Source organism: Falco punctatus (genome assembly GCF_963210335.1).
Source record: "Falco punctatus genome assembly, contig: scaffold_118, whole genome shotgun sequence".
In the NCBI taxonomy this organism is placed as follows: Eukaryota; Metazoa; Chordata; class Aves; order Falconiformes; family Falconidae; genus Falco; species Falco punctatus.
In genome coordinates this window covers 160,005-230,702 of record NW_027660075.1, presented here as the reverse complement: position 1 = coordinate 230,702, position 70,698 = coordinate 160,005, and positions in this window count along the sequence as shown.

The following is a 70,698-nucleotide window of genomic DNA, read 5'->3' as shown; positions in this document are numbered from 1 at the left end:
GTGTCTTTCAGCTGGCTTCCGGGGCAGTGGAAGAACTACCAACAGAACTCCTTTCTGGCACCTTCCCCGGTGGAGTTGTGCATGGGGTGTGTTTGGAACATTTTGTCACCAGCCTACTCCAAAAGTCAGCGATGCCCATCTCAGCCCAGAAAGCAGGTAGAACCACATTCGTGGTGTCTTTCAGCTGGCTACCGGGGCAGTGGAAGAACAAGCAACGGAATTCCTTTCTGGCACCTTCCCCGCTGGAGTTGTGCATGGGGTGTGTTTGGAACATTTTGTCACCAGCCGACTCCAAAAGGCAGCGATTCCCCATCTCAGCCCAGCAAGCAGGTAGAACCACTTTTGTGGTGTCTTTCAGCTGGCTACCGGGGCAGTGGAAGAACTACCAACAGAACTCCTTTCTGGCACCTTCCCTGGTGGAGTTGTGCATGGGGTGTGTTTGGAACATTTTGTCACCAGCCGACTCCCAAAGTCAGCGATTCCCAATCTCAGCCCAGCAAGCAGGTAAAACCACTTTTGTGGTGTCTTTCATCTGGCTACCGGGGCAGTGGAAGAACTACCAACAGAACTCCTTTCTGGCACCTTCCCCGGTGGAGTTGTGCATGGGGTGTGTTTGCAACACTATCTCACCAGCCTACTCCAAAAGTCAGCGATTGCCCATCTCAGCCCAGCAAGCAGGTAGAACCACTTTTGTGGTGTCTTTCAGCTGGCTACCGGGGCAGTGGAAGAACAAGCAACGGAATTCCTTTCTGGCACCTTCCCCGCTGGAGTTGTGCATGGGGTGTGTTTGGAACATTTTGTCACCAGCCGATTCCAAAAGTCAGCGATTGCCCATCTCAGCCCAGCAAGCAGGTAGAACCACTTTTGTGGTGTCTTTCATCTGGCTACCGGGGCAGTGGAAGAACTGCCATCAGAACTCCTTTCTGGCACCTTCCCCGGTGGAGTTGTGCATGGGGTGTGTTTGGAACATTTTGTCACCAGCCGACTCCAAAAGTCAGCGATTCCCCATCTCAGCCCAGCAAGCAGGTAGAACCACTTTTGTGGTGTCTTTCAGCTGGCTACCGGGGCAGTGGAAGAACTACCAACAGAACTCCTTTCTGGCACCTTCCCTGGTGGAGTTGTGCATGGGGTGTGTTTGGAACATTTTGTCACCAGCTGACTCCCAAAGTCAGCGATTGCCCATCTCAGCCCAGCAAGCAGGTAAAACCACTTTTGTGGTGTCTTTCATCTGGCTACCGGGGCAGTGGAAGAACAAGCAACGGAACTCCTTGCTGGCACCTTCCCCGGTGGAGTTGTGCATGGGGTGTGTTTGGAACACTTTCTCACCAGTCTACTACAAAAGTCAGCGATTCCCCATCTCAGCCCAGCAAGCATGTAGAACCACTTTTGTGGTGTCTTTCAGCTGGCTTCCGGGGCAGTGGAAGAACTACCAACAGAACTCCTTTCTGGCACCTTCCCCGGTGGAGTTGTGCATGGGGTGTGTTTGGAACATTTTGTCACCAGCCTACTCCAAAAGTCAGCGATGCCCATCTCAGCCCAGAAAGCAGGTAGAACCACTTTCGTGGTGTCTTTCAGCTGGCTACCGGGGCAGTGGAAGAACAAGCAACGGAATTCCTTTCTGGCACCTTCCCCGCTGGAGTTGTGCATGGGGTGTGTTTGGAACATTTTGTCACCAGCCGACTCCAAAAGGCAGCGATTCCCCATCTCAGCCCAGCAAGCAGGTAGAACCACTTTTGTGGTGTCTTTCAGCTGGCTACCGGGGCAGTGGAAGAACTACCTACAGAACTCCTTTCTGGCACCTTCCCTGGTGGAGTTGTGCATGGGGTGTGTTTGGAACATTTTGTCACCAGCCGACTCCAAAAGTCAGCGATTGCCCATCTCAGCCCAGCAAGCAGGTAAAACCACTTTTGTGGTGTCTTTCATCTGGCTACCGGGGCAGTGGAAGAACTACCAACAGAACTCCTTTCTGGCACCTTCCCCGGTGGAGTTGTGCATGGGGTGTGTTTGGAACACTTTCTCACCAGTCTACTACAAAAGTCAGCGATTCCCCATCTCAGCCCAGCAAGCAGGTAGAACCACTTTTGTGGTGTCTTTCAGCTGGCTTCCGGGGCAGTGGAAGAACTACCAACAGAACTCCTTTCTGGCACCTTCCCCGGTGGAGTTGTGCATGGGGTGTGTTTGGAACATTTTGTCACCAGCCTACTCCAAAAGTCAGCGATGCCCATCTCAGCCCAGAAAGCAGGTAGAACCACTTTCGTGGTGTCTTTCAGCTGGCTACCGGGGCAGTGGAAGAACAAGCAACGGAATTCCTTTCTGGCACCTTCCCCGCTGGAGTTGTGCATGGGGTGTGTTTGGAACATTTTGTCACCAGCCGACTCCAAAAGGCAGCGATTCCCCATCTCAGCCCAGCAAGCAGGTAGAACCACTTTTGTGGTGTCTTTCAGCTGGCTACCGGGGCAGTGGAAGAACTACCTACAGAACTCCTTTCTGGCACCTTCCCTGGTGGAGTTGTGCATGGGGTGTGTTTGCAACATTTTGTCACCAGCCTACTCCAAAAGTCAGCGATGCCCATATCAGCCCAGAAAGCAGGTAGAACCACTTTCGTGGTGTCTTTCAGCTGGCTACCGGGGCAGTGGAAGAACAAGCAACGGAATTCCTTTCTGGCACCTTCCCCGCTGGAGTTGTGCATGGGGTGTGTTTGGAACATTTTGTCACCAGCCGACTCCAAAAGGCAGCGATTCCCCATCTCAGCCCAGCAAGCAGGTAGAACCACTTTTGTGGTGTCTTTCAGCTGGCTACCGGGGCAGTGGAAGAACTACCTACAGAACTCCTTTCTGGCACCTTCCCTGGTGGAGTTGTGCATGGGGTGTGTTTGGAACATTTTGTCACCAGCCGACTCCAAAAGGCAGCGATTGCCCATCTCAGCCCAGCAAGCAGGTAAAACCACTTTTGTGGTGTCTTTCATCTGGCTACCGGGGCAGTGGAAGAACTACCAACAGAACTCCTTTCTGGCACCTTCCCCGGTGGAGTTGTGCATGGGGTGTGTTTGGAACACTTTCTCACCAGTCTACTACAAAAGTCAGCGATTCCCCATCTCAGCCCAGCAAGCAGGTAGAACCACTTTTGTGGTGTCTTTCAGCTGGCTTCCGGGGCAGTGGAAGAACTACCAACAGAACTCCTTTCTGGCACCTTCCCCGGTGGAGTTGTGCATGGGGTGTGTTTGGAACATTTTGTCACCAGCCTACTCCAAAAGTCAGCGATGCCCATCTCAGCCCAGAAAGCAGGTAGAACCACTTTCGTGGTGTCTTTCAGCTGGCTACCGGGGCAGTGGAAGAACAAGCAACGGAATTCCTTTCTGGCACCTTCCCCGCTGGAGTTGTGCATGGGGTGTGTTTGGAACATTTTGTCACCAGCCGACTCCAAAAGGCAGCGATTCCCCATCTCAGCCCAGCAAGCAGGTAGAACCACTTTTGTGGTGTCTTTCAGCTGGCTACCGGGGCAGTGGAAGAACTACCAACAGAACTCCTTTCTGGCACCTTCCCTGGTGGAGTTGTGCATGGGGTGTGTTTGGAACATTTTGTCACCAGCTGACTCCCAAAGTCAGCGATTGCCCATCTCAGCCCAGCAAGCAGGTAAAACCACTTTTGTGGTGTCTTTCATCTGGCTACCGGGGCAGTGGAAGAACTACCAACAGAACTCCTTTCTGGCACCTTCCCCGGTGGAGTTGTGCATGGGGTGTGTTTGGAACACTTTCTCACCAGTCTACTACAAAAGTCAGCGATTCCCCATCTCAGCCCAGCAAGCATGTAGAACCACTTTTGTGGTGTCTTTCAGCTGGCTACCGGGGCAGTGGAAGAACTACCAACAGAACTCCTTTCTGGCACCTTCCCCGGTGGAGTTGTGCATGGGGTGTGTTTGGAACATTTTGTCACCAGCCGACTCCAAAAGTCAGCGATGCCCATATCAGCCCAGAAAGCAGGTAGAACCACTTTCGTGGTGTCTTTCAGCTGGCTACCGGGGCAGTGGAAGAACAAGCAACGGAATTCCTTTCTGGCACCTTCCCCGCTGGAGTTGTGCATGGGGTGTGTTTGGAACATTTTGTCACCAGCCGACTCCAAAAGGCAGCGATTCCCCATCTCAGCCCAGCAAGCAGGTAGAACCACTTTTGTGGTGTCTTTCAGCTGGCTACCGGGGCAGTGGAAGAACTACCAACAGAACTCCTTTCTGGCACCTTCCCTGGTGGAGTTGTGCATGGGGTGTGTTTGGAACATTTTGTCACCAGCTGACTCCCAAAGTCAGCGATTGCCCATCTCAGCCCAGAAAGCAGGTAAAACCACTTTTGTGGTGTCTTTCATCTGGCTACCGGGGCAGTGGAAGAACAAGCAACGGAATTCCTTTCTGGCACCTTCCCCGCTGGAGTTGTGCATGGGGTGACTTTGGAACATTTTGTCACCAGCCGACTCCAAAAGTCAGCGATTGCCCATCTCAGCCCAGCAAGCATGTAGAACCACTTTTGTGGTGTCTTTCAGCTGGCTACCGGGGCAGTGGAAGAACAAGCAACAGAATTCCTTTCTGGCACCTTCCCCGCTGGAGTTGTGCATGGGGTGACTTTGGAACATTTTGTCACCAGCCTACTCCAAAAGTCAGCGATGCCCATCTCAGCCCAGAAAGCAGGTAGAACCACTTTCGTGGTGTCTTTCAGCTGGCTACCGGGGCAGTGGAAGAACAAGCAACGGAATTCCTTTCTGGCACCTTCCCCGCTGGAGTTGTGCATGGGGTGTGTTTGGAACATTTTGTCACCAGCCGACTCCAAAAGGCAGCGATTCCCCATCTCAGCCCAGCAAGCAGGTAGAACCACTTTTGTGGTGTCTTTCAGCTGGCTACCGGGGCAGTGGAAGAACTACCAACAGAACTCCTTTCTGGCACCTTCCCTGGTGGAGTTGTGCATGGGGTGTGTTTGGAACATTTTGTCACCAGCTGACTCCCAAAGTCAGCGATTGCATATCTCAGCCCAGCAAGCAGGTAAAACCACTTTTGTGGTGTCTTTCATCTGGCTACCGGGGCAGTGGAAGAACAAGCAACGGAATTCCTTTCTGGCACCTTCCCCGCTGGAGTTGTGCATGGGGTGACTTTGGAACATTTTGTCACCAGCCGACTCCAAAAGGCAGCGATTCCCCATCTCAGCCCAGCAAGCATGTAGAACCACTTTTGTGGTGTCTTTCAGCTGGCTACCGGGGCAGTGGAAGAACTACCAACAGAACTCCTTTCTGGCACCTTCCCCGGTGGAGTTGTGCATGGGGTGTGTTTGGAACATTTTGTCACCAGCCGACTCCAAAAGTCAGCGATGCCCATATCAGCCCAGAAAGCAGGTAGAACCACTTTCGTGGTGTCTTTCAGCTGGCTACCGGGGCAGTGGAAGAACAAGCAACGGAATTCCTTTCTGGCACCTTCCCCGCTGGAGTTGTGCATGGGGTGTGTTTGGAACATTTTGTCACCAGCCGACTCCAAAAGGCAGCGATTCCCCATCTCAGCCCAGCAAGCAGGTAGAACCACTTTTGTGGTGTCTTTCAGCTGGCTACCGGGGCAGTGGAAGAACTACCAACAGAACTCCTTTCTGGCACCTTCCCTGGTGGAGTTGTGCATGGGGTGTGTTTGGAACATTTTGTCACCAGCTGACTCCCAAAGTCAGCGATTGCCCATCTCAGCCCAGCAAGCAGGTAAAACCACTTTTGTGGTGTCTTTCATCTGGCTACCGGGGCAGTGGAAGAACAAGCAACGGAATTCCTTTCTGGCACCTTCCCCGCTGGAGTTGTGCATGGGGTGACTTTGGAACATTTTGTCACCAGCCGACTCCAAAAGTCAGCGATTCCCCATCTCAGCCCAGCAAGCATGTAGAACCACTTTTGTGGTGTCTTTCAGCTGGCTACCGGGGCAGTGGAAGAACTACCAACAGAACTCCTTTCTGGCACCTTCCCCGGTGGAGTTGTGCATGGGGTGTGTTTGGAACATTTTGTCACCAGCCGAGTCAAAAGTCAGCGATTCCCCATCTCAGCCCAGCAAGCAGGTAGAACCACTTTTGTGGTGTCTTTCAGCTGGCTACCGGGGCAGTGGAAGAACAAGCAACGGAATTCCTTTCTGGCACCTTCCCCGGTGGAGTTGTGCATGGGGTGACTTTGGAACATTTTGTCACCAGCCGACTCCAAAAGTCAGCGATTGCCCATCTCAGCCCAGCAAGCAGGTAGAACCACTTTTGTGGTGTCTTTCAGCTGGCTACCGCGGCAGTGTAAGAACTACCAACAGAACTCCTTTCTGGCACCTTCCCCGGTGGAGTTGTGCATGGGGTGTGTTTGCAACACTTTCTCACCAGCCGACTCCAAAAGTCAGCGATTCCCCATCTCAGCCCAGCAAGCAGGTAGAACCACTTTTGTGGTGTCTTTCAGCTGGCTACCGGGGCAGTGGAAGAACTACCAACAGAACTCCTTTCTGGCACCTTCCCTGGTGGAGTTGTGCATGGGGTGTGTTTGGAACATTTTGTCACCAGCTGACTCCCAAAGTCAGCGATTGCCCATCTCAGCCCAGCAAGCAGGTAAAACCACTTTTGTGGTGTCTTTCATCTGGCTACCGGGGCAGTGGAAGAACAAGCAACGGAATTCCTTTCTGGCACCTTCCCCGCTGGAGTTGTGCATGGGGTGACTTTGGAACATTTTGTCACCAGCCGACTCCAAAAGTCAGCGATTGCCCATCTCAGCCCAGCAAGCATGTAGAACCACTTTTGTGGTGTCTTTCAGCTGGCTACCGGGGCAGTGGAAGAACTACCAACAGAACTCCTTTCTGGCACCTTCCCCGGTGGAGTTGTGCATGGGGTGTGTTTGGAACATTTTGTCACCAGCCGACTCCAAAAGTCAGCGATGCCCATCTCAGCCCAGAAAGCAGGTAGAACCACTTTTGTGGTGTCTTTCATCTGGCTACCGGGGCAGTGGAAGAACAAGCAACGGAATTCCTTTCTGGCACCTTCCCCGCTGGAGTTGTCCATGGGGTGTGTTTGGAACATTTTGTCACCAGCCAACTCCAAAAGTCAGCGATTGCCCATCTCAGCCCAGCAAGCAGGTAGAACCACTTTTGTGGTGTCTTTCAGCTGGCTACCGGGGCAGTGGAAGAACTACCAACAGAACTCCTTTCTGGCACCTTCCCCGGTGGAGTTGTGCATGGGGTGTGTTTGGAACATTTTGTCACCAGCCGATTCCAAAAGTCAGCGATTCCCCATCTCAGCCCAGCAAGCAGGTAGAACCACTTTTGTGGTGTCTTTCATCTGGCTACCGGGGCAGTGGAAGAACTGCCATCAGAACTCCTTTCTGGCACCTTCCCCGGTGGAGTTGTGCATGGGGTGTGTTTGGAACATTTTGTCACCAGCCGACTCCAAAAGTCAGCGATTCCCCATCTCAGCCCAGCAAGCAGGTAGAACCACTTTTGTGGTGTCTTTCAGCTGGCTACCGGGGCAGTGGAAGAACTACCAACAGAACTCCTTGCTGGCACCTTCCCCGGTGGAGTTGTGCATGGGGTGTGTTTGGAACATTTTGTCACCAGCCGAGTCAAAAGTCAGCGATTCCCCATCTCAGCCCAGCAAGCAGGTAAAACCACTTTTGTGGTGTCTTTAAGCTGGCTACCGAGGCAGTGGAAGAACTACCACCAGAACTCCTTGCTGGCACCTTCCCCGGTGGAGTTGTGCATGGGGTGTGTTTGGAACACTTTCTCACCAGTCTACTACAAAAGTCAGCGATTCCCCATCTCAGCCCAGCAAGCATGTAGAACCACTTTTGTGGTGTCTTTCAGCTGGCTTCCGGGGCAGTGGAAGAACTACCAACAGAACTCCTTTCTGGCACCTTCCCCGGTGGAGTTGTGCATGGGGTGTGTTTGGAACATTTTGTCACCAGCCTACTCCAAAAGTCAGCGATGCCCATCTCAGCCCAGAAAGCAGGTAGAACCACTTTCGTGGTGTCTTTCAGCTGGCTACCGGGGCAGTGGAAGAACTACCAACAGAACTCCTTTCTGGCACCTTCCCCGCTGGAGTTGTGCATGGGGTGTGTTTGGAACATTTTGTCACCAGCCGACTCCAAAAGGCAGCGATTCCCCATCTCAGCCCAGCAAGCAGGTAGAACCACTTTTGTGGTGTCTTTCAGCTGGCTACCGGGGCAGTGGAAGAACTACCTACAGAACTCCTTTCTGGCACCTTCCCTGGTGGAGTTGTGCATGGGGTGTGTTTGGAACATTTTGTCACCAGCCGACTCCAAAAGTCAGCGATTGCCCATCTCAGCCCAGCAAGCAGGTAAAACCACTTTTGTGGTGTCTTTCATCTGGCTACCGGGGCAGTGGAAGAACTACCAACAGAACTCCTTTCTGGCACCTTCCCCGGTGGAGTTGTGCATGGGGTGTGTTTGGAACACTTTCTCACCAGTCTACTACAAAAGTCAGCGATTCCCCATCTCAGCCCAGCAAGCAGGTAGAACCACTTTTGTGGTGTCTTTCAGCTGGCTTCCGGGGCAGTGGAAGAACTACCAACAGAACTCCTTTCTGGCACCTTCCCCGGTGGAGTTGTGCATGGGGTGTGTTTGGAACATTTTGTCACCAGCCTACTCCAAAAGTCAGCGATGCCCATCTCAGCCCAGAAAGCAGGTAGAACCACTTTCGTGGTGTCTTTCAGCTGGCTACCGGGGCAGTGGAAGAACTACCAACAGAACTCCTTTCTGGCACCTTCCCCGCTGGAGTTGTGCATGGGGTGTGTTTGGAACATTTTGTCACCAGCCGACTCCAAAAGGCAGCGATTCCCCATCTCAGCCCAGCAAGCAGGTAGAACCACTTTTGTGGTGTCTTTCAGCTGGCTACCGGGGCAGTGGAAGAACTACCTACAGAACTCCTTTCTGGCACCTTCCCTGATGGAGTTGTGCATGGGGTGTGTTTGGAACATTTTGTCACCAGCCGACTCCAAAAGTCAGCGATTGCCCATCTCAGCCCAGCAAGCAGGTAAAACCACTTTTGTGGTGTCTTTCATCTGGCTACCGGGGCAGTGGAAGAACTACCAACAGAACTCCTTTCTGGCACCTTCCCCGGTGGAGTTGTGCATGGGGTGTGTTTGGAACACTTTCTCACCAGTCTACTACAAAAGTCAGCGATTCCCCATCTCAGCCCAGCAAGCAGGTAGAACCACTTTTGTGGTGTCTTTCAGCTGGCTTCCGGGGCAGTGGAAGAACTACCAACAGAACTCCTTTCTGGCACCTTCCCCGGTGGAGTTGTGCATGGGGTGTGTTTGGAACATTTTGTCACCAGCCTACTCCAAAAGTCAGCGATGCCCATCTCAGCCCAGAAAGCAGGTAGAACCACATTCGTGGTGTCTTTCAGCTGGCTACCGGGGCAGTGGAAGAACAAGCAACGGAATTCCTTTCTGGCACCTTCCCCGCTGGAGTTGTGCATGGGGTGTGTTTGGAACATTTTGTCACCAGCCGACTCCAAAAGGCAGCGATTCCCCATCTCAGCCCAGCAAGCAGGTAGAACCACTTTTGTGGTGTCTTTCAGCTGGCTACCGGGGCAGTGGAAGAACTACCAACAGAACTCCTTTCTGGCACCTTCCCTGGTGGAGTTGTGCATGGGGTGTGTTTGGAACATTTTGTCACCAGCCGACTCCCAAAGTCAGCGATTCCCAATCTCAGCCCAGCAAGCAGGTAAAACCACTTTTGTGGTGTCTTTCATCTGGCTACCGGGGCAGTGGAAGAACTACCAACAGAACTCCTTTCTGGCACCTTCCCCGGTGGAGTTGTGCATGGGGTGTGTTTGGAACACTTTCTCACCAGTCTACTACAAAAGTCAGCGATTCCCCATCTCAGCCCAGCAAGCATGTAGAACCACTTTTGTGGTGTCTTTCAGCTGGCTACCGGGGCAGTGGAAGAACTACCAACAGAACTCCTTTCTGGCACCTTCCCCGGTGGAGTTGTGCATGGGGTGTGTTTGGAACATTTTGTCACCAGCCGACTCCAAAAGTCAGCGATGCCCATATCAGCCCAGAAAGCAGGTAGAACCACTTTCGTGGTGTCTTTCAGCTGGCTACCGGGGCAGTGGAAGAACAAGCAACGGAATTCCTTTCTGGCACCTTCCCCGCTGGAGTTGTGCATGGGGTGTGTTTGGAACATTTTGTCACCAGCCGACTCCAAAAGGCAGCGATTCCCCATCTCAGCCCAGCAAGCAGGTAGAACCACTTTTGTGGTGTCTTTCAGCTGGCTACCGGGGCAGTGGAAGAACTACCAACAGAACTCCTTTCTGGCACCTTCCCTGGTGGAGTTGTGCATGGGGTGACTTTGGAACATTTTGTCACCAGCCTACTCCAAAAGTCAGCGATGCCCATCTCAGCCCAGCAAGCAGGTAGAACCACTTTCGTGGTGTCTTTCAGCTGGCTACCGGGGCAGTGGAAGAACAAGCAACGGAATTCCTTTCTGGCACCTTCCCCGCTGGAGTTGTGCATGGGGTGTGTTTGGAACATTTTGTCACCAGCCGACTCCAAAAGGCAGCGATTCCCCATCTCAGCCCAGCAAGCAGGTAGAACCACTTTTGTGGTGTCTTTCAGCTGGCTACCGGGGCAGTGGAAGAACTACCAACAGAACTCCTTTCTGGCACCTTCCCTGGTGGAGTTGTGCATGGGGTGTGTTTGGAACATTTTGTCACCAGCTGACTCCCAAAGTCAGCGATTGCATATCTCAGCCCAGCAAGCAGGTAAAACCACTTTTGTGGTGTCTTTCATCTGGCTACCGGGGCAGTGGAAGAACAAGCAACGGAATTCCTTTCTGGCACCTTCCCCGCTGGAGTTGTGCATGGGGTGACTTTGGAACATTTTGTCACCAGCCGACTCCAAAAGTCAGCGATTCCCCATCTCAGCCCAGCAAGCATGTAGAACCACTTTTGTGGTGTCTTTCAGCTGGCTACCGGGGCAGTGGAAGAACTACCAACAGAACTCCTTTCTGGCACCTTCCCCGGTGGAGTTGTGCATGGGGTGTGTTTGGAACATTTTGTCACCAGCCGACTCCAAAAGTCAGCGATGCCCATATCAGCCCAGAAAGCAGGTAGAACCACTTTCGTGGTGTCTTTCAGCTGGCTACCGGGGCAGTGGAAGAACAAGCAACGGAATTCCTTTCTGGCACCTTCCCCGCTGGAGTTGTGCATGGGGTGTGTTTGGAACATTTTGTCACCAGCCGACTCCAAAAGGCAGCGATTCCCCATCTCAGCCCAGCAAGCAGGTAGAACCACTTTTGTGGTGTCTTTCAGCTGGCTACCGGGGCAGTGGAAGAACTACCAACAGAACTCCTTTCTGGCACCTTCCCTGGTGGAGTTGTGCATGGGGTGTGTTTGGAACATTTTGTCACCAGCTGACTCCCAAAGTCAGCGATTGCCCATCTCAGCCCAGCAAGCAGGTAAAACCACTTTTGTGGTGTCTTTCATCTGGCTACCGGGGCAGTGGAAGAACAAGCAACGGAATTCCTTTCTGGCACCTTCCCCGCTGGAGTTGTGCATGGGGTGACTTTGGAACATTTTGTCACCAGCCGACTCCAAAAGTCAGCGATTCCCCATCTCAGCCCAGCAAGCAGGTAGAACCACTTTTGTGGTGTCTTTCAGCTGGCTACCGGGGCAGTGGAAGAACAAGCAACAGAATTCCTTTCTGGCACCTTCCCCGCTGGAGTTGTGCATGGGGTGACTTTGGAACATTTTGTCACCAGCCTACTCCAAAAGTCAGCGATGCCCATCTCAGCCCAGAAAGCAGGTAGAACCACTTTCGTGGTGTCTTTCAGCTGGCTACCGGGGCAGTGGAAGAACAAGCAACGGAATTCCTTTCTGGCACCTTCCCCGCTGGAGTTGTGCATGGGGTGTGTTTGGAACATTTTGTCACCAGCCGACTCCAAAAGGCAGCGATTCCCCATCTCAGCCCAGCAAGCAGGTAGAACCACTTTTGTGGTGTCTTTCAGCTGGCTACCGGGGCAGTGGAAGAACTACCAACAGAACTCCTTTCTGGCACCTTCCCTGGTGGAGTTGTGCATGGGGTGTGTTTGGAACATTTTGTCACCAGCTGACTCCCAAAGTCAGCGATTGCATATCTCAGCCCAGCAAGCAGGTAAAACCACTTTTGTGGTGTCTTTCATCTGGCTACCGGGGCAGTGGAAGAACAAGCAACGGAATTCCTTTCTGGCACCTTCCCCGCTGGAGTTGTGCATGGGGTGACTTTGGAACATTTTGTCACCAGCCGACTCCAAAAGGCAGCGATTCCCCATCTCAGCCCAGCAAGCATGTAGAACCACTTTTGTGGTGTCTTTCAGCTGGCTACCGGGGCAGTGGAAGAACTACCAACAGAACTCCTTTCTGGCACCTTCCCCGGTGGAGTTGTGCATGGGGTGTGTTTGGAACATTTTGTCACCAGCCGACTCCAAAAGTCAGCGATGCCCATATCAGCCCAGAAAGCAGGTAGAACCACTTTCGTGGTGTCTTTCAGCTGGCTACCGGGGCAGTGGAAGAACAAGCAACGGAATTCCTTTCTGGCACCTTCCCCGCTGGAGTTGTGCATGGGGTGTGTTTGGAACATTTTGTCACCAGCCGACTCCAAAAGGCAGCGATTCCCCATCTCAGCCCAGCAAGCAGGTAGAACCACTTTTGTGGTGTCTTTCAGCTGGCTACCGGGGCAGTGGAAGAACTACCAACAGAACTCCTTTCTGGCACCTTCCCTGGTGGAGTTGTGCATGGGGTGTGTTTGGAACATTTTGTCACCAGCTGACTTCCAAAGTCAGCGATTGCCCATCTCAGCCCAGCAAGCAGGTAAAACCACTTTTGTGGTGTCTTTCATCTGGCTACCGGGGCAGTGGAAGAACAAGCAACGGAATTCCTTTCTGGCACCTTCCCCGCTGGAGTTGTGCATGGGGTGACTTTGGAACATTTTGTCACCAGCCGACTCCAAAAGTCAGCGATTGCCCATCTCAGCCCAGCAAGCATGTAGAACCACTTTTGTGGTGTCTTTCAGCTGGCTACCGGGGCAGTGGAAGAACTCCCAAGAGAACTCCTTTCTGGCACCTTCCCCGGTGGAGTTGTGCATGGGGTGTGTTTGGAACATTTTGTCACCAGCCGAGTCAAAAGTCAGCGATTCCCCATCTCAGCCCAGCAAGCAGGTAGAACCACTTTTGTGGTGCCTTTCAGCTGGCTACCGGGGCAGTGGAAGAACAAGCAACGGAATTCCTTTCTGGCACCTTCCCCGCTGGAGTTGTCCATGGGGTGTGTTTGGAACATTTTGTCACCAGCCAACTCCAAAAGTCAGCGATTGCCCATCTCAGCCCAGCAAGCAGGTAGAACCACTTTTGTGGTGTCTTTCATCTGGCTACCGGGGCAGTGGAAGAACTACCAACAGAACTCCTTTCTGGCACCTTCCCCGGTGGAGTTGTGCATGGGGTGTGTTTGCAACACTATCTCACCAGCCTACTCCAAAAGTCAGCGATTGCCCATCTCAGCCCAGCAAGCAGGTAGAACCACTTTTGTGGTGTCTTTCAGCTGGCTACCGGGGCAGTGGAAGAACAAGCAACGGAATTCCTTTCTGGCACCTTCCCCGCTGGAGTTGTGCATGGGGTGTGTTTGGAACATTTTGTCACCAGCCGATTCCAAAAGTCAGCGATTGCCCATCTCAGCCCAGCAAGCAGGTAGAACCACTTTTGTGGTGTCTTTCATCTGGCTACCGGGGCAGTGGAAGAACTGCCATCAGAACTCCTTTCTGGCACCTTCCCCGGTGGAGTTGTGCATGGGGTGTGTTTGGAACATTTTGTCACCAGCCGACTCCAAAAGTCAGCGATTCCCCATCTCAGCCCAGCAAGCAGGTAGAACCACTTTTGTGGTGTCTTTCAGCTGGCTACCGGGGCAGTGGAAGAACTACCAACAGAACTCCTTGCTGGCACCTTCCCCGGTGGAGTTGTGCATGGGGTGTGTTTGGAACATTTTGTCACCAGCCGAGTCAAAAGTCAGCGATTCCCCATCTCAGCCCAGCAAGCAGGTAAAACCACTTTTGTGGTGTCTTTAAGCTGGCTACCGAGGCAGTGGAAGAACTACCACCAGAACTCCTTGCTGGCACCTTCCCCGGTGGAGTTGTGCATGGGGTGTGTTTGGAACACTTTCTCACCAGTCTACTACAAAAGTCAGCGATTCCCCATCTCAGCCCAGCAAGCATGTAGAACCACTTTTGTGGTGTCTTTCAGCTGGCTTCCGGGGCAGTGGAAGAACTACCAACAGAACTCCTTTCTGGCACCTTCCCCGGTGGAGTTGTGCATGGGGTGTGTTTGGAACATTTTGTCACCAGCCTACTCCAAAAGTCAGCGATGCCCATCTCAGCCCAGAAAGCAGGTAGAACCACTTTCGTGGTGTCTTTCAGCTGGCTACCGGGGCAGTGGAAGAACAAGCAACGGAATTCCTTTCTGGCACCTTCCCCGCTGGAGTTGTGCATGGGGTGTGTTTGGAACATTTTGTCACCAGCCGACTCCAAAAGGCAGCGATTCCCCATCTCAGCCCAGCAAGCAGGTAGAACCACTTTTGTGGTGTCTTTCAGCTGGCTACCGGGGCAGTGGAAGAACTACCTACAGAACTCCTTTCTGGCACCTTCCCTGGTGGAGTTGTGCATGGGGTGTGTTTGGAACATTTTGTCACCAGCCGACTCCAAAAGTCAGCGATTGCCCATCTCAGCCCAGCAAGCAGGTAAAACCACTTTTGTGGTGTCTTTCATCTGGCTACCGGGGCAGTGGAAGAACTACCAACAGAACTCCTTTCTGGCACCTTCCCCGGTGGAGTTGTGCATGGGGTGTGTTTGGAACACTTTCTCACCAGTCTACTACAAAAGTCAGCGATTCCCCATCTCAGCCCAGCAAGCAGGTAGAACCACTTTTGTGGTGTCTTTCAGCTGGCTTCCGGGGCAGTGGAAGAACTACCAACAGAACTCCTTTCTGGCACCTTCCCCGGTGGAGTTGTGCATGGGGTGTGTTTGGAACATTTTGTCACCAGCCTACTCCAAAAGTCAGCGATGCCCATCTCAGCCCAGAAAGCAGGTAGAACCACTTTCGTGGTGTCTTTCAGCTGGCTACCGGGGCAGTGGAAGAACAAGCAACGGAATTCCTTTCTGGCACCTTCCCCGGTGGAGTTGTGCATGGGGTGTGTTTGGAACATTTTGTCACCAGCCGACTCCAAAAGGCAGCGATTCCCCATCTCAGCCCAGCAAGCAGGTAGAACCACTTTTGTGGTGTCTTTCAGCTGGCTACCGGGGCAGTGGAAGAACTACCTACAGAACTCCTTTCTGGCACCTTCCCTGGTGGAGTTGTGCATGGGGTGTGTTTGCAACATTTTGTCACCAGCCTACTCCAAAAGTCAGCGATGCCCATATCAGCCCAGAAAGCAGGTAGAACCACTTTCGTGGTGTCTTTCAGCTGGCTACCGGGGCAGTGGAAGAACAAGCAACGGAATTCCTTTCTGGCACCTTCCCCGCTGGAGTTGTGCATGGGGTGTGTTTGGAACATTTTGTCACCAGCCGACTCCAAAAGGCAGCGATTCCCCATCTCAGCCCAGCAAGCAGGTAGAACCACTTTTGTGGTGTCTTTCAGCTGGCTACCGGGGCAGTGGAAGAACTACCTACAGAACTCCTTTCTGGCACCTTCCCTGGTGGAGTTGTGCATGGGGTGTGTTTGGAACATTTTGTCACCAGCCGACTCCAAAAGTCAGCGATTGCCCATCTCAGCCCAGCAAGCAGGTAAAACCACTTTTGTGGTGTCTTTCATCTGGCTACCGGGGCAGTGGAAGAACTACCAACAGAACTCCTTTCTGGCACCTTCCCCGGTGGAGTTGTGCATGGGGTGTGTTTGGAACACTTTCTCACCAGTCTACTACAAAAGTCAGCGATTCCCCATCTCAGCCCAGCAAGCAGGTAGAACCACTTTTGTGGTGTCTTTCAGCTGGCTTCCGGGGCAGTGGAAGAACTACCAACAGAACTCCTTTCTGGCACCTTCCCCGGTGGAGTTGTGCATGGGGTGTGTTTGGAACATTTTGTCACCAGCCTACTCCAAAAGTCAGCGATGCCCATCTCAGCCCAGAAAGCAGGTAGAACCACTTTCGTGGTGTCTTTCAGCTGGCTACCGGGGCAGTGGAAGAACAAGCAACGGAATTCCTTTCTGGCACCTTCCCCGCTGGAGTTGTGCATGGGGTGTGTTTGGAACATTTTGTCACCAGCCGACTCCAAAAGGCAGCGATTCCCCATCTCAGCCCAGCAAGCAGGTAGAACCACTTTTGTGGTGTCTTTCAGCTGGCTACCGGGGCAGTGGAAGAACTACCAACAGAACTCCTTTCTGGCACCTTCCCTGGTGGAGTTGTGCATGGGGTGTGTTTGGAACATTTTGTCACCAGCTGACTCCCAAAGTCAGCGATTGCCCATCTCAGCCCAGCAAGCAGGTAAAACCACTTTTGTGGTGTCTTTCATCTGGCTACCGGGGCAGTGGAAGAACTACCAACAGAACTCCTTTCTGGCACCTTCCCCGGTGGAGTTGTGCATGGGGTGTGTTTGGAACACTTTCTCACCAGTCTACTACAAAAGTCAGCGATTCCCCATCTCAGCCCAGCAAGCATGTAGAACCACTTTTGTGGTGTCTTTCAGCTGGCTACCGGGGCAGTGGAAGAACTACCAACAGAACTCCTTTCTGGCACCTTCCCCGGTGGAGTTGTGCATGGGGTGTGTTTGGAACATTTTGTCACCAGCCGACTCCAAAAGACAGCGATGCCCATATCAGCCCAGAAAGCAGGTAGAACCACTTTCGTGGTGTCTTTCAGCTGGCTACCGGGGCAGTGGAAGAACAAGCAACGGAATTCCTTTCTGGCACCTTCCCCGCTGGAGTTGTGCATGGGGTGTGTTTGGAACATTTTGTCACCAGCCGACTCCAAAAGGCAGCGATTCCCCATCTCAGCCCAGCAAGCAGGTAGAACCACTTTTGTGGTGTCTTTCAGCTGGCTACCGGGGCAGTGGAAGAACTACCAACAGAACTCCTTTCTGGCACCTTCCCTGGTGGAGTTGTGCATGGGGTGTGTTTGGAACATTTTGTCACCAGCTGACTCCCAAAGTCAGCGATTGCCCATCTCAGCCCAGCAAGCAGGTAAAACCACTTTTGTGGTGTCTTTCATCTGGCTACCGGGGCAGTGGAAGAACAAGCAACGGAATTCCTTTCTGGCACCTTCCCCGCTGGAGTTGTGCATGGGGTGACTTTGGAACATTTTGTCACCAGCCGACTCCAAAAGTCAGCGATTGCCCATCTCAGCCCAGCAAGCATGTAGAACCACTTTTGTGGTGTCTTTCAGCTGGCTACCGGGGCAGTGGAAGAACAAGCAACAGAATTCCTTTCTGGCACCTTCCCCGCTGGAGTTGTGCATGGGGTGACTTTGGAACATTTTGTCACCAGCCTACTCCAAAAGTCAGCGATGCCCATCTCAGCCCAGAAAGCAGGTAGAACCACTTTCGTGGTGTCTTTCAGCTGGCTACCGGGGCAGTGGAAGAACAAGCAACGGAATTCCTTTCTGGCACCTTCCCCGCTGGAGTTGTGCATGGGGTGTGTTTGGAACATTTTGTCACCAGCCGACTCCAAAAGGCAGCGATTCCCCATCTCAGCCCAGCAAGCAGGTAGAACCACTTTTGTGGTGTCTTTCAGCTGGCTACCGGGGCAGTGGAAGAACTACCAACAGAACTCCTTTCTGGCACCTTCCCTGGTGGAGTTGTGCATGGGGTGTGTTTGGAACATTTTGTCACCAGCTGACTCCCAAAGTCAGCGATTGCATATCTCAGCCCAGCAAGCAGGTAAAACCACTTTTGTGGTGTCTTTCATCTGGCTACCGGGGCAGTGGAAGAACAAGCAACGGAATTCCTTTCTGGCACCTTCCCCGCTGGAGTTGTGCATGGGGTGACTTTGGAACATTTTGTCACCAGCCGACTCCAAAAGGCAGCGATTCCCCATCTCAGCCCAGCAAGCATGTAGAACCACTTTTGTGGTGTCTTTCAGCTGGCTACCGGGGCAGTGGAAGAACTACCAACAGAACTCCTTTCTGGCACCTTCCCCGGTGGAGTTGTGCATGGGGTGTGTTTGGAACATTTTGTCACCAGCCGACTCCAAAAGTCAGCGATGCCCATATCAGCCCAGAAAGCAGGTAGAACCACTTTCGTGGTGTCTTTCAGCTGGCTACCGGGGCAGTGGAAGAACAAGCAACGGAATTCCTTTCTGGCACCTTCCCCGCTGGAGTTGTGCATGGGGTGTGTTTGGAACATTTTGTCACCAGCCGACTCCAAAAGGCAGCGATTCCCCATCTCAGCCCAGCAAGCAGGTAGAACCACTTTTGTGGTGTCTTTCAGCTGGCTACCGGGGCAGTGGAAGAACTACCAACAGAACTCCTTTCTGGCACCTTCCCTGGTGGAGTTGTGCATGGGGTGTGTTTGGAACATTTTGTCACCAGCTGACTTCCAAAGTCAGCGATTGCCCATCTCAGCCCAGCAAGCAGGTAAAACCACTTTTGTGGTGTCTTTCATCTGGCTACCGGGGCAGTGGAAGAACAAGCAACGGAATTCCTTTCTGGCACCTTCCCCGCTGGAGTTGTGCATGGGGTGACTTTGGAACATTTTGTCACCAGCCGACTCCAAAAGTCAGCGATTCCCCATCTCAGCCCAGCAAGCATGTAGAACCACTTTTGTGGTGTCTTTCAGCTGGCTACCGGGGCAGTGGAAGAACTACCAACAGAACTCCTTTCTGGCACCTTCCCCGGTGGAGTTGTGCATGGGGTGTGTTTGGAACATTTTGTCACCAGCCGAGTCAAAAGTCAGCGATTCCCCATCTCAGCCCAGCAAGCAGGTAGAACCACTTTTGTGGTGTCTTTCATCTGGCTACCGGGGCAGTGGAAGAACAAGCAACGGAATTCCTTTCTGGCACCTTCCCCGCTGGAGTTGTCCATGGGGTGTGTTTGGAACATTTTGTCACCAGCCGACTCCAAAAGTCAGCGATTGACCATCTCTGACCAGCAAGCAGGTAGAACCACTTTTGTGGTGTCTTTCAGCTGGCTACCGGGGCAGTGGAAGAACTACCAACAGAACTCCTTTCTGGCACCTTCCCCGGGGGAGTTGTGCATGGGGTGTGTTTGGAACATTTCGTCACCAGCCGACTCCAAAAGTCAGCGATTCCCCATCTCAGCCCAGCAAGCAGGTAGAACCACTTTTGTGGTGTCTTTCAGCTGGCTACCGGGGCAGTGGAAGAACTACCAACAGAACTCCTTTCTGGCACCTTCCCTGGTGGAGTTGTGCATGGGGTGTGTTTGCAACATTTTGTCACCAGCTGACTCCCAAAGTCAGCGATTGCCCATCTCAGCCCAGCAATCAGGTAAAACCACTTTTGTGGTGTCTTTCATCTGGCTACCGGGGCAGTGGAAGAACAAGCAACGGAATTCCTTTCTGGCACCTTCCCCGCTGGAGTTGTGCATGGGGTGACTTTGGAACATTTTGTCACCAGCCGACTCCAAAAGTCAGCGATTGCCCATCTCAGCCCAGCAATCAGGTAAAACCAATTTTCTGGTGTCTTTCAGCTGGCTACCGGGGCAGTAGAAGAACTACCACCAGAACTCCTTTCTGGCACCTTCCCCGGGGGAGTTCTGCATGGGGTGTGTTTGCAACACTATCTCACCAGCCTACTCCAAAAGTCAGCGATTGCCCATCTCTGACCAGAAAGCAGGTAGAACCACTTTTGTGGTGTCTTTCAGCTGGCTACCGGGGCAGTGGAAGAACTACCAACAGAACTCCTTTCTGGCACCTTCCCCGCTGGAGTTGTGCATGGGGTGTGTTTGCAACACTTTCTCACCAGCCTACTCCAAAAGTCAGCGGTTCCCCATCTCAGCCCAGCAAGCAGGTAGAACCACTTTTGTGGTGTCTTTCAGCTGGCTACCGGGGCAGTGGAAGAACTACCACCAGAACTCCTTTCTGGCACCTTCCCCGGTGGAGTTGTGCATGGGGTGTGTTTGGAACATTTTGTCACCAGCCGAGTCAAAAGTCAGCGATTCCCCATCTCAGCCCAGCAAGCAGGTAGAACCACTTTTGTGGTGTCTTTCAGCTGGCTACCGGGGCAGTGGAAGAACAAGCCACGGAATTCCTTTCTGGCACCTTCCCCGGTGGAGTTGTGCATGGGGTGACTTTGGAACATTTTGTCACCAGCCGACTCCAAAAGTCAGCGATTGCCCATCTCAGCCCAGAAAGCAGGTAGAACCACGTTTGTGGTGTCTTTCAGCTGGCTACCGCGGCAGTGTAAGAACTACCAACAGAACTCCTTTCTGGCACCTTCCCCGGTGGAGTTGTGCATGGGGTGTGTTTGCAACACTTTCTCACCAGCCTACTCCAAAAGTCAGCGATTCCCCATCTCAGCCTAGAAAGCAGGTAGAACCACTTTTGTGGTGTCTTTCAGCTGGCTACCGGGGCAGTGGAAGAACTACCAACAGAACTCCTTTCTGGCACCTTCCCCGGTGGAGTTGTGCATGGGGTGTGTTTGGAACATTTTGTCACCAGCCGACTCCAAAAGTCAGCGATTGCCCATCTCAGCCCAGCAAGCAGGTAGAACCACTTTTGTGGTGTCTTTCAGCTGGCTACCGGGGCAGTGGAAGAACTACCAACAGAACTCCTTTCTGGCACCTTCCCCGGTGGAATTGTGCATGGGGTGTGTTTGGAACATTTTGTCAGCAGCCGACTCCAAAGGTCTGCGATTGCCCATCTCAGCCCAGCAAACAGGTAAAACCACTTTTGTGGTGTCTTTCAGCTGGCTACCGGGGCAGTGGAAGAACAAGCAACGGAATTCCTTTCTGGCACCTTCCCCGGTGGAGTTGTGCATGGGGTGTGTTTGGAACATTTTGTCACCAGCCGACTCCAAAAGTCAGCGATTGCCCATCTCAGCCCAGCAATCAGGTAAAACCAATTTTCTGGTGTCTTTCAGCTGGCTACCGGGGCAGTAGAAGAACTACCACCAGAACTCCTTTCTGGCACCTTCCCCGGGGGAGTTCTGCATGGGGTGTGTTTGCAACACTATCTCACCAGCCTACTCCAAAAGTCAGCGATTGCCCATCTCTGACCAGAAACCAGGTAGAACCACTTTTGTGGTGTCTTTCATCTGGCTACCGGGGCAGTGGAAGAACTACCAACAGAACTCCTTTCTGGCACCTTCCCCGGTGGAGTTGTGCATGGGGTGTGTTTGGAACATTTTGTCACCAGCCGACTCCAAAAGTCAGCGGTTCCCCATCTCAGCCCAGCAAGCAGGTAGAACCACTTTTGTGGTGTCTTTCAGCTGGCTTACCGGGGCAGTGGAAGAACTACCACCAGAACTCCTTTCTGGCACCTTCCCCGGTGGAGTTGTGCATGGGGTGACTTTGGAACATTTTGTCACCAGCCGAGTCAAAAGTCAGCGATTGCCCATCTCAGCCCAGCAAGCAGGTAGAACCACTTTTGTGGTGTCTTTCAGCTGGCTACCGGGGCAGTGGAAGAACAAGCAACGGAATTCCTTTCTGGCACCTTCCCCGGTGGAGTTGTGCATGGCGTGTGTTTGGAACATTTTGTCACCAGCCGACTCCAAAAGTCAGCGATTGCCCATCTCAGCCCAGCAAGCAGGTAGAACCACTTTTGTGGTGTCTTTCAGCTGGCTACCGGGGCAGTGGAAGAACTACCAACAGAACTCCTTTCTGGCACCTTCCCCGGTGGAGTTGTGCATGGGGTGTGTTTGCAACACTTTCTCACCAGCCTACTCCAAAAGTCAGCGGTTCCCCATCTCAGCCCAGCAAGCAGGTAGAACCACTTTTGTGGTGTCTTTCAGCTGGCTACCGGGGCAGTGGAAGAACTACCACCAGAACTCCTTTCTGGCACCTTCCCCGGTGGAATTGTGCATGGGGTGTGTTTGGAACATTTTGTCAGCAGACGACTCCAAAGGTCTGCGATTCCCCTTCTCATACCAGTTAGCAGGTAGAACCACTTTTGTGGTGTCTTTCAGCTGGCTACCGGGGCAGTGGAAGAACAAGCAACGGAATTCCTTTCTGGCACCTTCCCCGCTGGAGTTGTGCATGGGGTGTGTTTGGAACACTTTCTCACCAGTCTACTACAAAAGTCAGCGATTCCCCATCTCAGCCCAGCAAGCATGTAGAACCACTTTTGTGGTGTCTTTCAGCTGGCTTCCGGGGCAGTGGAAGAACTACCAACAGAACTCCTTTCTGGCACCTTCCCCGGTGGAGTTGTGCATGGGGTGTGTTTGGAACATTTTGTCACCAGCCGACTCCAAAAGTCAGCGATTGCCCATCTCAGCCCAGCAAGCAGGTAGAACCACTTTTGTGGTGTCTTTCAGCTGGCTACCGGGGCAGTGGAAGAACTACCAACAGAACTCCTTTCTGGCACCTTCCCCGGTGGAGTTGTGCATGGGGTGTGTTTGGAACATTTTGTCACCAGCCGACTCCCAAAGTCAGCGATTGCCCATCTCAGCCCAGCAAGCAGGTAGAACCACTTTTGTGGTGTCTTTCAGCTGGCTACCGGGGCAGTGGAAGAACTACCAACAGAACTCCTTTCTGGCACCTTCCCCGGTGGAGTTGTTCATGGGGTGTGTTTGGAACATTTTGTCACCAGCCGAGTCAAAAGTCAGCGATTGCCCATCTCAGCCCAGCAAGCAGGTAAAACCACTTTCGTGGTGTCCTTCAGCTGGCTACCGGGGCAGTGTAAGAACTACCAACAGAACTCCTTTCTGGCACCCTCCCCGGTGGAGTTGTGCATGGGGTGTGTTTGGAACATTTTGTCACCAGCCAACTCCAAAAGTCAGCGATTGCCCATCTCTGACCAGAAAGCAGGTAGAACCACTTTTGTGGTGTCTTTCAGCTGGCTACCGGGGCAGTGGAAGAACAAGCAACGGAATTCCTTTCTGGCACCTTCCCCGCTGGAGTTGTGCATGGGGTGTGTTTGGAACATTTTGTCACCAGCCGACTCCAAAAGGCAGCGATTCCCCATCTCAGCCCAGCAAGCAGGTAGAACCACTTTTGTGGTGTCTTTCAGCTGGCTACCGGGGCAGTGGAAGAACTACCAACAGAACTCCTTTCTGGCACCTTCCCCGCTGGAGTTGTGCATGGGGTGTGTTTGGAACATTTTGTCACCAGCCGACTCCAAAGGTCTGCGATTCCCCATCTCATACCAGTTAGCAGGTAGAACCACTTTTGTGGTGTCTTTCATCTGGCTACCGGGGCAGTGGAAGAACAAGCAACGGAATTCCTTTCTGGCACCTTCCCCGGGGGAGTTGTCCATGGGGTGTGTTTGGAACATTTTGTCACCAGCCGAGTCAAAAGTCAGCGATTGCCCATCTCAGCCCAGCAAGCAGGTAAAACCAATTTTCTGGTGTCTTTCAGCTGGCTACCGGGGCAGTGGAAGAACTACCAACAGAACTCCTTTCTGGCACCTTCCCCGGTGGAGTTGTGCATGGGGTGTGTTTGGAACATTTTGTCACCAGCCGAGTCAAAAGTCAGCGATTGCCCATCTCAGCCCAGCAAGCAGGCAGAACCACTTTTGTGGTGTCTTTCATCTGGCTACCGGGGCAGTGGAAGAACTACCAACAGAACTCCTTTCTGGCACCTTTCCCGGTGGAGTTGTGCATGGGGTGTGTTTGCAACACTATCTCACCAGCCTACTCCAAAAGTCAGCGATTCCCCATCTCAGCCCAGCAAGCAGGTAGAACCACTTTCGTGGTGTCCTTCAGCTGGCTACCGGGGCAGTGGAAGAACTACCAACAGAACTCCTTTCTGGCACCTTCCCCGCTGGAGTTGTGCATGGGGTGTGTTTGGAACACTTTCTCACCAGCCGACTCCAAAAGTCAGCGATTGCCCATCTCAGCCCAGCAAGCAGGTAGAACCACTTTTGTGGTGTCTTTCAGCTGGCTACCGGGGCAGTGGAAGAACTACCAACAGAACTCCTTTCTGGCACCTTCCCCGGTGGAGTTGTGCATGGGGTGTGTTTGGAACATTTTGTCACCAGCCGACTCCCAAAGTCAGCGATTGCCCATCTCTGACCAGAAAGCAGGTAGAACCACTTTTGTGGTGTCTTTCATCTGGCTACCGGGGCAGTGTCAGAACTACCACCAGAACTCCTTTCTGGCACCTTCCCCGGTGGAGTTGTGCATGGGGTGTGTTTGGAACATTTTGTCACCAGCCGAGTCAAAAGTCAGCGATTGCCCATCTCAGCCCAGCAAGCAGGTAGAACCACTTTCGTGGTGTCCTTCAGCTGGCTACCGGGGCAGTGTAAGAACTACCAACAGAACTCCTTTCTGGCACCCTCCCCGGTGGAGTTGTGCATGGGGTGTGTTTGGAACATTTTGTCACCAGCCAACTCCAAAAGTCAGCGATTGCCCATCTCTGACCAGAAAGCAGGTAGAACCACTTTTGTGGTGTCTTTCATCTGGCTACCGGGGCAGTGTCAGAACTACCAACAGAACTCCTTTCTGGCACCTTCCCCGGTGGAGTTGTGCATGGGGTGTGTTTGGAACATTTTGTCACCAGCCGAGTCAAAAGTCAGCGATTGCCCATCTCAGCCCAGCAAGCAGGTAAAACCAATTTTCTGGTGTCTTTCATCTGGCTACCGGGGCAGTGGAAGAACTACCAACAGAACTCCTTTCTGGCACCTTCCCCGGTGGAGTTGTGCATGGGGTGTGTTTGGAACATTTTGTCACCAGCCGAGTCAAAAGTCAGCGATTGCCCATCTCAGCCCAGCAAGCAGGCAGAACCACTTTTGTGGTGTCTTTCATCTGGCTACCGGGGCAGTGGAAGAACTACCAACAGAACTCCTTTCTGGCACCTTTCCCGGTGGAGTTGTGCATGGGGTGTGTTTGCAACACTATCTCACCAGCCTACTCCAAAAGTCAGCGATTCCCCATCTCAGCCCAGCAAGCAGGTAGAACCACTTTCGTGGTGTCCTTCAGCTGGCTACCGGGGCAGTGGAAGAACTACCAACAGAACTCCTTTCTGGCACCTTCCCCGCTGGAGTTGTTCATGGGGTGTGTTTGGAACATTTTGTCACCAGCCGACTCCAAAAGTCAGCGATTGCCCATCTCAGCCCAGCAAGCAGGTAGAACCACTTTTGTGATGTCTTTCAGCTGGCTACCGGGGCAGTGTAAGAACTACCAACAGAACTCCTTTCTGGCACCTTCCCCGCTGGAGTTGTGCATGGGGTGTGTTTGGAACATTTTGTCACCAGCCAACTCCAAAAGTCAGCGATTGCCCATCTCTGACCAGAAAGCAGGTAGAACCACTTTTGTGGTGTCTTTCATCTGGCTACCGGGGCAGTGTCAGAACTACCAACAGAACTCCTTTCTGGCACCTTCCCCGGTGGAGTTGTGCATGGGGTGTGTTTGGAACATTTTGTCACCAGCCGAGTCAAAAGTCAGCGATTGCCCATCTCAGCCCAGCAAGCAGGTAGAACCACTTTTGTGGTGTCTTTCAGCTGGCTACCGGGGCAGTGGAAGAACTACCAACAGAACTCCTTTCTGGCACCTTCCCCGGTGGAGTTGTTCATGGGGTGTGTTTGGAACATTTTGTCACCAGCCGAGTCAAAAGTCAGCGATTGCCCATCTCAGCCCAGCAAGCAGGTAAAACCACTTTCGTGGTGTCCTTCAGCTGGCTACCGGGGCAGTGTAAGAACTACCAACAGAACTCCTTTCTGGCACCCTCCCCGGTGGAGTTGTGCATGGGGTGTGTTTGGAACATTTTGTCACCAGCCAACTCCAAAAGTCAGCGATTGCCCATCTCTGACCAGAAAGCAGGTAGAACCACTTTTGTGGTGTCTTTCAGCTGGCTACCGGGGCAGTGGAAGAACTACCAACAGAACTCCTTTCTGGCACCTTCCCCGCTGGAGTTGTGCATGGGGTGTGTTTGGAACATTTTGTCACCAGCCGACTCCAAAAGGCAGCGATTCCCCATCTCAGCCCAGCAAGCAGGTAGAACCACTTTTGTGGTGTCTTTCAGCTGGCTACCGGGGCAGTGGAAGAACTACCAACAGAACTCCTTTCTGGCACCTTCCCCGCTGGAGTTGTGCATGGGGTGTGTTTGGAACATTTTGTCACCAGCCGACTCCAAAGGTCTGCGATTCCCCATCTCATACCAGTTAGCAGGTAGAACCACTTTTGTGGTGTCTTTCATCTGGCTACCGGGGCAGTGGAAGAACAAGCAACGGAATTCCTTTCTGGCACCTTCCCCGGGGGAGTTGTCCATGGGGTGTGTTTGGAACATTTTGTCACCAGCCGAGTCAAAAGTCAGCGATTGCCCATCTCAGCCCAGCAAGCAGGTAAAACCAATTTTCTGGTGTCTTTCAGCTGGCTACCGGGGCAGTGGAAGAACTACCAACAGAACTCCTTTCTGGCACCTTCCCCGGTGGAGTTGTGCATGGGGTGTGTTTGGAACATTTTGTCACCAGCCGAGTCAAAAGTCAGCGATTGCCCATCTCAGCCCAGCAAGCAGGCAGAACCACTTTTGTGGTGTCTTTCATCTGGCTACCGGGGCAGTGGAAGAACTACCAACAGAACTCCTTTCTGGCACCTTTCCCGGTGGAGTTGTGCATGGGGTGTGTTTGCAACACTATCTCACCAGCCTACTCCAAAAGTCAGCGATTCCCCATCTCAGCCCAGCAAGCAGGTAGAACCACTTTCGTGGTGTCCTTCAGCTGGCTACCGGGGCAGTGGAAGAACTACCAACAGAACTCCTTTCTGGCACCTTCCCCGCTGGAGTTGTGCATGGGGTGTGTTTGGAACACTTTCTCACCAGCCGACTCCAAAAGTCAGCGATTGCCCATCTCAGCCCAGCAAGCAGGTAGAACCACTTTTGTGGTGTCTTTCAGCTGGCTACCGGGGCAGTGGAAGAACTACCAACAGAACTCCTTTCTGGCACCTTCCCCGGTGGAGTTGTGCATGGGGTGTGTTTGGAACATTTTGTCACCAGCCGACTCCCAAAGTCAGCGATTGCCCATCTCTGACCAGAAAGCAGGTAGAACCACTTTTGTGGTGTCTTTCATCTGGCTACCGGGGCAGTGTCAGAACTACCACCAGAACTCCTTTCTGGCACCTTCCCCGGTGGAGTTGTGCATGGGGTGTGTTTGGAACATTTTGTCACCAGCCGAGTCAAAAGTCAGCGATTGCCCATCTCAGCCCAGCAAGCAGGTAGAACCACTTTCGTGGTGTCCTTCAGCTGGCTACCGGGGCAGTGTAAGAACTACCAACAGAACTCCTTTCTGGCACCCTCCCCGGTGGAGTTGTGCATGGGGTGTGTTTGGAACATTTTGTCACCAGCCAACTCCAAAAGTCAGCGATTGCCCATCTCTGACCAGAAAGCAGGTAGAACCACTTTTGTGGTGTCTTTCATCTGGCTACCGGGGCAGTGTCAGAACTACCAACAGAACTCCTTTCTGGCACCTTCCCCGGTGGAGTTGTGCATGGGGTGTGTTTGGAACATTTTGTCACCAGCCGAGTCAAAAGTCAGCGATTGCCCATCTCAGCCCAGCAAGCAGGTAAAACCAATTTTCTGGTGTCTTTCATCTGGCTACCGGGGCAGTGGAAGAACTACCAACAGAACTCCTTTCTGGCACCTTCCCCGGTGGAGTTGTGCATGGGGTGTGTTTGGAACATTTTGTCACCAGCCGAGTCAAAAGTCAGCGATTGCCCATCTCAGCCCAGCAAGCAGGCAGAACCACTTTTGTGGTGTCTTTCATCTGGCTACCGGGGCAGTGGAAGAACTACCAACAGAACTCCTTTCTGGCACCTTTCCCGGTGGAGTTGTGCATGGGGTGTGTTTGCAACACTATCTCACCAGCCTACTCCAAAAGTCAGCGATTCCCCATCTCAGCCCAGCAAGCAGGTAGAACCACTTTCGTGGTGTCCTTCAGCTGGCTACCGGGGCAGTGGAAGAACTACCAACAGAACTCCTTTCTGGCACCTTCCCCGCTGGAGTTGTTCATGGGGTGTGTTTGGAACACTTTTTCACAAGCCGACTCCAAAAGTCAGCGATTGCCCATCTCAGCCCAGCAAGCAGGTAGAACCACTTTTGTGATGTCTTTCAGCTGGCTACCGGGGCAGTGTAAGAACTACCAACAGAACTCCTTTCTGGCACCTTCCCCGCTGGAGTTGTGCATGGGGTGTGTTTGGAACATTTTGTCACCAGCCAACTCCAAAAGTCAGCGATTGCCCATCTCTGACCAGAAAGCAGGTAGAACCACTTTTGTGGTGTCTTTCATCTGGCTACCGGGGCAGTGTCAGAACTACCAACAGAACTCCTTTCTGGCACCTTCCCCGGTGGAGTTGTGCATGGGGTGTGTTTGGAACATTTTGTCACCAGCCGAGTCAAAAGTCAGCGATTGCCCATCTCAGCCCAGCAAGCAGGTAAAACCAATTTTCTGGTGTCTTTCAGCTGGCTACCGGGGCAGTGGAAGAACTACCAACAGAACTCCTTTCTGGCACCTTCCCCGGTGGAGTTGTGCATGGGGTGTGTTTGGAACATTTTGTCACCAGCCAACTCCAAAAGTCAGCGATTGCCCATCTCAGCCCAGCAAGCAGGTAGAACCACTTTTGTGGTGTCTTTCATCTGGCTACCGGGGCAGTGGAAGAACTACCAACAGAACTCCTTTCTGGCACCTTTCCCGGTGGAGTTGTGCATGGGGTGTGTTTGCAACACTATCTCACCAGCCTACTCCAAAAGTCAGCGATTCCCCATCTCAGCCCAGCAAGCAGGTAGAACCACTTTCGTGGTGTCCTTCAGCTGGCTACCGGGGCAGTGGAAGAACTACCAACAGAACTCCTTTCTGGCACCTTCCCCGCTGGAGTTGTTCATGGGGTGTGTTTGGAACACTTTTTCACCAGCCGACTCCAAAAGTCAGCGATTGCCCATCTCAGCCCAGCAAGCAGGTAGAACCACTTTTGTGATGTCTTTCAGCTGGCTACCGGGGCAGTGTAAGAACTACCAACAGAACTCCTTTCTGGCACCTTCCCCGCTGGAGTTGTGCATGGGGTGTGTTTGGAACATTTTGTCACCAGCCGACTCCAAAAGTCAGAGGTGCCCATCTCAGCCCAGCAAGCAGGTAGAACCACTTTCGTGGTGTCTTTCATCTGGCTACCGGGGCAGTGGAAGAACAAGCAACGGAATTCCTTTCTGGCACCTTCCCCGCTGGAGTTGTCCATGGGGTGTGTTTGGAACATTTTGTCACCAGCCGACTCCAAAAGTCAGCGATTGCCCATCTCAGCCCAGCAAGCAGGTAGAACCACTTTTGTGGTGTCTTTCAGCTGGCTACCGGGGCAGTGGAAGAACTACCATCAGAACTCCTTTCTGGCACCTTCCCCGGTGGAGTTGTGCATGGGGTGTGTTTGGAACATTTCGTCACCAGCCGACTCCAAAAGTCAGCGATTCCCCATCTCAGCCCAGCAAGCAGGTAGAACCACTTTTGTGGTGTCTTTCAGCTGGCTACCGGGGCAGTGGAAGAACTACCAACAGAACTCCTTTCTGGCACCTTCCCTGGTGGAGTTGTGCATGGGGTGTGTTTGCAACATTTTGTCACCAGCTGACTCCCAAAGTCAGCGATTGCCCATCTCAGCCCAGCAATCAGGTAAAACCACTTTTGTGGTGTCTTTCATCTGGCTACCGGGGCAGTGGAAGAACAAGCAACGGAATTCCTTTCTGGCACCTTCCCCGGTGGAGTTGTGCATGGGGTGACTTTGGAACATTTTCTCACCAGCCGACTCCAAAAGTCAGCGATTTCCCATCTCAGCCCAGCAATCAGGTAAAACCAATTTTCTGGTGTCTTTCAGCTGGCTACCGGGGCAGTAGAAGAACTACCACCAGAACTCCTTTCTGGCACCTTCCCCGGTGGAGTTGTGCATGGGGTGTGTTTGGAACATTTTGTCACCAGCCGATTCCAAAAGTCAGCGATTGCCCATCTCAGCCCAGCAAGCAGGTAGAACAACTTTTGTGGTGTCTTTCAGCTGGCTACCGGGGCAGTGGAAGAACTCCCAAGAGAACTCCTTTCTGGCACCTTCCCCGCTGGAGTTGTGCATGGGGTGTGTTTGGAACATTTTGTCACCAGCCGACTCCAAAAGTCAGCGGTTCCCCATCTCAGCCCAGCAAGCAGGTAGAACCACTTTTGTGGTGTCTTTCAGCTGGCTTACCGGGGCAGTGGAAGAACAAGCAACGGAATTCCTTTCTGGCACCTTCCCCGGTGGAGTTGTGCATGGGGTGACTTTGGAACATTTTGTCACCAGCCGACTCCAAAAGTCAGCGATTCCCCATCTCAGCCCAGCAAGCAGGTAGAACCACTTTTGTGGTGTCTTTCAGCTGGCTACCGGGGCAGTGGAAGAACTACCATCAGAACTCCTTTCTGGCACCTTCCCCGGTGGAGTTGTGCATGGGGTGACTTTGGAACATTTTGTCACCAGCCGACTCCAAAAGTCAGCGATTGCCCATCTCAGCCCAGCAAGCAGGTAGAACCACTTTTGTGGTGTCTTTCAGCTGGCTACCGCGGCAGTGTAAGAACTACCAACAGAACTCCTTTCTGGCACCTTCCCCGGTGGAGTTGTGCATGGGGTGTGTTTGCAACACTTTCTCACCAGCCTACTCCAAAAGTCAGCGATTCCCCATCTCAGCCTAGAAAGCAGGTAGAACCACTTTTGTGGTGTCTTTCAGCTGGCTACCGGGGCAGTGGAAGAACTACCAACAGAACTCCTTTCTGGCACCTTCCCCGGTGGAGTTGTGCATGGGGTGTGTTTGGAACACTTTCTCACCAGCCGACTCCAAAAGTCAGCGATTGCCCATCTCAGCCCAGCAAGCAGGTAGAACCACTTTTGTGGTGCCTTTCAGCTGGCTACCGGGGCAGTGGAAGAACTACCAACAGAACTCCTTTCTGGCACCTTCCCCGGTGGAGTTGTGCATGGGGTGTGTTTGGAACATTTTGTCACCAGCCGAGTCAAAAGTCAGCGATTGCCCATCTCAGCCCAGCAAGCAGGCAGAACCACTTTCGTGGTGTCTTTCATCTGGCTACCGGGGCAGTGGAAGAACTACCAACAGAACTCCTTTCTGGCACCTTTCCCGGTGGAGTTGTGCATGGGGTGTGTTTGCAACACTATCTCACCAGCCTACTCCAAAAGTCAGCGATTGCCCATCTCAGCCCAGCAAGCAGGTAGAACCACTTTCGTGGTGTCCTTCAGCTGGCTACCGGGGCAGTGGAAGAACTACCAACAGAACTCCTTTCTGGCACCTTCCCCGCTGGAGTTGTGCATGGGGTGTGTTTGGAACACTTTCTCACCAGCCGACTCCAAAAGTCAGCGATTGCCCATCTCAGCCCAGCAAGCAGGTAGAACCACTTTTGTGGTGTCTTTCATCTGGCTACCGGGGCAGTGGAAGAACTACCAACAGAACTCCTTTCTGGCACCTTCCCCGGTGGAGTTGTGCATGGGGTGCGTTTGGAACATTTTGTCACCAGCCGACTCCCAAAGTCAGCGATTGCCCATCTCTGACCAGCAAGCAGGTAGAACCACTTTTGTGGTGTCTTTCATCTGGCTACCGGGGCAGTGGAAGAACTACAAACAGAACTCCTTTCTGGCACCTTCCCCGGTGGAGTTGTTCATGGGGTGTGTTTGGAACATTTTGTCACCAGCCGAGTCAAAAGTCAGCGATTGCCCATCTCTGCCCAGCAAGCAGGTAGAACCACTTTCGTGGTGTCCTTCAGCTGGCTACCGGGGCAGTGTAAGAACTACCAACAGAACTCCTTTCTGGCACCCTCCCCGGTGGAGTTGTGCATGGGGTGTGTTTGGAACATTTTATCACCAGCCAACTCCAAAAGTCAGTGATTGCCCATCTCTGACCAGAAAGCAGGTAGAACCACTTTTGTGGTGTCTTTCATCTGGCTACCGGGGCAGTGTCAGAACTACCAACAGAACTCCTTTCTGGCACCTTCCCCGGTGGAGTTGTGCATGGGGTGTGTTTGGAACATTTTGTCACCAGCCGAGTCAAAAGTCAGCGATTGCCCATCTCAGCCCAGCAAGCAGGTAGAACCACTTTCGTGGTGTCCTTCAGCTGGCTACCGGGGCAGTGTAAGAACTACCAACAGAACTCCTTTCTGGCACCCTCCCCGGTGGAGTTGTGCATGGGGTGTGTTTGGAACATTTTGTCACCAGCCAACTCCAAAAGTCAGCGATTGCCCATCTCTGACCAGAAAGCAGGTAGAACCACTTTTGTGGTGTCTTTCATCTGGCTACCGGGGCAGTGGAAGAACTACCAACAGAACTCCTTTCTGGCACCTTCCCCGGTGGAGTTGTGCATGGGGTGTGTTTGGAACATTTTGTCACCAGCCGAGTCAAAAGTCAGCGATTCCCCATCTCAGCCCAGCAAGCAGGTAAAACCAATTTTCTGGTGTCTTTCAGCTGGCTACCGGGGCAGTGGAAGAACTACCAACAGAACTCCTTTCTGGCACCTTCCCCGCTGGAGTTGTGCATGGGGTGTGTTTGGAACATTTTGTCACCAGCCGAGTCAAAAGTCAGCGATTGCCCATCTCAGCCCAGCAAGCAGGCAGAACCACTTTTGTGGTGTCTTTCATCTGGCTACCGGGGCAGTGTCAGAACTACCAACAGAACTCCTTTCTGGCACCTTCCCCGCTGGAGTTGTGCATGGGGTGTGTTTGCAGCACTATCTCACCAGCCTACTCCAAAAGTCAGCGATTCCCCATCTCAGCCCAGCAAGCAGGTAGAACCACTTTCGTGGTGTCCTTCAGCTGGCTACCGGGGCAGTGGAAGAACTACCAACAGAACTCCTTTCTGGCACCTTCCCCGCTGGAGTTGTTCATGGGGTGTGTTTGGAACACTTTTTCACCAGCCGACTCCAAAAGTCAGCGATTGCCCATCTCAGCCCAGCAAGCAGGTAGAACCACTTTTGTGATGTCTTTCAGCTGGCTACCGGGGCAGTGTAAGAACTACCAACAGAACTCCTTTCTGGCACCTTCCCCGCTGGAGTTGTGCATGGGGTGTGTTTGGAACATTTTGTCACCAGCCGAGTCAAAAGTCAGCGATTGCCCATCTCAGCCCAGCAAGCAGGTAGAACCACTTTTGTGGTGTCTTTCAGCTGGCTACCGGGGCAGTGTAAGAACTACCACCAGAACTCCTTTCTGGCACTTTCCCTGGTGGAGCTGTGCATGGGGTGTGTTTGGAACGTTTTGTCACCAGCCGACTCCAAAAGGCAGCGATTCCCCATCTCAGCCCAGCAAGCAGGTAGAACTACTTTTGTGGTGTCTTTCAGCTGGCTACCGGGGCAGTAGAAGAACTACCACCAGAACTCCTTTCTGGCACCTTCCCCGGTGGAGTTGTGCATGGGGTGTGTTTGGAACATTTTGTCACCAGCCGAGTCAAAAGTCAGCGATTCCCCATCTCATACCAGTTAGCAGGTAGAACCACTTTTGTGGTGTCTTTCAGCTGGCTACCGGGGCAGTGGAAGAACAAGCAACGGAATTCCTTTCTGGCACCTTCCCCGCTGGAGTTGTGCATGGGGTGTGTTTGGAACACTTTCTCACCAGTCTACTACAAAAGTCAGCGATTCCCCATCTCAGCCCAGCAAGCAGGTAGAACCACTTTTGTGGTGTCTTTCAGCTGGCTACCGGGGCAGTGGAAGAACTACCAACAGAACTCCTTTCTGGCACCTTCCCCGGGGGAGTTGTGCATGGGGTGTGTTTGGAACATTTCGTCACCAGCCGACTCCAAAAGTCAGCGATTCCCCATCTCAGCCCAGCAAGCAGGTAGAACCACTTTTCTGGTGTCTTTCAGCTGGCTACCGGGGCAGTGGAAGAACTACCAACAGAACTCCTTTCTGGCACCTTCCCTGGTGGAGTTGTGCATGGGGTGTGTTTGCAACATTTTGTCACCAGCTGACTCCCAAAGTCAGCGATTGCCCATCTCAGCCCAGCAATCAGGTAGAACAACTTTTGTGGTGTCTTTCATCTGGCTACCGGGGCAGTGGAAGAACAAGCAACGGAATTCCTTTCTGGCACCTTCCCCGGTGGAGTTGTGCATGGGGTGTGTTTGGAACATTTTGTCACCAGCCGACTCCAAAAGTCAGCGATTGCCCATCTCAGCCCAGCAATCAGGTAAAAACAATTTTCTGGTGTCTTTCAGCTGGCTACCGGGGCAGTAGAAGAACTACCAACAGAACTCCTTTCTGGCACCTTCCCCGGGGGAGTTCTGCATGGGGTGTGTTTGCAACACTATCTCACCAGCCTACTCCAAAAGTCAGCGATTGCCCATCTCTGACCAGAAAGCAGGTAGAACCACTTTTGTGGTGTCTTTCAGCTGGCTACCGGGGCAGTGGAAGAACTACCAACAGAACTCCTTTCTGGCACCTTCCCCGGTGGAGTTGTGCATGGGGTGTGTTTGGAACATTTTGTCACCAGCCGAGTCAAAAGTCAGCGATTGCCCATCTCAGCCCAGCAAGCAGGCAGAACCACTTTCGTGGTGTCTTTCATCTGGCTACCGGGGCAGTGGAAGAACTACCAACAGAACTCCTTTCTGGCACCTTTCCCGGTGGAGTTGTGCATGGGGTGTGTTTGCAACACTATCTCACCAGCCTACTCCAAAAGTCAGCGATTGCCCATCTCAGCCCAGCAAGCAGGTAGAACCACTTTTGTGGTGTCCTTCAGCTGGCTACCGGGGCAGTGGAAGAACTACCAACAGAACTCCTTTCTGGCACCTTCCCCGCTGGAGTTGTGCATGGGGTGTGTTTGGAACATTTTGTCACCAGCCGACTCCAAAAGTCAGCGATTGCCCATCTCAGCCCAGCAAGCAGGTAGAACCACTTTTGTGGTGTCTTTCAGCTGGCTACCGGGGCAGTGGAAGAACTACCAACAGAACTCCTTTCTGGCACCTTCCCCGCTGGAGTTGTGCATGGGGTGTGTTTGGAACACTTTCTCACCAGCCGACTCCAAAAGTCAGCGATTGCCCATCTCTGACCAGAAAGCAGGTAGAACCACTTTTGTGGTGTCTTTCAGCTGGCTACCGGGGCAGTGGAAGAACAAGCAACGGAATTCCTTTCTGGCACCTTCCCTGGTGGAGTTGTTCATGGGGTGTGTTTGGAACATTTTGTCACCAGCCGAGTCAAAAGTCAGCGATTGCCCATCTCAGCCCAGCAAGCAGGTAGAACCACTTTCGTGGTGTCCTTCAGCTGGCTACCGGGGCAGTGTAAGAACTACCAACAGAACTCCTTTCTGGCACCCTCCCCGGTGGAGTTGTGCATGGGGTGTGTTTGGAACACTTTCTCACCAGCCGACTCCCAAAGTCAGCGATTGCCCATCTCTGACCAGAAAGCAGGTAGAACCACTTTTGTGGTGTCTTTCAGCTGGCTACCGGGGCAGTGTAAGAACTACCAACAGAACTCCTTTCTGGCACCTTCCCCGGTGGAGTTGTTCATGGGGTGTGTTTGGAACATTTTGTCACCAGCCGAGTCAAAAGTCAGCGATTGCCCATGTCAGCCCAGCAAGCAGGTAGAACCACTTTCGTGGTGTCCTTCAGCTGGCTACCGGGGCAGTGTAAGAACTACCAACAGAACTCCTTTCTGGCACCCTCCCCGGTGGAGTTGTGCATGGGGTGTGTTTGGAACATTTTGTCACCAGCCAACTCCAAAAGTCAGCGATTGCCCATCTCTGACCAGAAAGCAGGTAGAACCACTTTTGTGGTGTCTTTCATCTGGCTACCGGGGCAGTGTCAGAACTACCAACAGAACTCCTTTCTGGCACCTTCCCCGCTGGAGTTGTGCATGGGGTGTGTTTGCAACATTTTGTCACCAGCCGACTCCAAAAGTCAGCGATTGCCCATCTCAGCCCAGCAAGCAGGTAGAACCACTTTCGTGGTGTCTTTCAGCTGGCTACCGCGGCAGTGTAAGAACTACCAACAGAACTCCTTTCTGGCACCTTCCCCGGTGGAGTTGTGCATGGGGTGTGTTTGCAACACTTTCTCACCAGCCGACTCCAAAAGTCAGCGATTCCCCATCTCAGCCTAGAAAGCAGGTAGAACCACTTTTGTGGTGTCTTTCAGCTGGCTACCGGGGCAGTGGAAGAACTACCAACAGAACTCCTTTCTGGCACCTTCCCCGCTGGAGTTGTGCATGGGGTGTGTTTGGAACATTTTGTCACCAGCCGACTCCAAAAGTCAGCGATTGCCCATCTCAGCCCAGCAAGCAGGTAGAACCACTTTTGTGGTGTCTTTCAGCTGGCTACCGGGGCAGTGGAAGAACTACCAACAGAACTCCTTTCTGGCACCTTCCCCGCTGGAGTTGTGCATGGGGTGTGTTTGGAACACTTTCTCACCAGCCGACTCCAAAAGTCAGCGATTGCCCATCTCTGACCAGAAAGCAGGTAGAACCACTTTTGTGGTGTCTTTCAGCTGGCTACCGGGGCAGTGGAAGAACAAGCAACGGAATTCCTTTCTGGCACCTTCCCTGGTGGAGTTGTTCATGGGGTGTGTTTGGAACATTTTGTCACCAGCCGAGTCAAAAGTCAGCGATTGCCCATCTCAGCCCAGCAAGCAGGTAGAACCACTTTCGTGGTGTCCTTCAGCTGGCTACCGGGGCAGTGTAAGAACTACCAACAGAACTCCTTTCTGGCACCCTCCCCGGTGGAGTTGTGCATGGGGTGTGTTTGGAACACTTTCTCACCAGCCGACTCCCAAAGTCAGCGATTGCCCATCTCTGACCAGAAAGCAGGTAGAACCACTTTTGTGGTGTCTTTCAGCTGGCTACCGGGGCAGTGTAAGAACTACCAACAGAACTCCTTTCTGGCACCTTCCCCGGTGGAGTTGTTCATGGGGTGTGTTTGGAACATTTTGTCACCAGCCGAGTCAAAAGTCAGCGATTGCCCATGTCAGCCCAGCAAGCAGGTAGAACCACTTTCGTGGTGTCCTTCAGCTGGCTACCGGGGCAGTGTAAGAACTACCAACAGAACTCCTTTCTGGCACCCTCCCCGGTGGAGTTGTGCATGGGGTGTGTTTGGAACATTTTGTCACCAGCCAACTCCAAAAGTCAGCGATTGCCCATCTCTGACCAGAAAGCAGGTAGAACCACTTTTGTGGTGTCTTTCATCTGGCTACCGGGGCAGTGTCAGAACTACCAACAGAACTCCTTTCTGGCACCTTCCCCGCTGGAGTTGTGCATGGGGTGTGTTTGCAACATTTTGTCACCAGCCGACTCCAAAAGTCAGCGATTGCCCATCTCAGCCCAGCAAGCAGGTAGAACCACTTTCGTGGTGTCTTTCAGCTGGTTACCGCGGCAGTGTAAGAACTACCAACAGAACTCCTTTCTGGCACCTTCCCCGGTGGAGTTGTGCATGGGGTGTGTTTGCAACACTTTCTCACCAGCCGACTCCAAAAGTCAGCGATTCCCCATCTCAGCCTAGAAAGCAGGTAGAACCACTTTTGTGGTGTCTTTCAGCTGGCTACCGGGGCAGTGGAAGAACTACCAACAGAACTCCTTTCTGGCACCTTCCCCGGGGGAGTTGTGCATGGGGTGTGTTTGCAACACTATCTCACCAGCCTACTCCAAAAGTCAGCGATTCCCCATCTCAGCCCAGCAAGCAGGTAGAACCACTTTTGTGGTGTCTTTCAGCTGGCTACCGGGGCAGTGTAAGAACTACCAACAGAACTCCTTTCTGGCACCTTCCCCGGTGGAGTTGTGCATGGGGTGTGTTTGCAACACTTTCTCACCAGCCGACTCCAAAAGTCAGCGATTCCCCATCTCAGCCTAGAAAGCAGGTAGAACCACTTTTGTGGTGTCTTTCAGCTGGCTACCGGGGCAGTGGAAGAACTACCAACAGAACTCCTTTCTGGCACCTTCCCCGGGGGAGTTGTGCATGGGGTGTGTTTGCAACACTATCTCACCAGCCTACTCCAAAAGTCAGCGATTCCCCATCTCAGCCCAGCAAGCAGGTAGAACCACTTTTGTGGTGTCTTTCAGCTGGCTACCGGGGCAGTGGAAGAACTACCAACAGAACTCCTTTCTGGCACCTTCCCCGGTGGAGTTGTGCATGGGGTGACTTTGGAACATTTTGTCACCAGCCGACTCCAAAAGTCAGCGATTCCCCATCTCAGCCCAGCAAGCAGGTAGAACCACTTTTGTGGTGTCTTTCAGCTGGCTACCGGGGCAGTGGAAGAACTACCAACAGAACTCCTTTCTGGCACCTTTCCCGGTGGAGTTGTGCATGGGGTGTGTTTGCAACACTATCTCACCAGCCTACTCCAAAAGTCAGCGATTGCCCATCTCAGCCCAGCAAGCAGGTAGAACCACTTTTGTGGTGTCCTTCAGCTGGCTACCGGGGCAGTGGAAGAACTACCAACAGAACTCCTTTCTGGCACCTTCCCCGCTGGAGTTGTGCATGGGGTGTGTTTGGAACACTTTCTCACCAGCCGACTCCAAAAGTCAGCGATTGCCCATCTCAGCCCAGCAAGCAGGTAGAACCACTTTTGTGGTGTCTTTCAGCTGGCTACCGGGGCAGTGGAAGAACTACCAACAGAACTCCTTTCTGGCACCTTCCCCGCTGGAGTTGTGCATGGGGTGTGTTTGGAACACTTTCTCACCAGCCGACTCCAAAAGTCAGCGATTGCCCATCTCAGCCCAGCAAGCAGGTAGAACCACTTTTGTGGTGTCTTTCAGCTGGCTACCGGGGCAGTGGAAGAACAAGCAACGGAATTCCTTTCTGGCACCTTCCCTGGTGGAGTTGTTCATGGGGTGTGTTTGGAACATTTTGTCACCAGCCGAGTCAAAAGTCAGCGATTGCCCATCTCAGCCCAGCAAGCAGGTAGAACCACTTTCGTGGTGTCCTTCAGCTGGCTACCGGGGCAGTGTAAGAACTACCAACAGAACTCCTTTCTGGCACCCTCCCCGGTGGAGTTGTGCATGGGGTGTGTTTGGAACACTTTCTCACCAGCCGACTCCCAAAGTCAGCGATTGCCCATCTCTGACCAGAAAGCAGTTAGAACCACTTTTGTGGTGTCTTTCAGCTGGCTACCGGGGCAGTGTAAGAACTACCACCAGAACTCCTTTCTGGCACCTTCCCCGGTGGAGTTGTTCATGGGGTGTGTTTGGAACATTTTGTCACCAGCCGAGTCAAAAGTCAGCGATTGCCCATGTCAGCCCAGCAAGCAGGTAGAACCACTTTCGTGGTGTCCTTCAGCTGGCTACCGGGGCAGTGTAAGAACTACCAACAGAACTCCTTTCTGGCACCCTCCCCGGTGGAGTTGTGCATGGGGTGTGTTTGGAACATTTTGTCACCAGCCAACTCCAAAAGTCAGCGATTGCCCATCTCTGACCAGAAAGCAGGTAGAACCACTTTCGTGGTGTCTTTCATCTGGCTACCGGGGCAGTGTCAGAACTACCAACAGAACTCCTTTCTGGCACCTTCCCCGCTGGAGTTGTGCATGGGGTGTGTTTGCAACATTTTGTCACCAGCCGACTCCAAAAGTCAGCGATTGCCCATCTCAGCCCAGCAAGCAGGTAGAACCACTTTCGTGGTGTCTTTCAGCTGGCTACCGCGGCAGTGTAAGAACTACCAACAGAACTCCTTTCTGGCACCTTCCCCGGTGGAGTTGTGCATGGGGTGTGTTTGCAACACTTTCTCACCAGCCGACTCCAAAAGTCAGCGATTGCCCATCTCAGCCTAGAAAGCAGGTAGAACCACTTTTGTGGTGTCTTTCAGCTGGCTACCGGGGCAGTGGAAGAACTACCAACAGAACTCCTTTCTGGCACCTTCCCCGGGGGAGTTGTGCATGGGGTGTGTTTGCAACACTATCTCACCAGCCTACTCCAAAAGTCAGCGATTCCCCATCTCAGCCCAGCAAGCAGGTAGAACCACTTTTGTGGTGTCTTTCAGCTGGCTACCGGGGCAGTGGAAGAACTACCAACAGAACTCCTTTCTGGCACCTTCCCCGGTGGAGTTGTGCATGGGGTGTGTTTGGAACATTTCGTCACCCGCCGACTCCAAAAGTCAGCGATTCCCCATCTCAGCCCAGCAAGCAGGTAGAACCACTTTTGTGGTGTCTTTCAGCTGGCTACCGGGGCAGTGGAAGAACTACCAACAGAACTCCTTTCTGACACCTTCCCCGGTGGAGTTGTGCATGGGGTGTGTTTGGAACATTTTGTCACCAGCCGACTCCCAAAGTCAGCGATTGCCCATCTCTGACCAGCAAGCAGGTAGAACCACTTTTGTGGTGTCTTTCATCTGGCTACCGGGGCAGTGTCAGAACTACCAACAGAACTCCTTTCTGGCACCTTCCCCGGTGGAGTTGTTCATGGGGTGTGTTTGGAACATTTTGTCACCAGCCGAGTCAAAAGTCAGCGATTGCCCATCTCTGCCCAGCAAGCAGGTAGAACCACTTTCGTGGTGTCCTTCAGCTGGCTACCGGGGCAGTGTAAGAACTACCAACAGAACTCCTTTCTGGCACCCTCCCCGGTGGAGTTGTGCATGGGGTGTGTTTGGAACATTTTATCACCAGCCAACTCCAAAAGTCAGTGATTGCCCATCTCTGACCAGAAAGCAGGTAGAACCACTTTTGTGGTGTCTTTCATCTGGCTACCGGGGCAGTGTCAGAACTACCAACAGAACTCCTTTCTGGCACCTTCCCCGGTGGAGTTGTGCATGGGGTGTGTTTGGAACATTTTGTCACCAGCCGAGTCAAAAGTCAGCGATTGCCCATCTCAGCCCAGCAAGCAGGTAGAACCACTTTCGTGGTGTCCTTCAGCTGGCTACCGGGGCAGTGTAAGAACTACCAACAGAACTCCTTTCTGGCACCCTCCCCGGTGGAGTTGTGCATGGGGTGTGTTTGGAACATTTTGTCACCAGCCAACTCCAAAAGTCAGCGATTGCCCATCTCTGACCAGAAAGCAGGTAGAACCACTTTTGTGGTGTCTTTCAGCTGGCTTCCGGGGCAGTGGAAGAACTACCAACAGAACTCCTTTCTGGCACCTTCCCCGCTGGAGTTGTGCATGGGGTGTGTTTGGAACATTTTGTCACCAGCCGAGTCAAAAGTCAGCGATTGCCCATCTCAGCCCAGCAAGCAGGTAAAACCAATTTTCTGGTGTCTTTCAGCTGGCTACCGGGGCAGTGGAAGAACTACCAACAGAACTCCTTTCTGGCACCTTCCCCGGTGGAGTTGTGCATGGGGTGTGTTTGGAACATTTTGTCACCAGCCGAGTCAAAAGTCAGCGATTGCCCATCTCAGCCCAGCAAGCAGGCAGAACCACTTTTGTGGTGTCTTTCATCTGGCTACCGGGGCAGTGGAAGAACTACCAACAGAACTCCTTTCTGGCACCTTTCCCGGTGGAGTTGTGCATGGGGTGTGTTTGCAGCACTATCTCACCAGCCTACTCCAAAAGTCAGCGATTCCCCATCTCAGCCCAGCAAGCAGGTAGAACCACTTTCGTGGTGTCCTTCAGCTGGCTACCGGGGCAGTGGAAGAACTACCAACAGAACTCCTTTCTGGCACCTTCCCCGCTGGAGTTGTTTATGGGGTGTGTTTGGAACACTTTTTCACCAGCCGACTCCAAAAGTCAGCGATTGCCCATCTCAGCCCAGCAAGCAGGTAGAACCACTTTTGTGATGTCTTTCAGCTGGCTACCGGGGCAGTGGAAGAACAAGCAACGGAATTCCTTTCTGGCACCTTCCCTGGTGGAGTTGTTCATGGGGTGTGTTTGGAACATTTTGTCACCAGCCGAGTCAAAAGTCAGCGATTGCCCATCTCAGCCCAGCAAGCAGGTAGAACCACTTTTGTGGTGTCTTTCAGCTGGCTACCGGGGCAGTGGAAGAACTACCAACAGAACTCCTTTCTGGCACCTTCCCTGGTGGAGTTGTGCATGGGGTGTGTTTGCAACATTTTGTCACCAGCTGACTCCCAAAGTCAGCGATTGCCCATCTCAGCCCAGCAATCAGGTAGAACAACTTTTGTGGTGTCTTTCATCTGGCTACCGGGGCAGTGGAAGAACAAGCAACGGAATTCCTTTCTGGCACCTTCCCCGGTGGAGTTGTGCATGGGGTGTGTTTGGAACATTTTGTCACCAGCCGACTCCAAAAGTCAGCGATTGCCCATCTCAGCCCAGCAATCAGGTAAAAACAATTTTCTGGTGTCTTTCAGCTGGCTACCGGGGCAGTAGAAGAACTACCAACAGAACTCCTTTCTGGCACCTTCCCCGGGGGAGTTCTGCATGGGGTGTGTTTGCAACACTATCTCACCAGCCTACTCCAAAAGTCAGCGATTGCCCATCTCTGACCAGAAAGCAGGTAGAACCACTTTTGTGGTGTCTTTCAGCTGGCTACCGGGGCAGTGGAAGAACTACCAACAGAACTCCTTTCTGGCACCTTCCCCGCTGGAGTTGTGCATGGGGTGTGTTTGGAACACTTTCTCACCAGCCGACTCCAAAAGTCAGCGATTGCCCATCTCAGCCCAGCAAGCAGGTAGAACCACTTTTGTGGTGTCTTTCAGCTGGCTACCGGGGCAGTGGAAGAACTACCAACAGAACTCCTTTCTGGCACCTTCCCCGCTGGAGTTGTGCATGGGGTGTGTTTGGAACACTTTCTCACCAGCCGACTCCAAAAGTCAGCGATTGCCCATCTCAGCCCAGCAAGCAGGTAGAACCACTTTTGTGGTGTCTTTCAGCTGGCTACCGGGGCAGTGGAAGAACAAGCAACGGAATTCCTTTCTGGCACCTTCCCTGGTGGAGTTGTTCATGGGGTGTGTTTGGAACATTTTGTCACCAGCCGAGTCAAAAGTCAGCGATTGCCCATCTCAGCCCAGCAAGCAGGTAGAACCACTTTCGTGGTGTCCTTCATCTGGCTACCGGGGCAGTGGAAGAACTACCACCAGAACTCCTTTCTGGCACCTTCCCCGCTGGAGTTGTCCATGGGGTGTGTTTGGAACATTTTGTCACCAGCCGACTCCAAAAGTCAGCGATTCCCCATCTCAGCCCAGCAAGCAGGTAGAACAACTTTTGTGGTGTCTTTCATCTGGCTACCGGGGCAGTGGAAGAACTACAAACAGAACTCCTTTCTGGCACCTTCCCTGGTGGAGTTGTGCATGGGGTGTGTTTGGAACATTTTGTCACCAGCCGACTCCAAAAGTCAGCGGTTCCCCATCTCAGCCCAGAAAGCAGGTAGAACCACTTTTGTGGTGTCTTTCAGCTGGCTACCGGGGCAGTGGAAGAACTACCAACAGAACTCCTTTCTGGCACCTTCCCTGGTGGAGTTGTGCATGGGGTGTGTTTGCAACATTTTGTCACCAGCTGACTCCCAAAGTCAGCGATTGCCCATCTCAGCCCAGCAATCAGGTAAAACCACTTTTGTGGTGTCTTTCATCTGGCTACCGGGGCAGTGGAAGAACAAGCAACGGAATTCCTTTCTGGCACCTTCCCCGGTGGAGTTGTGCATGGGGTGACTTTGGAACATTTTGTCACCAGCCGACTCCAAAAGTCAGCGATTTCCCATCTCAGCCCAGCAATCAGGTAAAACCAATTTTCTGGTGTCTTTCAGCTGGCTACCGGGGCAGTAGAAGAACTACCACCAGAACTCCTTTCTGGCACCTTCCCCGGTGGAGTTGTGCATGGGGTGTGTTTGGAACATTTTGTCACCAGCCGATTCCAAAAGTCAGCGATTGCCCATCTCAGCCCAGCAAGCAGGTAGAACAACTTTTGTGGTGTCTTTCAGCTGGCTACCGGGGCAGTGGAAGAACTCCCAAGAGAACTCCTTTCTGGCACCTTCCCCGCTGGAGTTGTGCATGGGGTGTGTTTGGAACATTTTGTCACCAGCCGACTCCAAAAGTCAGCGGTTCCCCATCTCAGCCCAGCAAGCAGGTAGAACCACTTTTGTGGTGTCTTTCAGCTGGCTTACCGGGGCAGTGGAAGAACAAGCAACGGAATTCCTTTCTGGCACCTTCCCCGGTGGAGTTGTGCATGGGGTGACTTTGGAACATTTTGTCACCAGCCGACTCCAAAAGTCAGCGATTCCCCATCTCAGCCCAGCAAGCAGGTAGAACCACTTTTGTGGTGTCTTTCAGCTGGCTACCGGGGCAGTGGAAGAACTACCATCAGAACTCCTTTCTGGCACCTTCCCCGGTGGAGTTGTGCATGGGGTGACTTTGGAACATTTTGTCACCAGCCGACTCCAAAAGTCAGCGATTGCCCATCTCAGCCCAGCAAGCAGGTAGAACCACTTTTGTGGTGTCTTTCAGCTGGCTACCGCGGCAGTGTAAGAACTACCAACAGAACTCCTTTCTGGCACCTTCCCCGGTGGAGTTGTGCATGGGGTGTGTTTGCAACACTTTCTCACCAGCCTACTCCAAAAGTCAGCGATTCCCCATCTCAGCCTAGAAAGCAGGTAGAACCACTTTTGTGGTGTCTTTCAGCTGGCTACCGGGGCAGTGGAAGAACTACCAACAGAACTCCTTTCTGGCACCTTCCCCGGTGGAGTTGTGCATGGGGTGTGTTTGGAACACTTTCTCACCAGCCGACTCCAAAAGTCAGCGATTGCCCATCTCAGCCCAGCAAGCAGGTAGAACCACTTTTGTGGTGCCTTTCAGCTGGCTACCGGGGCAGTGGAAGAACTACCAACAGAACTCCTTTCTGGCACCTTCCCCGGGGGAGTTCTGCATGGGGTGTGTTTGCAACACTATCTCACCAGCCTACTCCAAAAGTCAGTGATTGCCCATCTCTGACCAGAAAGCAGGTAGAACCACTTTTGTGGTGTCTTTCAGCTGGCTACCGGGGCAGTGGAAGAACTACCAACAGAACTCCTTTCTGGCACCTTCCCCGCTGGAGTTGTGCATGGGGTGTGTTTGGAACACTTTCTCACCAGCCGACTCCAAAAGTCAGCGATTGCCCATCTCAGCCCAGCAAGCAGGTAGAACCACTTTTGTGGTGTCTTTCAGCTGGCTACCGGGGCAGTGGAAGAACAAGCAACGGAATTCCTTTCTGGCACCTTCCCTGGTGGAGTTGTTCATGGGGTGTGTTTGGAACATTTTGTCACCAGCCGAGTCAAAAGTCAGCGATTGCCCATCTCAGCCCAGCAAGCAGGTAGAACCACTTTCGTGGTGTCCTTCATCTGGCTACCGGGGCAGTGGAAGAACTACCACCAGAACTCCTTTCTGGCACCTTCCCCGCTGGAGTTGTCCATGGGGTGTGTTTGGAACATTTTGTCACCAGCCGACTCCAAAAGTCAGCGATTCCCCATCTCAGCCCAGCAAGCAGGTAGAACAACTTTTGTGGTGTCTTTCATCTGGCTACCGGGGCAGTGGAAGAACTACAAACAGAACTCCTTTCTGGCACCTTCCCTGGTGGAGTTGTGCATGGGGTGTGTTTGGAACATTTTGTCACCAGCCGACTCCAAAAGTCAGCGGTTCCCCATCTCAGCCCAGAAAGCAGGTAGAACCACTTTTGTGGTGTCTTTCAGCTGGCTACCGGGGCAGTGGAAGAACTACCAACAGAACTCCTTTCTGGCACCTTCCCTGGTGGAGTTGTGCATGGGGTGTGTTTGCAACATTTTGTCACCAGCTGACTCCCAAAGTCAGCGATTGCCCATCTCAGCCCAGCAATCAGGTAAAACCACTTTTGTGGTGTCTTTCATCTGGCTACCGGGGCAGTGGAAGAACAAGCAACGGAATTCCTTTCTGGCACCTTCCCCGGTGGAGTTGTGCATGGGGTGACTTTGGAACATTTTGTCACCAGCCGACTCCAAAAGTCAGCGATTTCCCATCTCAGCCCAGCAATCAGGTAAAACCAATTTTCTGGTGTCTTTCAGCTGGCTACCGGGGCAGTAGAAGAACTACCACCAGAACTCCTTTCTGGCACCTTCCCCGGTGGAGTTGTGCATGGGGTGTGTTTGGAACATTTTGTCACCAGCCGATTCCAAAAGTCAGCGATTGCCCATCTCAGCCCAGCAAGCAGGTAGAACAACTTTTGTGGTGTCTTTCAGCTGGCTACCGGGGCAGTGGAAGAACTCCCAAGAGAACTCCTTTCTGGCACCTTCCCCGCTGGAGTTGTGCATGGGGTGTGTTTGGAACATTTTGTCACCAGCCGACTCCAAAAGTCAGCGGTTCCCCATCTCAGCCCAGCAAGCAGGTAGAACCACTTTTGTGGTGTCTTTCAGCTGGCTTACCGGGGCAGTGGAAGAACAAGCAACGGAATTCCTTTCTGGCACCTTCCCCGGTGGAGTTGTGCATGGGGTGACTTTGGAACATTTTGTCACCAGCCGACTCCAAAAGTCAGCGATTCCCCATCTCAGCCCAGCAAGCAGGTAGAACCACTTTTGTGGTGTCTTTCAGCTGGCTACCGGGGCAGTGGAAGAACTACCATCAGAACTCCTTTCTGGCACCTTCCCCGGTGGAGTTGTGCATGGGGTGACTTTGGAACATTTTGTCACCAGCCGACTCCAAAAGTCAGCGATTGCCCATCTCAGCCCAGCAAGCAGGTAGAACCACTTTTGTGGTGTCTTTCAGCTGGCTACCGCGGCAGTGTAAGAACTACCAACAGAACTCCTTTCTGGCACCTTCCCCGGTGGAGTTGTGCATGGGGTGTGTTTGCAACACTTTCTCACCAGCCTACTCCAAAAGTCAGCGATTCCCCATCTCAGCCTAGAAAGCAGGTAGAACCACTTTTGTGGTGTCTTTCAGCTGGCTACCGGGGCAGTGGAAGAACTACCAACAGAACTCCTTTCTGGCACCTTCCCCGGTGGAGTTGTGCATGGGGTGTGTTTGGAACACTTTCTCACCAGCCGACTCCAAAAGTCAGCGATTGCCCATCTCAGCCCAGCAAGCAGGTAGAACCACTTTTGTGGTGCCTTTCAGCTGGCTACCGGGGCAGTGGAAGAACTACCAACAGAACTCCTTTCTGGCACCTTCCCCGGTGGAGTTGTGCATGGGGTGTGTTTGGAACATTTTGTCACCAGCCGAGTCAAAAGTCAGCGATTGCCCATCTCAGCCCAGCAAGCAGGCAGAACCACTTTCGTGGTGTCTTTCATCTGGCTACCGGGGCAGTGGAAGAACTACCAACAGAACTCCTTTCTGGCACCTTTCCCGGTGGAGTTGTGCATGGGGTGTGTTTGCAACACTATCTCACCAGCCTACTCCAAAAGTCAGCGATTGCCCATCTCAGCCCAGCAAGCAGGTAGAACCACTTTCGTGGTGTCCTTCAGCTGGCTACCGGGGCAGTGGAAGAACTACCAACAGAACTCCTTTCTGGCACCTTCCCCGCTGGAGTTGTGCATGGGGTGTGTTTGGAACACTTTCTCACCAGCCGACTCCAAAAGTCAGCGATTGCCCATCTCAGCCCAGCAAGCAGGTAGAACCACTTTTGTGGTGTCTTTCATCTGGCTACCGGGGCAGTGGAAGAACTACCAACAGAACTCCTTTCTGGCACCTTCCCCGGTGGAGTTGTGCATGGGGTGTGTTTGGAACATTTTGTCACCAGCCGACTCCCAAAGTCAGCGATTGCCCATCTCTGACCAGCAAGCAGGTAGAACCACTTTTGTGGTGTCTTTCATCTGGCTACCGGGGCAGTGGAAGAACTACCTCCAGAACTCCTTTCTGGCACCTTCCCCGGTGGAGTTGTTCATGGGGTGTGTTTGGAACATTTTGTCACCAGCCGAGTCAAAAGTCAGCGATTGCCCATCTCTGCCCAGCAAGCAGGTAGAACCACTTTCGTGGTGTCCTTCAGCTGGCTACCGGGGCAGTGTAAGAACTACCAACAGAACTCCTTTCTGGCACCCTCCCCGGTGGAGTTGTGCATGGGGTGTGTTTGGAACATTTTATCACCAGCCAACTCCAAAAGTCAGTGATTGCCCATCTCTGACCAGAAAGCAGGTAGAACCACTTTTGTGGTGTCTTTCATCTGGCTACCGGGGCAGTGTCAGAACTACCAACAGAACTCCTTTCTGGCACCTTCCCCGGTGGAGTTGTGCATGGGGTGTGTTTGGAACATTTTGTCACCAGCCGAGTCAAAAGTCAGCGATTGCCCATCTCAGCCCAGCAAGCAGGTAGAACCACTTTCGTGGTGTCCTTCAGCTGGCTACCGGGGCAGTGTAAGAACTACCAACAGAACTCCTTTCTGGCACCCTCCCCGGTGGAGTTGTGCATGGGGTGTGTTTGGAACATTTTGTCACCAGCCAACTCCAAAAGTCAGCGATTGCCCATCTCTGACCAGAAAGCAGGTAGAACCACTTTTGTGGTGTCTTTCATCTGGCTACCGGGGCAGTGGAAGAACTACCAACAGAACTCCTTTCTGGCACCCTCCCCGGTGGAGTTGTGCATGGGGTGTGTTTGGAACATTTTGTCACCAGCCGACTCCAAAAGTCAGCGATTGCCCATCTCAGCCCAGCAAGCAGGTAAAACCAATTTTCTGGTGTCTTTCAGCTGGCTACCGGGGCAGTGGAAGAACTACCAACAGAACTCCTTTCTGGCACCTTCCCCGGTGGAGTTGTGCATGGGGTGTGTTTGGAACATTTTGTCACCAGCCGAGTCAAAAGTCAGCGATTGCCCATCTCAGCCCAGCAAGCAGGCAGAACCACTTTTGTGGTGTCTTTCATCTGGCTACCGGGGCAGTGGAAGAACTACCAACAGAACTCCTTTCTGGCACCTTTCCCGGTGGAGTTGTGCATGGGGTGTGTTTGCAGCACTATCTCACCAGCCTACTCCAAAAGTCAGCGATTCCCCATCTCAGCCCAGCAAGCAGGTAGAACCACTTTCGTGGTGTCCTTCAGCTGGCTACCGGGGCAGTGGAAGAACTACCAACAGAACTCCTTTCTGGCACCTTCCCCGCTGGAGTTGTTCATGGGGTGTGTTTGGAACACTTTTTCACCAGCCGACTCCAAAAGTCAGCGATTGCCCATCTCAGCCCAGCAAGCAGGTAGAACCACTTTTGTGATGTCTTTCAGCTGGCTACCGGGGCAGTGTAAGAACTACCAACAGAACTCCTTTCTGGCACCTTCCCCGCTGGAGTTGTGCATGGGGTGTGTTTGGAACATTTTGTCACCAGCCGAGTCAAAAGTCAGCGATTGCCCATCTCAGCCCAGCAAGCAGGTAGAACCACTTTCGTGGTGTCTTTCAGCTGGCTACCGGGGCAGTAGAAGAACTACCAACAGAACTCCTTTCTGGCACTTTCCCTGGTGGAGCTGTGCATGGGGTGTGTTTGGAACGTTTTGTCACCAGCCGACTCCAAAAGGCAGCGATTCCCCATCTCAGCCCAGCAAGCAGGTAGAACCACTTTTGTGGTGTCTTTCAGCTGGCTACCGGGGCAGTAGAAGAACTACCACCAGAACTCCTTTCTGGCACCTTCCCCGGTGGAGTTGTGCATGGGGTGTGTTTGGAACATTTCGTCACCAGCCGACTCCAAAAGTCAGCGATTCCCCATCTCAGCCCAGCAAGCAGGTAGAACCACTTTTCTGGTGTCTTTCAGCTGGCTACCGGGGCAGTGGAAGAACTACCAACAGAACTCCTTTCTGGCACCTTCCCTGGTGGAGTTGTGCATGGGGTGTGTTTGCAACATTTTGTCACCAGCTGACTCCCAAAGTCAGCGATTGCCCATCTCAGCCCAGCAATCAGGTAGAACAACTTTTGTGGTGTCTTTCATCTGGCTACCGGGGCAGTGGAAGAACAAGCAACGGAATTCCTTTCTGGCACCTTCCCCGGTGGAGTTGTGCATGGGGTGTGTTTGGAACATTTTGTCACCAGCTGACTCCAAAAGTCAGCGATTGCCCATCTCAGCCCAGCAATCAGGTAAAAACAATTTTCTGGTGTCTTTCAGCTGGCTACCGGGGCAGTAGAAGAACTACCAACAGAACTCCTTTCTGGCACCTTCCCCGGGGGAGTTCTGCATGGGGTGTGTTTGCAACACTATCTCACCAGCCTACTCCAAAAGTCAGCGATTGCCCATCTCAGCCCAGCAAGCAGGTAGAACCACTTTTGTGGTGTCTTTCAGCTGGCTACCGGGGCAGTGGAAGAACTACCAACAGAACTCCTTTCTGGCACCTTCCCCGCTGGAGTTGTGCATGGGGTGTGTTTGGAACATTTTGTCACCAGCCGACTCCAAAAGTCAGCGATTGCCCATCTCAGCCCAGCAAGCAGGTAGAACCACTTTTGTGGTGTCTTTCAGCTGGCTACCGGGGCAGTGGAAGAACAAGCAACGGAATTCCTTTCTGGCACCTTCCCCGGTGGAGTTGTGCATGGGGTGTGTTTGGAACATTTTGTCACCAGCCGACTCCAAAAGTCAGCGATTGCCCATCTCAGCCCAGCAATCAGGTAAAAACAATTTTCTGGTGTCTTTCAGCTGGCTACCGGGGCAGTAGAAGAACTACCAACAGAACTCCTTTCTGGCACCTTCCCCGGGGGAGTTCTGCATGGGGTGTGTTTGCAACACTATCTCACCAGCCTACTCCAAAAGTCAGCGATTGCCCATCTCTGACCAGAAAGCAGGTAGAACCACTTTTGTGGTGTCTTTCAGCTGGCTACCGGGGCAGTGGAAGAACTACCAACAGAACTCCTTTCTGGCACCTTCCCCGCTGGAGTTGTGCATGGGGTGTGTTTGGAACACTTTCTCACCAGCCGACTCCAAAAGTCAGCGATTGCCCATCTCAGCCCAGCAAGCAGGTAGAACCACTTTTGTGGTGTCTTTCAGCTGGCTACCGGGGCAGTGGAAGAACAAGCAACGGAATTCCTTTCTGGCACCTTCCCTGGTGGAGTTGTTCATGGGGTGTGTTTGGAACATTTTGTCACCAGCCGAGTCAAAAGTCAGCGATTGCCCATCTCAGCCCAGCAAGCAGGTAGAACCACTTTCGTGGTGTCCTTCATCTGGCTACCGGGGCAGTGGAAGAACTACCACCAGAACTCCTTTCTGGCACCTTCCCCGCTGGAGTTGTCCATGGGGTGTGTTTGGAACATTTTGTCACCAGCCGACTCCAAAAGTCAGCGATTCCCCATCTCAGCCCAGCAAGCAGGTAGAACAACTTTTGTGGTGTCTTTCATCTGGCTACCGGGGCAGTGGAAGAACTACAAACAGAACTCCTTTCTGGCACCTTCCCTGGTGGAGTTGTGCATGGGGTGTGTTTGGAACATTTTGTCACCAGCCGACTCCAAAAGTCAGCGGTTCCCCATCTCAGCCCAGAAAGCAGGTAGAACCACTTTTGTGGTGTCTTTCAGCTGGCTACCGGGGCAGTGGAAGAACTACCAACAGAACTCCTTTCTGGCACCTTCCCTGGTGGAGTTGTGCATGGGGTGTGTTTGCAACATTTTGTCACCAGCTGACTCCCAAAGTCAGCGATTGCCCATCTCAGCCCAGCAATCAGGTAAAACCACTTTTGTGGTGTCTTTCATCTGGCTACCGGGGCAGTGGAAGAACAAGCAACGGAATTCCTTTCTGGCACCTTCCCCGGTGGAGTTGTGCATGGGGTGACTTTGGAACATTTTGTCACCAGCCGACTCCAAAAGTCAGCGATTTCCCATCTCAGCCCAGCAATCAGGTAAAACCAATTTTCTGGTGTCTTTCAGCTGGCTACCGGGGCAGTAGAAGAACTACCACCAGAACTCCTTTCTGGCACCTTCCCCGGTGGAGTTGTGCATGGGGTGTGTTTGGAACATTTTGTCACCAGCCGATTCCAAAAGTCAGCGATTGCCCATCTCAGCCCAGCAAGCAGGTAGAACAACTTTTGTGGTGTCTTTCAGCTGGCTACCGGGGCAGTGGAAGAACTCCCAAGAGAACTCCTTTCTGGCACCTTCCCCGCTGGAGTTGTGCATGGGGTGTGTTTGGAACATTTTGTCACCAGCCGACTCCAAAAGTCAGCGGTTCCCCATCTCAGCCCAGCAAGCAGGTAGAACCACTTTTGTGGTGTCTTTCAGCTGGCTTACCGGGGCAGTGGAAGAACAAGCAACGGAATTCCTTTCTGGCACCTTCCCCGGTGGAGTTGTGCATGGGGTGACTTTGGAACATTTTGTCACCAGCCGACTCCAAAAGTCAGCGATTCCCCATCTCAGCCCAGCAAGCAGGTAGAACCACTTTTGTGGTGTCTTTCAGCTGGCTACCGGGGCAGTGGAAGAACTACCATCAGAACTCCTTTCTGGCACCTTCCCCGGTGGAGTTGTGCATGGGGTGACTTTGGAACATTTTGTCACCAGCCGACTCCAAAAGTCAGCGATTGCCCATCTCAGCCCAGCAAGCAGGTAGAACCACTTTTGTGGTGTCTTTCAGCTGGCTACCGCGGCAGTGTAAGAACTACCAACAGAACCCCTTTCTGGCACCTTCCCCGGTGGAGTTGTGCATGGGGTGTGTTTGCAACACTTTCTCACCAGCCTACTCCAAAAGTCAGCGATTCCCCATCTCAGCCTAGAAAGCAGGTAGAACCACTTTTGTGGTGTCTTTCAGCTGGCTACCGGGGCAGTGGAAGAACTACCAACAGAACTCCTTTCTGGCACCTTCCCCGGTGGAGTTGTGCATGGGGTGTGTTTGGAACACTTTCTCACCAGCCGACTCCAAAAGTCAGCGATTGCCCATCTCAGCCCAGCAAGCAGGTAGAACCACTTTTGTGGTGCCTTTCAGCTGGCTACCGGGGCAGTGGAAGAACTACCAACAGAACTCCTTTCTGGCACCTTCCCCGGTGGAGTTGTGCATGGGGTGTGTTTGGAACATTTTGTCACCAGCCGAGTCAAAAGTCAGCGATTGCCCATCTCAGCCCAGCAAGCAGGCAGAACCACTTTCGTGGTGTCTTTCATCTGGCTACCGGGGCAGTGGAAGAACTACCAACAGAACTCCTTTCTGGCACCTTTCCCGGTGGAGTTGTGCATGGGGTGTGTTTGCAACACTATCTCACCAGCCTACTCCAAAAGTCAGCGATTGCCCATCTCAGCCCAGCAAGCAGGTAGAACCACTTTCGTGGTGTCCTTCAGCTGGCTACCGGGGCAGTGGAAGAACTACCAACAGAACTCCTTTCTGGCACCTTCCCCGCTGGAGTTGTGCATGGGGTGTGTTTGGAACACTTTCTCACCAGCCGACTCCAAAAGTCAGCGATTGCCCATCTCAGCCCAGCAAGCAGGTAGAACCACTTTTGTGGTGTCTTTCATCTGGCTACCGGGGCAGTGGAAGAACTACCAACAGAACTCCTTTCTGGCACCTTCCCCGGTGGAGTTGTGCATGGGGTGTGTTTGGAACATTTTGTCACCAGCCGACTCCCAAAGTCAGCGATTGCCCATCTCTGACCAGCAAGCAGGTAGAACCACTTTTGTGGTGTCTTTCATCTGGCTACCGGGGCAGTGGAAGAACTACCACCAGAACTCCTTTCTGGCACCTTCCCCGGTGGAGTTGTTCATGGGGTGTGTTTGGAACATTTTGTCACCAGCCGAGTCAAAAGTCAGCGATTGCCCATCTCTGCCCAGCAAGCAGGTAGAACCACTTTCGTGGTGTCCTTCAGCTGGCTACCGGGGCAGTGTAAGAACTACCAACAGAACTCCTTTCTGGCACCCTCCCCGGTGGAGTTGTGCATGGGGTGTGTTTGGAACATTTTATCACCAGCCAACTCCAAAAGTCAGTGATTGCCCATCTCTGACCAGAAAGCAGGTAGAACCACTTTTGTGGTGTCTTTCATCTGGCTACCGGGGCAGTGTCAGAACTACCAACAGAACTCCTTTCTGGCACCTTCCCCGGTGGAGTTGTGCATGGGGTGTGTTTGGAACATTTTGTCACCAGCCGAGTCAAAAGTCAGCGATTGCCCATCTCAGCCCAGCAAGCAGGTAGAACCACTTTCGTGGTGTCCTTCAGCTGGCTACCGGGGCAGTGTAAGAACTACCAACAGAACTCCTTTCTGGCACCCTCCCCGGTGGAGTTGTGCATGGGGTGTGTTTGGAACATTTTGTCACCAGCCAACTCCAAAAGTCAGCGATTGCCCATCTCTGACCAGAAAGCAGGTAGAACCACTTTTGTGGTGTCTTTCATCTGGCTACCGGGGCAGTGGAAGAACTACCAACAGAACTCCTTTCTGGCACCTTCCCCGGTGGAGTTGTGCATGGGGTGTGTTTGGAACATTTTGTCACCAGCCGAGTCAAAAGTCAGCGATTGCCCATCTCAGCCCAGCAAGCAGGTAAAACCAATTTTCTGGTGTCTTTCAGCTGGCTACCGGGGCAGTGGAAGAACTACCAACAGAACTCCTTTCTGGCACCTTCCCCGGTGGAGTTGTGCATGGGGTGTGTTTGGAACATTTTGTCACCAGCCGAGTCAAAAGTCAGCGATTGCCCATCTCAGCCCAGCAAGCAGGCAGAACCACTTTTGTGGTGTCTTTCATCTGGCTACCGGGGCAGTGGAAGAACTACCAACAGAACTCCTTTCTGGCACCTTTCCCGGTGGAGTTGTGCATGGGGTGTGTTTGCAGCACTATCTCACCAGCCTACTCCAAAAGTCAGCGATTCCCCATCTCAGCCCAGCAAGCAGGTAGAACCACTTTCGTGGTGTCCTTCAGCTGGCTACCGGGGCAGTGGAAGAACTACCAACAGAACTCCTTTCTGGCACCTTCCCCGCTGGAGTTGTTCATGGGGTGTGTTTGGAACACTTTTTCACCAGCCGACTCCAAAAGTCAGCGATTGCCCATCTCAGCCCAGCAAGCAGGTAGAACCACTTTTGTGATGTCTTTCAGCTGGCTACCGGGGCAGTGTAAGAACTACCAACAGAACTCCTTTCTGGCACCTTCCCCGCTGGAGTTGTGCATGGGGTGTGTTTGGAACATTTTGTCACCAGCCGAGTCAAAAGTCAGCGATTGCCCATCTCAGCCCAGCAAGCAGGTAGAACCACTTTTGTGGTGTCTTTCAGCTGGCTACCGGGGCAGTAGAAGAACTACCACCAGAACTCCTTTCTGGCACTTTCCCTGGTGGAGCTGTGCATGGGGTGTGTTTGGAACGTTTTGTCACCAGCCGACTCCAAAAGGCAGCGATTCCCCATCTCAGCCCAGCAAGCAGGTAGAACCACTTTTGTGGTGTCTTTCAGCTGGCTACCGGGGCAGTAGAAGAACTACCACCAGAACTCCTTTCTGGCACCTTCCCCGGTGGAGTTGTGCATGGGGTGTGTTTGGAACATTTCGTCACCAGCCGACTCCAAAAGTCAGCGATTCCCCATCTCAGCCCAGCAAGCAGGTAGAACCACTTTTCTGGTGTCTTTCAGCTGGCTACCGGGGCAGTGGAAGAACTACCAACAGAACTCCTTTCTGGCACCTTCCCTGGTGGAGTTGTGCATGGGGTGTGTTTGCAACATTTTGTCACCAGCTGACTCCCAAAGTCAGCGATTGCCCATCTCAGCCCAGCAATCAGGTAGAACCACTTTTGTGGTGTCTTTCATCTGGCTACCGGGGCAGTGGAAGAACTACCAACAGAACTCCTTTCTGGCACCTTCCCCGGTGGAGTTGTGCATGGGGTGTGTTTGGAACATTTTGTCACCAGCCGACTCCCAAAGTCAGCGATTGCCCATCTCTGACCAGCAAGCAGGTAGAACCACTTTTGTGGTGTCTTTCATCTGGCTACCGGGGCAGTGGAAGAACTACCACCAGAACTCCTTTCTGGCACCTTCCCCGGTGGAGTTGTTCATGGGGTGTGTTTGGAACATTTTGTCACCAGCCGAGTCAAAAGTCAGCGATTGCCCATCTCTGCCCAGCAAGCAGGTAGAACCACTTTCGTGGTGTCCTTCAGCTGGCTACCGGGGCAGTGTAAGAACTACCAACAGAACTCCTTTCTGGCACCCTCCCCGGTGGAGTTGTGCATGGGGTGTGTTTGGAACATTTTATCACCAGCCAACTCCAAAAGTCAGTGATTGCCCATCTCTGACCAGAAAGCAGGTAGAACCACTTTTGTGGTGTCTTTCATCTGGCTACCGGGGCAGTGTCAGAACTACCAACAGAACTCCTTTCTGGCACCTTCCCCGGTGGAGTTGTGCATGGGGTGTGTTTGGAACATTTTGTCACCAGCCGAGTCAAAAGTCAGCGATTGCCCATCTCAGCCCAGCAAGCAGGTAGAACCACTTTCGTGGTGTCCTTCAGCTGGCTACCGGGGCAGTGTAAGAACTACCAACAGAACTCCTTTCTGGCACCCTCCCCGGTGGAGTTGTGCATGGGGTGTGTTTGGAACATTTTGTCACCAGCCAACTCCAAAAGTCAGCGATTGCCCATCTCTGACCAGAAAGCAGGTAGAACCACTTTTGTGGTGTCTTTCATCTGGCTACCGGGGCAGTGGAAGAACTACCAACAGAACTCCTTTCTGGCACCTTCCCCGGTGGAGTTGTGCATGGGGTGTGTTTGGAACATTTTGTCACCAGCCGAGTCAAAAGTCAGCGATTGCCCATCTCAGCCCAGCAAGCAGGTAAAACCAATTTTCTGGTGTCTTTCAGCTGGCTACCGGGGCAGTGGAAGAACTACCAACAGAACTCCTTTCTGGCACCTTCCCCGGTGGAGTTGTGCATGGGGTGTGTTTGGAACATTTTGTCACCAGCCGAGTCAAAAGTCAGCGATTGCCCATCTCAGCCCAGCAAGCAGGCAGAACCACTTTTGTGGTGTCTTTCATCTGGCTACCGGGGCAGTGGAAGAACTACCAACAGAACTCCTTTCTGGCACCTTTCCCGGTGGAGTTGTGCATGGGGTGTGTTTGCAGCACTATCTCACCAGCCTACTCCAAAAGTCAGCGATTCCCCATCTCAGCCCAGCAAGCAGGTAGAACCACTTTCGTGGTGTCCTTCAGCTGGCTACCGGGGCAGTGGAAGAACTACCAACAGAACTCCTTTCTGGCACCTTCCCCGCTGGAGTTGTTCATGGGGTGTGTTTGGAACACTTTTTCACCAGCCGACTCCAAAAGTCAGCGATTGCCCATCTCAGCCCAGCAAGCAGGTAGAACCACTTTTGTGATGTCTTTCAGCTGGCTACCGGGGCAGTGTAAGAACTACCAACAGAACTCCTTTCTGGCACCTTCCCCGCTGGAGTTGTGCATGGGGTGTGTTTGGAACATTTTGTCACCAGCCGAGTCAAAAGTCAGCGATTGCCCATCTCAGCCCAGCAAGCAGGTAGAACCACTTTTGTGGTGTCTTTCAGCTGGCTACCGGGGCAGTAGAAGAACTACCACCAGAACTCCTTTCTGGCACTTTCCCTGGTGGAGCTGTGCATGGGGTGTGTTTGGAACGTTTTGTCACCAGCCGACTCCAAAAGGCAGCGATTCCCCATCTCAGCCCAGCAAGCAGGTAGAACCACTTTTGTGGTGTCTTTCAGCTGGCTACCGGGGCAGTAGAAGAACTACCACCAGAACTCCTTTCTGGCACCTTCCCCGGTGGAGTTGTGCATGGGGTGTGTTTGGAACATTTCGTCACCAGCCGACTCCAAAAGTCAGCGATTCCCCATCTCAGCCCAGCAAGCAGGTAGAACCACTTTTCTGGTGTCTTTCAGCTGGCTACCGGGGCAGTGGAAGAACTACCAACAGAACTCCTTTCTGGCACCTTCCCTGGTGGAGTTGTGCATGGGGTGTGTTTGCAACATTTTGTCACCAGCTGACTCCCAAAGTCAGCGATTGCCCATCTCAGCCCAGCAATCAGGTAGAACAACTTTTGTGGTGTCTTTCATCTGGCTACCGGGGCAGTGGAAGAACAAGCAACGGAATTCCTTTCTGGCACCTTCCCCGGTGGAGTTGTGCATGGGGTGTGTTTGGAACATTTTGTCACCAGCTGACTCCAAAAGTCAGCGATTGCCCATCTCAGCCCAGCAATCAGGTAAAAACAATTTTCTGGTGTCTTTCAGCTGGCTACCGGGGCAGTAGAAGAACTACCAACAGAACTCCTTTCTGGCACCTTCCCCGGGGGAGTTCTGCATGGGGTGTGTTTGCAACACTATCTCACCAGCCTACTCCAAAAGTCAGCGATTGCCCATCTCAGCCCAGCAAGCAGGTAGAACCACTTTTGTGGTGTCTTTCAGCTGGCTACCGGGGCAGTGGAAGAACTACCAACAGAACTCCTTTCTGGCACCTTCCCCGCTGGAGTTGTGCATGGGGTGTGTTTGGAACATTTTGTCACCAGCCGACTCCAAAAGTCAGCGATTGCCCATCTCAGCCCAGCAAGCAGGTAGAACCACTTTTGTGGTGTCTTTCAGCTGGCTACCGGGGCAGTGGAAGAACTACCAACAGAACTCCTTTCTGGCACCTTCCCCGCTGGAGTTGTGCATGGGGTGTGTTTGGAACACTTTCTCACCAGCCGACTCCAAAAGTCAGCGATTGCCCATCTCAGCCCAGCAAGCAGGTAGAACCACTTTTGTGGTGTCTTTCAGCTGGCTACCGGGGCAGTGGAAGAACAAGCAACGGAATTCCTTTCTGGCACCTTCCCTGGTGGAGTTGTTCATGGGGTGTGTTTGGAACATTTTGTCACCAGCCGAGTCAAAAGTCAGCGATTGCCCATCTCAGCCCAGCAAGCAGGTAGAACCACTTTCGTGGTGTCCTTCAGCTGGCTACCGGGGCAGTGTAAGAACTACCAACAGAACTCCTTTCTGGCACCCTCCCCGGTGGAGTTGTGCATGGGGTGTGTTTGGAACACTTTCTCACCAGCCGACTCCCAAAGTCAGCGATTGCCCATCTCTGACCAGAAAGCAGTTAGAACCACTTTTGTGGTGTCTTTCAGCTGGCTACCGGGGCAGTGTAAGAACTACCACCAGAACTCCTTTCTGGCACCTTCCCCGGTGGAGTTGTTCATGGGGTGTGTTTGGAACATTTTGTCACCAGCCGAGTCAAAAGTCAGCGATTGCCCATGTCAGCCCAGCAAGCAGGTAGAACCACTTTCGTGGTGTCCTTCAGCTGGCTACCGGGGCAGTGTAAGAACTACCAACAGAACTCCTTTCTGGCACCCTCCCCGGTGGAGTTGTGCATGGGGTGTGTTTGGAACATTTTGTCACCAGCCAACTCCAAAAGTCAGCGATTGCCCATCTCTGACCAGAAAGCAGGTAGAACCACTTTTGTGGTGTCTTTCATCTGGCTACCGGGGCAGTGTCAGAACTACCAACAGAACTCCTTTCTGGCACCTTCCCCGCTGGAGTTGTGCATGGGGTGTGTTTGCAACATTTTGTCACCAGCCGACTCCAAAAGTCAGCGATTGCCCATCTCAGCCCAGCAAGCAGGAAGAACCACTTTCGTGGTGTCTTTCAGCTGGCTACCGCGGCAGTGTAAGAACTACCAACAGAACTCCTTTCTGGCACCTTCCCCGGTGGAGTTGTGCATGGGGTGTGTTTGCAACACTTTCTCACCAGCCGACTCCAAAAGTCAGCGATTGCCCTTCTCAGCCTAGAAAGCAGGTAGAACCACTTTTGTGGTGTCTTTCAGCTGGCTACCGGGGCAGTGGAAGAACTACCAACAGAACTCCTTTCTGGCACCTTCCCCGGGGGAGTTGTGCATGGGGTGTGTTTGCAACACTATCTCACCAGCCTACTCCAAAAGTCAGCGATTCCCCATCTCAGCCCAGCAAGCAGGTAGAACCACTTTTGTGGTGTCTTTCAGCTGGCTACCGGGGCAGTGGAAGAACTACCAACAGAACTCCTTTCTGGCACCTTCCCCGGTGGAGTTGTGCATGGGGTGACTTTGGAACATTTTGTCACCAGCCGACTCCAAAAGTCAGCGATTCCCCATCTCAGCCCAGCAAGCAGGTAGAACCACTTTTGTGGTGTCTTTCAGCTGGCTACCGGGGCAGTGGAAGAACTACCAACAGAACTCCTTTCTGACACCTTCCCCGGTGGAGTTGTGCATGGGGTGTGTTTGGAACATTTTGTCACCAGCCGACTCCCAAAGTCAGCGATTGCCCATCTCTGACCAGCAAGCAGGTAGAACCACTTTTGTGGTGTCTTTCATCTGGCTACCGGGGCAGTGTCAGAACTACCAACAGAACTCCTTTCTGGCACCTTCCCCGGTGGAGTTGTTCATGGGGTGTGTTTGGAACATTTTGTCACCAGCCGAGTCAAAAGTCAGCGATTGCCCATCTCAGCCCAGCAAGCAGGTAGAACCACTTTCGTGGTGTCCTTCAGCTGGCTACCGGGGCAGTGTAAGAACTACCAACAGAACTCCTTTCTGGCACCCTCCCCGGTGGAGTTGTGCATGGGGTGTGTTTGGAACATTTTGTCACCAGCCAACTCCAAAAGTCAGCGATTGCCCATCTCTGACCAGAAAGCAGGTAGAACCACTTTTGTGGTGTCTTTCATCTGGCTACCGGGGCAGTGTCAGAACTACCAACAGAACTCCTTTCTGGCACCTTCCCCGCTGGAGTTGTGCATGGGGTGTGTTTGGAACATTTTGTCACCAGCCGAGTCAAAAGTCAGCGATTGCCCATCTCAGCCCAGCAAGCAGGTAGAACCACTTTCGTGGTGTCCTTCAGCTGGCTACCGGGGCAGTGTAAGAACTACCAACAGAACTCCTTTCTGGCACCCTCCCCGGTGGAGTTGTGCATGGGGTGTGTTTGGAACATTTTGTCACCAGCCAACTCCAAAAGTCAGCGATTGCCCATCTCTGACCAGAAAGCAGGTAGAACCACTTTTGTGGTGTCTTTCAGCTGGCTACCGGGGCAGTGGAAGAACAAGCAACGGAATTCCTTTCTGGCACCTTCCCCGCTGGAGTTGTGCATGGGGTGTGTTTGGAACACTTTCTCACCAGTCTACTACAAAAGTCAGCGATTCCCCATCTCAGCCCAGCAAGCAGGTAGAACCACTTTTGTGGTGTCTTTCAGCTGGCTACCGGGGCAGTGGAAGAACTACCAACAGAACTCCTTTCTGGCACCTTCCCCGGGGGAGTTGTGCATGGGGTGTGTTTGGAACATTTCGTCACCAGCCGACTCCAAAAGTCAGCGATTCCCCATCTCAGCCCAGCAAGCAGGTAGAACCACTTTTCTGGTGTCTTTCAGCTGGCTACCGGGGCAGTGGAAGAACTACCAACAGAACTCCTTTCTGGCACCTTCCCTGGTGGAGTTGTGCATGGGGTGTGTTTGCAACATTTTGTCACCAGCTGACTCCCAAAGTCAGCGATTGCCCATCTCAGCCCAGCAATCAGGTAGAACAACTTTTGTGGTGTCTTTCATCTGGCTACCGGGGCAGTGGAAGAACAAGCAACGGAATTCCTTTCTGGCACCTTCCCCGGTGGAGTTGTGCATGGGGTGTGTTTGGAACATTTTGTCACCAGCCGACTCCAAAAGTCAGCGATTGCCCATCTCAGCCCAGCAATCAGGTAAAAACAATTTTCTGGTGTCTTTCAGCTGGCTACCGGGGCAGTAGAAGAACTACCAACAGAACTCCTTTCTGGCACCTTCCCCGGGGGAGTTCTGCATGGGGTGTGTTTGCAACACTATCTCACCAGCCTACTCCAAAAGTCAGCGATTGTCCATCTCTGACCAGAAAGCAGGTAGAACCACTTTTGTGGTGTCTTTCAGCTGGCTACCGGGGCAGTGGAAGAACTACCAACAGAACTCCTTTCTGGCACCTTCCCCGCTGGAGTTGTGCATGGGGTGTGTTTGGAACACTTTCTCACCAGCCGACTCCAAAAGTCAGCGATTGCCCATCTCAGCCCAGCAAGCAGGTAAAACCACTTTTGTGGTGTCTTTCAGCTGGCTACCGGGGCAGTGGAAGAACTACCAACAGAACTCCTTTCTGGCACCTTCCCCGCTGGAGTTGTGCATGGGGTGTGTTTGGAACACTTTCTCACCAGCCGACTCCAAAAGTCAGCGATTGCCCATCTCAGCCCAGCAAGCAGGTAGAACCACTTTTGTGGTGTCTTTCAGCTGGCTACCGGGGCAGTGGAAGAACAAGCAACGGAATTCCTTTCTGGCACCTTCCCTGGTGGAGTTGTTCATGGGGTGTGTTTGGAACATTTTGTCACCAGCCGAGTCAAAAGTCAGCGATTGCCCATCTCAGCCCAGCAAGCAGGTAGAACCACTTTCGTGGTGTCCTTCATCTGGCTACCGGGGCAGTGGAAGAACTACCACCAGAACTCCTTTCTGGCACCTTCCCCGCTGGAGTTGTCCATGGGGTGTGTTTGGAACATTTTGTCACCAGCCGACTCCAAAAGTCAGCGATTCCCCATCTCAGCCCAGCAAGCAGGTAGAACAACTTTTGTGGTGTCTTTCATCTGGCTACCGGGGCAGTGGAAGAACTACAAACAGAACTCCTTTCTGGCACCTTCCCTGGTGGAGTTGTGCATGGGGTGTGTTTGGAACATTTTGTCACCAGCCGACTCCAAAAGTCAGCGGTTCCCCATCTCAGCCCAGAAAGCAGGTAGAACCACTTTTGTGGTGTCTTTCAGCTGGCTACCGGGGCAGTGGAAGAACTACCAACAGAACTCCTTTCTGGCACCTTCCCCGGTGGAGTTGTGCATGGGGTGTGTTTGGAACATTTTGTCACCAGCCGACTCCCAAAGTCAGCGATTCCCCATCTCAGCCCAGCAAGCAGGTAGAACCACTTTTGTGGTGTCTTTCAGCTGGCTACCGGGGCAGTGGAAGAACTACCAACAGAACTCCTTTCTGGCACCTTCCCCGCTGGAGTTGTTCATGGGGTGTGTTTGGAACATTTTGTCACCAGCCGAGTCAAAAATCAGCGATTGCCCATCTCAGCCCAGCAAGCAGGTAGAACCACTTTCGTGGTGTCCTTCAGCTGGCTACCGGGACAGTGTAAGAACTACCAACAGAACTCCTTTCTGGCACCCTCCCCGGTGGAGTTGTGCATGGGGTGTGTTTGGAACATTTTGTCACCAGCCAACTCCAAAAGTCAGCGATTGCCCATCTCTGACCAGAAAGCAGGTAGAACCACTTTTGTGGTGTCTTTCATCTGGCTACCGGGGCAGTGTCAGAACTACCAACAGAACTCCTTTCTGGCACCTTCCCCGGTGGAGTTGTTCATGGGGTGTGTTTGGAACATTTTGTCACCAGCCGAGTCAAAAGTCAGCGATTGCCCATCTCAGCCCAGCAAGCAGGTAAAACCACTTTCGTGGTGTCTTTCAGCTGGCTACCGGGGCAGTGGAAGAACTACCTACAGAACTCCTTTCTGGCACCTTCCCCGGTGGAGTTGTGCATGGGGTGTGTTTGCAAAACTATCTCACCAGCCGACTCCAAAAGTCAGCGATTGCCCATCTCAGCCCAGCAAGCAGGTAGAACCACTTTTGTGGTGTCTTTCAGCTGGCTACCGGGGCAGTGTAAGAACTACCAACAGAACTCCTTTCTGGCACCTTCCCCGGTGGAGTTGTGCATGGGGTGTGTTTGGAACATTTTGTCACCATCCGAGTCAAAAGTCAGCGATTCCCCATCTCAGCCCAGCAAGCAGGTAGAACCACTTTTGTGGTGTCTTTCAGCTGGCTACCGGGGCAGTGGAAGAACAAGCAACGGAATTCCTTTCTGGCACCTTCCCCGGTGGAGTTGTGCATGGGGTGTGTTTGGAACATTTTGTCACCAGCCAACTCCAAAAGTCAGCGATTGCCCATCTCTGACCAGAAAGCAGGTAGAACCACTTTTGTGGTGTCTTTCATCTGGCTACCGGGGCAGTGTCAGAACTACCAACAGAACTCCTTTCTGGCACCTTTCCCGGTGGAGTTGTGCATGGGGTGTGTTTGCAACACTATCTCACCAGCCTACTCCAAAAGTCAGCGATTCCCCATCTCAGCCCAGCAAGCAGGTAGAACCACTTTCGTGGTGTCCTTCAGCTGGCTACCGGGGCAGTGGAAGAACTACCAACAGAACTCCTTTCTGGCACCTTCCCCGCTGGAGTTGTGCATGGGGTGTGTTTGGAACACTTTCTCACCAGCCGACTCCAAAAGTCAGCGATTGCCCATCTCAGCCCAGCAAGCAGGTAGAACCACTTTTGTGGTGTCTTTCAGCTGGCTACCGGGGCAGTGTAAGAACTACCAACAGAACTCCTTTCTGGCACCTTCCCCGCTGGAGTTGTGCATGGGGTGTGTTTGCAACATTTTGTCACCAGCCGACTCCCAAATTCAGCGATTGCCCATCTCAGCCCAGCAAGCAGGTAGAACCACTTTTGTGGTGTCTTTCAGCTGGCTACCGGGGCAGTAGAAGAACTACCACCAGAACTCCTTTCTGGCACCTTCCCCGCTGGAGTTGTGCATGCTGTGTGTTTGGAACGTTTTGTCACCAGCCGACTCCAAAAGGCAGCGATTCCCCATCTCAGCCCAGCAAGCAGGTAGAACCACTTTTGTGGTGTCTTTCAGCTGGCTACCGGGGCAGTAGAAGAACTACCACCAGAACTCCTTTCTGGCACCTTCCCCGGTGGAGTTGTGCATGGGGTGTGTTTGGAACATTTTGTCACCAGCCGAGTCAAAAGTCATCGATTGCCCATCTCAGCCCAGCAAGCAGGTAAAACCAATTTTCTGGTGTCTTTCAGCTGGCTACCGGGGCAGTGGAAGAACTACAAACAGAACTCCTTTCTGGCACCTTCCCCGGTGGAGTTGTGCATGGGGTGTGTTTGGAACACTTTCTCACCAGCCGACTCCAAAAGTCAGCGATTCCCCATCTCAGCCCAGCAAGCAGGTAGAACAACTTTTGTGGTGTCCTTCAGCTGGCTACCGGGGCAGTGTAAGAACTACCAACAGAACTCCTTTCTGGCACCCTCCCCGGTGGAGTTGTGCATGGGGTGTGTTTGGAACACTTTCTCACCAGCCGACTCCCAAAGTCAGCGATTGCCCATCTCTGACCAGAAAGCAGGTAGAACCACTTTTGTGGTGTCTTTCAGCTGGCTACCGGGGCAGTGTAAGAACTACCACCAGAACTCCTTTCTGGCACCTTCCCCGGTGGAGTTGTTCATGGGGTGTGTTTGGAACATTTTGTCACCAGCCGAGTCAAAAGTCAGCGATTGCCCATGTCAGCCCAGCAAGCAGGTAGAACCACTTTCGTGGTGTCCTTCAGCTGGCTACCGGGGCAGTGTAAGAACTACCAACAGAACTCCTTTCTGGCACCCTCCCCGGTGGAGTTGTGCATGGGGTGTGTTTGGAACATTTTGTCACCAGCCAACTCCAAAAGTCAGCGATTGCCCATCTCTGACCAGAAAGCAGGTAGAACCACTTTTGTGGTGTCTTTCAGCTGGCTACCGGGGCAGTGTCAGAACTACCAACAGAACTCCTTTCTGGCACCTTCCCCGGTGGAGTTGTGCATGGGGTGTGTTTGGAACATTTTGTCACCAGCCGAGTCAAAAGTCAGCGATTGCCCATCTCAGCCCAGCAAGCAGGTAGAACCACTTTTGTGGTGTCTTTCAGCTGGCTACCGCGGCAGTGTAAGAACTACCAACAGAACTCCTTTCTGGCACCTTCCCCGGTGGAGTTGTGCATGGGGTGTGTTTGGAACATTTTGTCACCAGCCAACTCCAAAAGTCAGCGATTGCCCATCTCTGACCAGAAAGCAGGTAGAACCACTTTTGTGGTGTCTTTCAGCTGGCTTCCGGGGCAGTGGAAGAACTACCAACAGAACTCCTTTCTGGCACCTTCCCCGCTGGAGTTGTGCATGGGGTGTGTTTGGAACATTTTGTCACCAGCCGAGTCAAAAGTCAGCGATTGCCCATCTCAGCCCAGCAAGCAGGTAAAACCACTTTTGTGGTGTCTTTCAGCTGGCTACCGGGGAGTGGAAGAACTACCAACAGAACTCCTTTCTGGCACCTTCCCCGGTGGAGTTGTGCATGGGGTGTGTTTGGAACATTTTGTCACCAGCCGAGTCAAAAGTCAGCGATTGCCCATCTCAGCCCAGCAAGCAGGTAGAACCACTTTCGTGGTGTCTTTCAGCTGGCTACCGGGGCAGTGGAAGAACTACCTACAGAACTCCTTTCTGGCACCTTCCCCGGTGGAGTTGTGCATGGGGTGTGTTTGCAAAACTATCTCACCAGCCTACTCCAAAAGTCAGCGATTCCCCATCTCAGCCCAGCAAGCAGGTAGAACCACTTTCGTGGTGTCCTTCAGCTGGCTACCGGGGCAGTGGAAGAACTACCAACAGAACTCCTTTCTGGCACCTTCCCCGCTGGAGTTGTTTATGGGGTGTGTTTGGAACACTTTTTCACCAGCCGACTCCAAAAGTCAGCGATTGCCCATCTCAGCCCAGCAATCAGGTAGAACAACTTTTGTGGTGTCTTTCATCTGGCTACCGGGGCAGTGGAAGAACAAGCAACGGAATTCCTTTCTGGCACCTTCCCCGGTGGAGTTGTGCATGGGGTGTGTTTGGAACATTTTGTCACCAGCCGACTCCAAAAGTCAGCGATTGCCCATCTCAGCCCAGCAATCAGGTAAAAACAATTTTCTGGTGTCTTTCAGCTGGCTACCGGGGCAGTAGAAGAACTACCAACAGAACTCCTTTCTGGCACCTTCCCCGGGGGAGTTCTGCATGGGGTGTGTTTGCAACACTATCTCACCAGCCTACTCCAAAAGTCAGCGATTGCCCATCTCTGACCAGAAAGCAGGTAGAACCACTTTTGTGGTGTCTTTCAGCTGGCTACCGGGGCAGTGGAAGAACTACCAACAGAACTCCTTTCTGGCACCTTCCCCGCTGGAGTTGTGCATGGGGTGTGTTTGGAACACTTTCTCACCAGCCGACTCCAAAAGTCAGCGATTGCCCATCTCAGCCCAGCAAGCAGGTAGAACCACTTTTGTGGTGTCTTTCAGCTGGCTACCGGGGCAGTGGAAGAACTACCAACAGAACTCCTTTCTGGCACCTTCCCCGCTGGAGTTGTGCATGGGGTGTGTTTGGAACACTTTCTCACCAGCCGACTCCAAAAGTCAGCGATTGCCCATCTCAGCCCAGCAAGCAGGTAGAACCACTTTTGTGGTGTCTTTCAGCTGGCTACCGGGGCAGTGGAAGAACAAGCAACGGAATTCCTTTCTGGCACCTTCCCTGGTGGAGTTGTTCATTGGGTGTGTTTGGAACATTTTGTCACCAGCCGAGTCAAAAGTCAGCGATTGCCCATCTCAGCCCAGCAAGCAGGTAGAACCACTTTCGTGGTGTCCTTCATCTGGCTACCGGGGCAGTGGAAGAACTACCACCAGAACTCCTTTCTGGCACCTTCCCCGCTGGAGTTGTCCATGGGGTGTGTTTGGAACATTTTGTCACCAGCCGACTCCAAAAGTCAGCGATTCCCCATCTCAGCCCAGCAAGCAGGTAGAACCACTTTTGTGGTGTCTTTCAGCTGGCTACCGGGGCAGTGGAAGAACTACAAACAGAACTCCTTTCTGGCACCTTCCCCGGTGGAGTTGTGCATGGGGTGTGTTTGGAACATTTTGTCACCAGCCGACTCCAAAAGTCAGCGGTTCCCCATCTCAGCCCAGAAAGCAGGTAGAACCACTTTTGTGGTGTCTTTCAGCTGGCTACCGGGGCAGTGGAAGAACTACCAACAGAACTCCTTTCTGGCACCTTCCCCGGTGGAGTTGTGCATGGGGTGTGTTTGGAACATTTTGTCACCAGCCGACTCCCAAAGTCAGCGATTCCCCATCTCAGCCCAGCAAGCAGGTAGAACCACTTTTGTGGTGTCTTTCAGCTGGCTACCGGGGCAGTGGAAGAACTACCAACAGAACTCCTTTCTGGCACCTTCCCCGCTGGAGTTGTTCATGGGGTGTGTTTGGAACATTTTGTCACCAGCCGAGTCAAAAATCAGCGATTGCCCATCTCAGCCCAGCAAGCAGGTAGAACCACTTTCGTGGTGTCCTTCAGCTGGCTACCGGGACAGTGTAAGAACTACCAACAGAACTCCTTTCTGGCACCCTCCCCGGTGGAGTTGTGCATGGGGTGTGTTTGGAACATTTTGTCACCAGCCAACTCCAAAAGTCAGCGATTGCCCATCTCTGACCAGAAAGCAGGTAGAACCACTTTTGTGGTGTCTTTCAGCTGGCTACCGGGGCAGTGTCAGAACTACCAACAGAACTCCTTTCTGGCACCTTCCCCGGTGGAGTTGTGCATGGGGTGTGTTTGGAACATTTTGTCACCAGCCGAGTCAAAAGTCAGCGATTGCCCATCTCAGCCCAGCAAGCAGGTAAAACCACTTTTGTGGTGTCTTTCAGCTGGCTACCGGGGAGTGGAAGAACTACCAACAGAACTCCTTTCTGGCACCTTCCCCGGTGGAGTTGTGCATGGGGTGTGTTTGGAACATTTTGTCACCAGCCGAGTCAAAAGTCAGCGATTGCCCATCTCAGCCCAGCAAGCAGGTAGAACCACTTTCGTGGTGTCTTTCAGCTGGCTACCGGGGCAGTGGAAGAACTACCTACAGAACTCCTTTCTGGCACCTTCCCCGGTGGAGTTGTGCATGGGGTGTGTTTGCAAAACTATCTCACCAGCCGACTCCAAAAGTCAGCGATTGCCCATCTCAGCCCAGCAAGCAGGTAGAACCACTTTTGTGGTGTCTTTCAGCTGGCTACCGGGGCAGTGTAAGAACTACCAACAGAACTCCTTTCTGGCACCTTCCCCGGTGGAGTTGTGCATGGGGTGTGTTTGGAACATTTTGTCACCAGCCGAGTCAAAAGTCAGCGATTCCCCATCTCAGCCCAGCAAGCAGGTAGAACCACTTTTGTGGTGTCTTTCAGCTGGCTACCGGGGCAGTGGAAGAACTACCAACAGAACTCCTTTCTGGCACCTTCCCCGGTGGAGTTGTGCATGGGGTGTGTTTGGAACATTTTGTCACCATCCGAGTCAAAAGTCAGCGATTCCCCATCTCAGCCCAGCAAGCAGGTAGAACCACTTTTGTGGTGTCTTTCAGCTGGCTACCGGGGCAGTGGAAGAACAAGCAACGGAATTCCTTTCTGGCACCTTCCCCGGTGGAGTTGTGCATGGGGTGTGTTTGGAACATTTTGTCACCAGCCAACTCCAAAAGTCAGCGATTGCCCATCTCTGACCAGAAAGCAGGTAGAACCACTTTTGTGGTGTCTTTCATCTGGCTACCGGGGCAGTGTCAGAACTACCAACAGAACTCCTTTCTGGCACCTTTCCCGGTGGAGTTGTGCATGGGGTGTGTTTGCAACACTATCTCACCAGCCTACTCCAAAAGTCAGCGATTCCCCATCTCAGCCCAGCAAGCAGGTAGAACCACTTTCGTGGTGTCCTTCAGCTGGCTACCGGGGCAGTGGAAGAACTACCAACAGAACTCCTTTCTGGCACCTTCCCCGCTGGAGTTGTGCATGGGGTGTGTTTGGAACACTTTCTCACCAGCCGACTCCAAAAGTCAGCGATTGCCCATCTCAGCCCAGCAAGCAGGTAGAACCACTTTTGTGGTGTCTTTCAGCTGGCTACCGGGGCAGTGTAAGAACTACCAACAGAACTCCTTTCTGGCACCTTCCCCGCTGGAGTTGTGCATGGGGTGTGTTTGCAACATTTTGTCACCAGCCGACTCCCAAATTCAGCGATTGCCCATCTCAGCCCAGCAAGCAGGTAGAACCACTTTTGTGGTGTCTTTCAGCTGGCTACCGGGGCAGTAGAAGAACTACCACCAGAACTCCTTTCTGGCACCTTCCCCGCTGGAGTTGTGCATGCTGTGTGTTTGGAACGTTTTGTCACCAGCCGACTCCAAAAGGCAGCGATTCCCCATCTCAGCCCAGCAAGCAGGTAGAACCACTTTTGTGGTGTCTTTCAGCTGGCTACCGGGGCAGTAGAAGAACTACCACCAGAACTCCTTTCTGGCACCTTCCCCGGTGGAGTTGTGCATGGGGTGTGTTTGGAACATTTTGTCACCAGCCGAGTCAAAAGTCATCGATTGCCCATCTCAGCCCAGCAAGCAGGTAAAACCAATTTTCTGGTGTCTTTCAGCTGGCTACCGGGGCAGTGGAAGAACTACCAACAGAACTCCTTTCTGGCACCCTCCCCGGTGGAGTTGTGCATGGGGTGTGTTTGGAACACTTTCTCACCAGCCGACTCCCAAAGTCAGCGATTGCCCATCTCTGACCAGAAAGCAGGTAGAACCACTTTTGTGGTGTCTTTCAGCTGGCTACCGGGGCAGTGTAAGAACTACCACCAGAACTCCTTTCTGGCACCTTCCCCGGTGGAGTTGTTCATGGGGTGTGTTTGGAACATTTTGTCACCAGCCGAGTCAAAAGTCAGCGATTGCCCATGTCAGCCCAGCAAGCAGGTAGAACCACTTTCGTGGTGTCCTTCAGCTGGCTACCGGGGCAGTGTAAGAACTACCAACAGAACTCCTTTCTGGCACCCTCCCCGGTGGAGTTGTGCATGGGGTGTGTTTGCAACATTTTGTCACCAGCCGACTCCCAAATTCAGCGATTGCCCATCTCAGCCCAGCAAGCAGGTAGAACCACTTTTGTGGTGTCTTTCAGCTGGCTACCGGGGCAGTGGAAGAACTACCAACAGAACTCCTTTCTGGCACCTTCCCCGGTGGAGTTGTGCATGGGGTGTGTTTGGAACATTTTGTCACCAGCCGACTCCAAAAGTCAGCGATTGCCCATGTCAGCCCAGCAAGCAGGTAGAACCACTTTCGTGGTGTCCTTCAGCTGGCTACCGGGGCAGTGTAAGAACTACCAACAGAACTCCTTTCTGGCACCCTCCCCGGTGGAGTTGTGCATGGGGTGTGTTTGGAACATTTTGTCACCAGCCAACTCCAAAAGTCAGCGATTGCCCATCTCTGACCAGAAAGCA